At 39.0% G+C, this 72,089-nt stretch overlaps 1 long non-coding RNA gene and 2 pseudogenes across 1 annotated transcript; 1 reads left to right on the top strand and 2 right to left on the bottom strand.

Moving 5' to 3' along the window:
• Positions 1-2,996: 2,996 nt before the first annotated feature.
• On the bottom strand, positions 2,997-4,766 carry LOC140936739 (uncharacterized). The gene is made up of 3 exons (XR_012165408.1): positions 4,484-4,766; positions 4,102-4,251; positions 2,997-3,729 (listed from the first exon to the last, which is right to left on the bottom strand). It is a non-coding gene; the product is annotated as an uncharacterized lncRNA (long non-coding RNA).
• A 544-nt stretch (positions 4,767-5,310) lies between these two features.
• LOC140938296 (uncharacterized) lies at positions 5,311-6,379 on the top strand (annotated as a pseudogene).
• Positions 6,380-26,513: 20,134 nt separating this feature from the next.
• Positions 26,514-69,825, bottom strand: LOC140938295 (uncharacterized; annotated as a pseudogene).
• Between the last annotated feature and the right edge of the window lie 2,264 nt (positions 69,826-72,089).

Here is a 72,089-nt window from a genome sequence, read left to right as displayed (position 1 = left end):
TTTCTCTAACAATAGGACTTTGACAGGTAACATGTAACAGGAACAAACTTTCGCAGCAAGCAAGTGAACAGTTTAATTCTCCGTTGGAAAACTTCCACTCTTTTACACCACGAGAAGCACGGTTTAATTCCTTCTCAAGCAAAAGTTTTGCCTCTCCTTCGACCTTTTTTGTATGATCCGCCGAGGCATTTTTGTTGATCGGCGCCAGGCCGAGGAAACTAAAAAACTTTGAAGCCGCCGAATGTTCACCACCGATTGCTCGAAGGCCAAGAACTGAGGCCCGGTTTATTTCAAACTCTCTGCTCTTCTCGGAAGAATTAAAAACAGAATTTGTCTTCTGCGACGGACGGCTCTCATTCTCGCACTGAATTCGCCAGGTAGAACCAAGTCCATGCTTAGTCGTTACATTTTCCATGACTTGGACTCTTCCCTGGCAAAATCGACAAGATACAGACTCGTTTAGTTTCTGAAGCAGCTTTTCCGCTCGATACGATAGCTCGACCGCTTATTGTTTTCCACGTTCCATCAGCAGATGGGGTCGATGAGCTTAATTGGCTTTCTTCATCTGGTTCTTCAAGCTGGATTTTGGAGCAGTTTGCACTCTCAGTAACTGCAGCATTTTCGCTTTTCTGAATATCCAACTCCTCGAGCCACTTCTCTTGCTGATAAAATGAGCCCTTATCGCTCTCTGCCAATTTTGCGGCCCATTCTTTGTCAAACTCGCTCTTCGGTTTCTTTTTCGCTCTCGGTTTCGATGACGAAAACGGACACGACCTTTTCTTTTTTTTTGGCGGCATTTTTAGCAAAGCAAACGCTAAATATCCACGGAGAATAATACTAAAGGCTATAAACAACCCGAAGACAATTTGCACGTGTTGTGTCGAAGCACTCGGTATCACGTTACTAGTTCACAGGCAAGTTAATTGATATATGACACGGGTATGACAGATCTTGTCAACGATCAATAAAGATAATTAACGAGAAAAAATCTTTTACCCCCGATATCTTTCGACAGAAATAATATTTTCTTCTGATTTTTTTTTTTAAAAGAAAGCTCTCAAGCATACCTATTTGAAAACGTTGAAACCTCAAATATGGAAAAATGGCAATTTTAAGGGTGGCTGATACCTTAATTGCCGTTTTCACGCTAGAGACGGATAATTTGTTTTCGCTGCTGTCGCCGCTTAGCAGTTACACGATTTTATATTTTGTTTGAGCAAACTATAGATATCAACGAGAGCATCCTCTTTAGCCCTGGCTAAATCTATATATTATATACGCTTTCTAAGCACTGATAGTAACCAGCACTGCTCATACTGATTAGTAAGTACTTACTTGTGGTAACGGTTGGCTTCTACTTGGGTCAGCAGCAGATCCTCGGTCGTCTAATGGTATGATTCATTTACTGTTTTGCAGTCTAGAAAAACAGCGGTTTGAGATATGGAACCCAATAAACACATACTATGTGACCTCGTTGGTAACGATCAGGGGTAAACGCAAATAAACTCTTGATTTCTTACGTGTGATCAGTCCTTCTGAAATGAGCAATGAATAAACGCAGTGAAGTGATTGGTTGAGTACTTCTACCAAGAAGCATTTCGGACCGTGTCCAACCTCCTCCGTTAAGGATGCATACAAATCTATTTCCACATCTGTCACAATTAAAGAGAGTCATGATGGTGCTTATAATAATGCGAGACAGTTCGTTATTGAAAAGTGCAATGGCGAATGTTGCAAAGTTTATTTTGTTACATATTGCGTTCAATGGCAGTTATTGTAAAGTGTGACAGTTTATTTTATTACAAATTTCAACGGCGATTGTTACGAAGTGCGTCAGTTCGTTTTATTTCCAAGTGCAAAGGTGGTTATTGCGTATACAAAGTGCTACGATCACTCGACTGAAGGGTGAGTATCTCTCGGTGACGTCACAGCTCACGGTAGAGTCCAGGATTGACCAAGCCGAGAAAGCCTAGGGACTAGACTGGCTTCTCCCTTCTCACCCTTTTATATACCACTTTTGACCATTAAGCATCCCCTTTCAATGATATGCCTTTTAGTCCAGGCATTTTCAGTCTGCAAAACAGCCCGTATTTTAAAAATTTGCAGACCACATTTTCCCAAAAATGTAAATAACTTCGAAAACTTGGAGAGATTTTTCCCATATATTATATATTTAAACATTTTTAAGCCTCGTTACAATTATCATTGCATTTGTGCCAGTTAACGAGTACGCTCTTAAATTTGGGAAGAAAAATAACTTTTGACTTAATTTTTCTAAAAAAAAGCCAGTTAAGCGTTTTTCTTCATACTTAAGCCCATTTATCTCTGAAAAATGCGTGGTGTAACCCCCAGTTTTCTCTGTGGATTTCAACAGCCCTTGGTATAATCTACTTGTCTCACATAGTCATTATCTGAGAAAAAATAAAGAACTTTTGACTTAATTTTTCTAAAAAAAGTTAGTTCAGCGTTTTACTCCATACTTAAGCTCACTTATCTCTGAAAAATGCGTGGTTACACTGTAAAAACTGACCAGTTATAGTGACCCCAAAAAAATGGTTAAGATTTGAATCCCAGGTAACCGTATTGTATTAGGTTACAGTAACCAAAAAAATATAGTTCAGGTTAACCATTTTTTATTCCCGTTGAAATAACTTTTCTTTATGGGTTACATTAACCCTTAAAAATGGTTGTTTCTACCACAGCCCACGCCACTTCTTATGACTTGTTTGTCATAACCTCTACTTTTTGGTTAAAATAACTTTAAATTTTTAGTTGTTATAACCGAAATAAAAAGATAAATATGTTTCAACCCATACAGATAAGTTATAATAACCATTTTTTGTGGTCATGGTAAACCAGTTTTTTGGGTACTAGTGATGAATCTTTGGTAACCCATTTAAAATAGTCAAGAGGTGGTAGCTTTAACCATTCCATATGGGTTAGAAGAAAACGGTTGTTTTAACTGATAATAATGAATTACATTAACCTCACAATAATAGTCTTCAGCAACATTTTTAATGGTTATGTTAACCGTTCTCTACAAACAACAACAACAACATAGTTGACCAATAACTTCATAAAAAAGATAATCATACAACATTGCAAGTAAAAAATGCTTATGTTTCTTAATACAAGTATTTAAAGCAGAACAAGGAATGATTAAACAATCAGCCCTGCTTCCTAAACTATAGCAAATTTAAATTAGAATACTGCATGTCTCTCACAAGACTGCAAAACAAGACTTTATACACTGGCATATGATTGTAAAACAGAAACATCCTTAAGCAGAAAAAATTCAAGTAACTCCAGGGTCAATAGTGATACAGTACTTTGATTGAATTAAACCCTTAAGGTATAAGTGCCTTTCCTGCCAAAAATACTTTGTCAAATACAAAGGGAATTAAGAATTTCGTGAGATTCAATGATATAATAATTGTAAGATCTTGCCAGTGAAGAGTTAACTCCTCACCCACTGTACATGTAACTTTCTTTCTTTTGCTAATGATTGAAGCGAAGCGTATGATCTAAAAACTACCAGTGCCCTTCATTGTTCTACAAGCCATGTTTTTCTACTAGAAAGCAAAAAAAGATCCTATTCCAAGCAGTGGCTCGTTGAGGGTAACTCATCCGCCGGATCAGGACTTGTCTCGTTGTAATGAAAATATGGGTACTCGCCGAGCTTCATTCAAAGTTGTTTATTCCCTCAGTCGTTCAAATTTGGTGATATTTCTGAAATAAACGAAAATATTTCGTTTTTAAGTTCACTGGTTAACGCAGAAAAAATTACAGTCTTTCAGCGATACGCCTGTGGGGAACACGCACGCACGCGTGTGCGTGGTCATCGTGAGCAACGCGCGACACAAAGCTACAATTAAAAAAAAAGCTTTGTAATAGCGTATGATAGCTCTGTAACAGCAGTACAATATTGCAATTAAGATAGTCATCCGACGACCGGAAAATCTGTGCAACTGTACTGAACATTAAGAAAACTTTAAAGGGCCACGCAAGTACGTGGGGTTGTCTCAAAACGCGTCTATTTATTTGCAAAAAGATAATTTTAAAAACGATTTAGAGTTCTGTTTAAAAATAAGCAATACATACCGGTCATGCTGTTTCAGTGAAGGTCGGTGAAACAAGTCTTCGAGATTTTGCCTGTGTTCATTTGTCTTTAGTCGACGGGGCAGATATTTTGCTTATCTATTTCAGGCGGTCAACTGAAGTAAATTCTGTCGTGATCTTCTTATCATCCTCCTTTGAATAAACGATTTGCAAGGTATTCGTTAGCTAAGAATTTTATAGAAGCAGTAAAGACTGAAATTCAAGTGAGAGATCTATTCTGAAGACGTTGTCTTCGGACTACCCTGTGAGCAGAGTCTCGTTCGATCTTCCTAGATAAGTCGACTTATCTGGGAAGATCGAAGGAGACTCTGCTCGCACAGTCGCAGGGTATCTTCGGACTTGCATATATTTGAAATCACATTACCTTTTTACTTGCCACATCTCCATTGCTGTCCGTGGCTAGGAAACGAGCTCCCATTGACTTTTAACTGAGGGGCTTTATCCAGGCGAAATATAAAATGTTTCTTTTCGCAGCAATGAACCAAGAGCACTGAATTCAGCTTGGCGCAAGACGGTTAAACTAAAAAACTGAACTATGAGAGCCGAATTTGGCATTGATTTTGAAATTCCAAGTCTCTCATTGGCTAGCTAAGTAGATTAACGTCAAGGTGTTAAGTAACATACTACAGTTGACAGGAAACAATGCAACATTTTCTGAAAACCCTCAGTTGTTTTTCGAGTAAACTCGCCCAACATGTTTCCAACCATGAAATAGTTTAAGCTTATAAAAAGGTTACTGAGTAAGATTTTTAATTTACTGAGAACATTTAACGCCATTTAGGGTTCGCGACGTGACGAAATAGAGTTACTTTAGGTCACTTCAGACAAATACCGGAAACCCGCTGGAATTTTGTGACCGGTGAAAAACACGAAAGTATTGTTTGAAAACACGCGAGGATAGCTGTTGGCTTTTCGAGGTGCTCAGCATTGATTTGAATGGCATAACCTGTACAGGACATCTTGAAGAATCATTTCACCGAGATGACGATTAGTTCTCTCGGCTAGTCCGTCGAGGGAAACGTCAGAGAAGAAAATAGTCCTCGCGTCACGCGACTTCGCCTCTCGCGCGCGCGTACCAGCCCAGTCATTGAAGCAAGACGCGAGTTGGATGCAAGTCATTTAAAATATTTTAACTGTTGGGGAAAGTTGATTTGGCTATTCAATCTTAACCTATCCTAAATCCCATAATAAATGCTGATTATTTGTTCTTTCTTTAGCGTAAGGGAAAAGTCTGCGTTGAAGGTTGGGTACAAGGCTTTTATGATCTGTTGTTGTAAACTCATACCCGCCGTTTGTGTAGCCATTTCCTTCTGTGGTTTTCCGTTCAGTTTAACCCCTCGGAAAAGTCAGTTTTGACCATTCAGTGTTTAACCTACTTCATAGCTCTAAATAACGGATCGTTATTGGTTAGTCATGACCAACAATAATTAATAAAAGATTTTAACCAATTGATTTCAGGTTAGATGCACATTTTTACCATTTGCTTAACCATTTGGTTTCGTTATTTTGACTGCCATGAAAAGTTATTTTGACCAGTCGATATTCTAACGGAATTATAACCGTCACAACAACTGCTGATCATTGGTTAATCTAACCAATAACATAAAGGTTACGATTTTAACTAGTTTATTTTAGGTTAAAATTACCTTTTGCAACTGGTTATAACCTTTTAATATAGTTACCATAACTGATCTGTTTTTACAGTGTACCCCCAGTTTACAATGTGAATTTCAAAAGCAAATACACAACAAGTTTCACAGGAGAACGTGTCCCGTTGCAGAACGTTCGCATTCCGACAGGATTAAAGATGAGAACGGCATGGGACGAAGCACGGAAGTCGGAAACTCTTCGTGCTATCCAGTTGCCTTTTCACCACAGAATATAATTATCCCGCAAGAATAAACCTTCAAGGAATCCAGCCATCACCAACAGCACGAGCTAGAAGTGCCCTTCAAAGGCCTTGTAGTAATGCGTCTCAAATTAGCTGAAGCAGTAGTCGTAGGCCTACAAGTTCGGTGTCGGCATTCTCAAAGCGCCAGCGACCAAGTACCGAAGATGTGCTACGACGACCCAGAGCTTAGTCGCGCGAAGGCCTCAAAGCGAGCTTTCTCGTTTCCCAAAAGAATTCCCCTACATTGACAAACAGTGCTTCTTTCATCCAGCCACCGAATCAAGTAGGAGCTCAGTCTTTATAATAAGCCCTGACTGGGTCTCTGGACGCAAGAACTACTTTATTCGCAAAAATACTCTGTTTGGTTGAGAATTCATCTTGAGATTGAACTTGCCTTAATGTTATTACGAACTCGTAATAAGAGTGTAAGCCGGGCTGAACTAGGTCGGTTTATTTTGAATAATTCGGATTCGTATTCGTGGCCTTTTCAACTGCCGCCCCCTTCAACTCATTTTGACATCCTGTTGACAACTTGTTTGGTTTCAGTTTTCCCAACCAATCAGAAATGAAGTGTTGACAGCCTAAACACTACACAGAAGCTCGTGATATAATGTAAAACGTGACCTTGGCCGAAATTGGAGTTTGCTTGAACAAACACAGGTTTTTTCTTTGTTGCTATCTAGCGCATACGTGATTACACTGCGTTCTAAGCTTGACTGAGTAGATCTTATTTTTGCTGCACTAAGTCTTACATTTATGTAGAGGTCATGAAGTTGGTTTGTTTCATCCATATTGAGTAATTATTTCCTGTGGTTAATGCTTCTGTACGTGTTGCTGATTAGAATTTTTTGATCTCAGATGCAGTTGTAAAGTACTAATTTCTTTGACCACCCTTAAAGCCTAAAGCTTTTTATTACGCCTAAATAAATACCTTAGCCTAAATAAATACTTTGTTCTTTTCCGACTAAAATGCCTAGATCTGGATAACTACAAACCAAGGAGCCTTGGTTTGTAGTTTCATTGTCCGTGAATGTTTTGTTTTAAATGTTGTTTGCAGGATGTTGTATTTTTACGTATAGCGCGATCTTCAGATTTGAGTTGTCGCTTAAACTCAAGCTACAGCAAGTATGGAGAATTACGCTGTGCGTCTTTCTTCTACTGTATGCGATTCATCGACCACAATCGCGGACACCTTTCGATATAGTGCGCTGGAGTGCGTTATTCTCTAACACCGTGTAACAGAGAAAATTGAGGTGGACTTTCTCGACGCAAATTTACTGTTTCTGTCATAAGGTCCATTGCTGTACAGCTCAGCGACAACATTTCCGATATCTGGTTGTCTATAGTACTTTTTAGAGGGGAAATTGTAATCATACAGGTTTTCGATGAGGATATTTCTTCTTTGGCCATAGCAAAGACAGTAAAGATCATGCTCTTGCCAAAACTTGTTGACAAAATTTCCATGACATCTCTCCTTTGAGGAAGACTGTAAATGGCCATTTCCTGTTTAGGGACTGGTCAAAAAGTATAGGGGGGGGGGGGGGCGTTGGGCCGGAGCATTTACAAATGTGGTTGATAAAAAAACACATGACCCACCCCCTCCCTTCGCAAAAAAGTGACTGACCCACCCCTAAAGCAAGGTTGGAAATTGCATGACCCACCCCCTAGTTAAAACATGGATGTTTTGTTTCCTCTTAATAATCCAATAATCCAATAAAACCTTGTTCTGTGCTTGACAAAATTTGTTGATACACTGCTACAACCAATATCGAAATCACAGAAATCATACCTTTCACTGAAAAGACAAATGTGAAAAACCGAACATTTCTTGTTTCGATGGATGTTATGAGTCTTGACACAAATATACAGCAAAACAAGGGTATATTGAAATTAATAATAATTAATAGCTTTTGCAATACTGTAATTCCTTTATGGTCATGCAAATAAAGCTTTTGGTGTTGTTGTTGTTGAAATTGTCTGGCATGTCACAAAGCATATGAAAGACAACCCATTCCTACACATTGCTTGCCAGAAATGCTTAGATTAATCCTTAAAGAAAATTTCTTCCACTTCAATGGAAAGCACTACCTACAAAATCATGGAACTGCAATCGGCACAAAGACAGCAGTTTTGATTCCTTTGCCGATATTTTCATGACATATATGAAACAACGACTCTAAGGAATCCTGTCTTTAGAACAACAGTTTGGAAATGCTACATACACGATATCTTTTCCCTATGGGACATGAGTAAACCAGACATCGAAGCCTTCATTGAACAAGCAAACTTACATCACCCAACTATTGAATTCACGGCCGAAACATTTGATGCTGAGACTACGTTTTTAGACACGGTTGTATACAAAGGCACAAGATTCAAGGAAAAATCTATCCGTGATGCAAAGACACATTTTAAACAAACGGAAACCTTTTTGCACACACATTTCACCTCATGTCACCCTCCAAATGTTAATATCTCCTCAGAAACAACTTTGAGGAAAACAATTCAAATTAAAAAAAAAAACGCTTGATGATCGGAGGCTACCCACAATCTTTGATAGAAAACCTACTATCAGAAATAAAATTCACAAAAGGGAGTCTAAACTCCTAAAGGAGGAAAAAGAAATATTGCCATTCGTGACACAATACCAGCCCTCAGTGTCTACTATAAAGAAAGCTTGAATGAAAAAATGGAATCTAATACAAAACCAACTATAACTTCAATAAATTTTTAAAGAACCACCAATCATTTCCTTACAAAAAAGGAAAATCATTAAAGGACATGCTCGTTAGAGCCAAAAAAAAAGGTTAACAGAGGGTTCCATGCCCGTATAGATGTGCGGCCTGTCACCCTTTGTATTTTATCGCACAACAGGTTTGTGAGTATTTTAGCAATAATTCCAGCTGGCTCTGTTTTATTTAACAAGTGTAGTCAACTGTCTCGTTAGTAGTTAGTGCCTATCTATGTAATAAAATAGGGTCACCCACCCCCTAAGGGTAGCTGAAAATTGCACGACCCACCCCTGGCACAAGGCTCAAAACCTCATGACCCACCCCCTCTCTGCTCCGGCCCACCCCCACCTATACTTTTTGACCAGTCCCTTAGGCTTCAATACAATTTCCCTGTTTTCCAGTCAAATATTCAAGATCGATATTTTTGTTTTGCGGTGATGATTTGTTCAGTCCCTCGAAACTCCCCGGATCCCATGGGAGATTACCAAATTATTTGATTGACGGGCGAACATTCTGAACCAATCGGAACGATCCGTACGCTGGCGTACGGTCCGACTCCAAAAAGCCCCCTTTCCATGCAGGCGGTTTTTCAAGTTGCTCCCTGCTCCCGCCCCAATCTCCTCGCGGTTTTTGGCCCGCCTTTATTACTTAGCGCGCCCATCCAAAACCGCCATGCTACGCAGGCTAATCCATTGAGGATTATTAAAAACTGAATCGTTGGATAATGCAATTCTGGCATTTTGATTGGCTTAGCCGTTATGGCATATGAGCTATTACACCATGCTCTCCATATATGGTCGTTGCACGCGTCAGCTAGCTGAGATTTTTTTTCGGGAAGGATAGAACGGCGCCCGAGGCAAATCGTTTCAATTCATTTCTTAGAATACTAGAAATGCAATTCCATCGAAAGAAACAAGACAAGAACAAACAAAAAAGCCACAAGAGCTTGTTTGAAAGTTTGTCGAAAAACACATGAAAACACATGGAACTAAAGTACCTTGACCAGCTACGAAAGAAGACAAGTGTTGTTTCTTCATGATCGCGAAGCCATTCGCCGATCGAGTCACTCGCCGATAGATAACTGCGCCCTGTTTATCCAACATCAAGAATATAAATCACAAGTAACCAGTTACAAATACAGGCTATGCAGTCATTCACTAGAGCAATTGAGGTGGCAGTATAGCTTCTTTTCTCCTTTAGCAAAACCAGCTTGTGGCTTCAAAAAACTTCATAACAAGCGACCGAGGTAATAGTTTTTCTCGTTTGTTCTTACTTTTATAACTGCACCGAAAATCCAAATTCACAGTAATCTCGACGGCTGTCACTTAAAAATTCTTTTCCTTCACATTATCTGCCAGGTTTTTTTTAGCTGTTCTGCTGTGTAAAATCCTAGAGTCCCGATGAGTTTTTAAAAAACTTATTGTTTTGATTTTTCATTCATGCAGTCCAGGCGAGTCCGTTCCCGCATTGACAGTTTTGATAGACGTGTGACATGTGAATAGCGGAAGTCCCTTGTCTTTTCCGGTTTTGTTCTAGTCGGGGAGATTCAACGAGATTTTGTGGGCGTTTTTAATAAAACAATTATTCCACTCGCGCTTGTTGGATAAGAGATGATTATAGCCAACTCGGCGCTATGCGCCTCGTTGGCTATCGATCATCTCATATCCAACGCGCCCTCGTGGAATAATTGTTAAATATTTAAAGAAACACTGGTCTTAATTTCACGGCACCAAAGGCCACACAAGTTCATATGAACTGATACAGCACGCGATTGTACTACTGCGCCACAAGTTTTCGTTTTTGTTGTTGTTGTCGTCGTTGTTGTTGTTTTATTTTGTTTGAGTGCGATCCATTGAGGCATTCCTAGATTTTTTTAGAATTATTCTGTTGGAAATTTCTTGTTAATTATTCTGCTGAAATTAACCGAATTGATTGAACTGGAAGACTTAAAAGACGTGTTAATTACTCTAGGGATGCTTCGCCTCATCTCACTCAAAGCTTTCTGATCTGATTGAACGCTTGGATGGTCAGTGGATGGCCTCCTATCCAGCGAGCGTTTGGTTTGTAAACACTTCACCAAGTTCTGCGAAGGGCAAGTTGAAGCGCTGAAATCATCCAGCACCTTTGACCGGTAGACCCTGTAGTGTGTCTAGACTGCAAGACAGTCGGGATTTTCCTCAAAATATGTAAAGAAATCGGTAAAGCGTAGCGTCAGAGTCTTATGCGCGCGAAGCGCGCGATCTTTACACGCCCTAAGAGCGTAAGGCGTGTAGGAGGGGCGCGCCTCCCATTTTCTATGAGAAAATCCCTGGGCTGTGATTGGACGTCTCCAGTAGCCGACTCCTGTCGTCATCTATCTATAGGGATGTTGTCGAGGCCCGCTGAGGAGTACACCAGATTGAAGTGGACCGAACAATAAATCTTTGTAGAAGTTTTCAGCCCCTTGGCGTCTTTGATTTTGAAAATACAGCATTTTGAATTTCCCGATTTTCACAGTGCGTTACACCACAGTGGTAGCCTCGGCAGAGATGTCTGGTTATAGAAAAGCTATGTCCTTATGATTTTCAGTAGTTTAAACATTTTAAGCGGTACAAAACGTGTTTCTGCGAATGCTAATTTGCTCACAAGCAAAAGAAGTATTTTTATCACAAAAGTAAAAACCTGATGTCTTTGTTGATTTCTGGTCACCATATTGGTGTCCCATGTTGGTACACCAGGATGGCATCTCCATAAAAAGCCCTAGAAACTTGCATGAAACGTTTCGGTAAACAACTAAACAACGGTGCGCCGCACAGTCGACGTGAGGCTTGGATATGTTGCCCATTTATGAGTCTTCTGGAACACTTCATTTTCTTGGCTTCTTTCGTTTAATGGTTTCAAAGTTTTTTATTATTATTATTATTTTCTTTGCGTGACATTGAAAACACTCTATAGTGACGGCTGATGCTTTCTAGGAAATGTTTTGTCCTTACCCTATTTTGAATGCAACGTTAATAGCGGGGCTCCCTCGCGCGCGAAGCGCGCGCGGGACAGAGCCCCATACTCATGGAATATGGTCAACCTCTTTTCTTTTGGTTGTCACGTGACTGACCGAGCGTACGTACGTACGTACCGTACGCGTCTACAGATTGTACGGGTAGGGTACGGGAGACTATCAAAAGGAAGGGAGGGGTGTCTCAGGCGTGTCTTAGCAAATCCACATCCTTCTATATTGGCCATTCACGATATGGTCAATTGACAGCTGTCAAAACAGGATAGCCACTGACCAGTATCACATTGCTATATCGGGGGCTCATGTGTCAACTCATCAAGGTGACGTGAGTTATTTGGAAGCTGTCCGCTGATCAGTTGTTTTACTAGATCGCGATCAATGTTCAATCTCATACTTTCTAGCTAGTTTGAGAGCACAGGAAAACTGATAGAGCGGTTTTCACTTGACTGTCGTAAAACCAAAACCAAAGTAAATACACTAGCCAACCAAAGGGCGTAGTAAAACCAAAACCAAACCAATTCCTCAATGACTTTCGACAGTCAAGTGAAAACCGCTCTAATGCACACATGCATTAGACATCAATATTTTGATCAATTGACAGCTGTCAAAACAGGGTATCTGCTGACCAGTATCACTTGACCGTATCGCGGGCTCAGGTGTTGACCCATCGCGGTCAAGTATTTTTTTGAAGTTATCCGCTGACAAGTTACTAGTTTTCAAATGATCGCAGGCTCAAGTTTGATTTTTTTTCATTCATATGAAATATGTTTTGTTTTTGGGCCGCACAATTAAAATTTTGATTTAAAACTGACCTCGCACCCGAAAATTCAGCCAGCTATTACAGGCAAGACAGTTGCTTTTGACTTTGCTCACCATGGTCACGCATTGGTCACGCTCTACGTCCATTTTTTATGCTCTGATTGGTCAAAATTTGACAGGTGAGCTCATGCGGAAAATTTATGCAGCATCTTGAATCTTGTTTACTTTGACAGCTGAAGCTGCGAGAGTTTTGTGTCAACTTGTGATGTTTTTAACTGTCTTTTTCCACTGGATGCACAAAATGAAATTTAGCTGCTATCAGGAGCCTTCTGTTATTCATGGCTAGTTGGTTTTTGGTTGAGAAATTAATACATCACTTGTCAAAGTCGGGAATCCGATTTCGGATGTCAACGTTTTTGTTTTTCACCTGGCTTGATGCGTAAAGGTTGAAAACTCTGAAGCGATACTGGCCTTACTTGATACCTTTCAGGAGCTGCATCTCGAATGGTAAGCCTCAGTAATTATTGTGTTTGATGTTTGTTTTTTTTATATCTAATTTAAAGAAGTCGAGCGTAGTTTATGCGGCTATGTAGTTTATGCACGTTTGTAAGATTTGAGACAATTTGATCTGACCAAGAATCAGGTAAACTTGGTATAAGCTTACACAACTTTAAAAAGTCTTTAGACATTTTCTCACCGCAGATAGAAAGAAAACGTTCCAAAGAACATTTAGTTATAATTCTGGCAGTAAAAGAAAGCTTTGAGCGATTTTCTTGCCTCGAGTTCATCTGTGAAAACAGTAAATACCGGGAAGCCGGCTTAAAACGTAAACTTAAGCTTGAAGACTCAGGATTTTTAGAGACACTTAAATATTTGTCTTCGTGAATGAAAAATGTTGTCTCTGTATATGTTTCACCGAATTATATTTCCTTTATTGATTGTTGGTAGTCTCTCTTGTAATTTTAATCGCTGTACCGTTTGTTTTCAGTGATTCAGTGAACATCGCTTGCAGGAGTACTCAAAATGCCGCGCGTATCAAACGCTTTTAAATATTACAGATCGATAAAACCATTAAATGAAAAATAAACATAATAATTTCTTTGTTATGTTGGAGCTTAACTCTAGTATGTTCGTTCAAACATTCGCTACAGCTCGCACTGCAAAAGTGAGAACCGGCTGGCTGTATATGTGATTTTGGACATTTTTTTAACGGTTTAGCTAAAAGCCCACGCGTGCTTCGATCGTCCTGAATATTGAATGAGTGCAATTTCTGTTGCAAAATTGTGAAATACTGAATTCTGTCCGAGGTCTGTATGATAAAAACAGTACCTCATAGTACTGTTTCACCTCAGATGTGATGTATAAATGGTATAAAAGGTTGGTTTACACGCAACCAGATTTGTTGGCAAGATTTTGTAAAGTAAACTTGTCGAACGCAAAAAAATTCAACCTGATTTTTTTTCCAGGCCTAATTAATCTTACGGTGATCAAGAGCCATTATGGCTCTTAAATGTGATCGAAGATGATTGCTGTTTTTTGGGTGTACATATGAGGTTATCAACTCGATGTTAGATTTTGTTCACTCTTGGGCTGTTTGTAAATTATTTTTCTCTAAAATCACTTAGCCTTTCCCTCAAAAGTCACATGAATGTGCTATGTGCTCTAAAGTTAACTGAATTGTGGAATACAAGTTTATTGTTTGATTTATATTATAAATATATAATGGGAGCCTCGCTTTTAGCCCTGGCTAAATCTATATATTATATAGCTGAACCGAAACAAGGCAAAATATAATTGGAATGGAATTTTTAAAGGAAGTCAGTCTTCCTCAGTAGTGTTTTGCCGATTGTGCTGATATACTGTTTGGTCAACTGCAAGAGAACATAAATCGCTTCATGTGAGGGGATATAAAACAGTATTTCCACGCCGTGGATTTCAGGTATTGGAACTTGCATTCGGGTTTCCAGTCGTTGGTGGGGTTCCGGATTCCTTGAGCTGCATTCCAGATTCCAAAGCCCAGGATTCCCACTCTACAAGCAAAACTTTCCGGATTCCCTTATAAGGAGCGAACAAAAGATTATGTTTTCACGCTCCTTGGTATAACTGGGAAAAATTATAAGGAGCATAATTTTCTGAAAAAGCACTGCTCAAACCGTGATAATACGAATATCGTGGTAAATTCAAAACACAAAACGAAAAAAAAAAACTTTTTCATGTTTTGTTTTGTTCTGTTTTTAAAGCCTCATTTATTTTACGAGAATTTTGACTTTCGTAAATTAATAAACAAATAAATAAATATAATCTAATCACTTATATTACGCAGGTATTCATAAAAATGATCAAATGCGCATTACATTAGTAGTAAAAGCATGGAAAAAACCTATTTACAATAAGTAAAATAAGAATATATACGCTTCCGCCATAAAAATCTAAAATATCGATAAGAAACAATTAAAATTCATTCAACCATACTCAAACTTAAAAAGGTACGTCTTAAGATTGCTCTTAAAAGCTCTATTTCAGTCCAGGGGCACACAACGGTGGTTTCGTCCTAAATACATTGAAAACACTGTCTTTTTAAGCTATGCAGAGTACTTTAAGATCCCTACTTCTAAGAGGCGCTATACAATTTCTCTCTGTTCTGTCATCCCAGGGGAACTTGAGTCTTTTCGAAATTAGAAGGGCTTGAGTACTATTTTGCCGAAAATTTTAGATGCAATTTGACGTAATACGAAAGTAAGACATTTTCTGATTCCTCTCTCCATTGCGTTTTTTAATCCCCAAAATTTCTACGAAAGATAGACAGACTTGTGAAGGGAAATAAGAAAATTCAACTTCAGAAAACCGTAAGGAATCTATTATTAGCCGTCCTCAAGTAATAGAAAATTCGAGTTAATATTTGCTTTTCCGGAGAAATATTCATTACAGAAAATAGTCGTTGGGTGCCCCTGTTTTTCTCTTGGCAGAAACTCTGTTAGTTTAGGAACATATTCAAATATATCTTGTCCTAAATGCATAATTTCGGCATAATTTGGCAAATTTAGGGGGAGAGCTTGCCGGAGCTCTACGACCTGACAAGAATAGTTTCAGAGACTGAGACATGGAGACTCGAGGAAAAAACCGAACTGCATGTTTTTCAAAGTAAAACTAATAATTGCTCGGTTCGATTCTATACAACAATTAAGTGCAGTTTTGACCTCATAAAGACAGCAGTTATGCAGGATATATTTAAAACTAGCCTTTCATAACGTAAACGTCCGATTACAACCCCCCCCCCCTTCCATTTATAGGCCCCTCTACCTTTAAACAAAAGATGCATCTGGTTATAAGACCGCCACCCCCACCCCAATATAAGCCCCGTTTATCATTGAAATGGATTCGACTCTTTACGATGTTTTGACGCTTAAAAAAGCGATCAAATTCAAAAAGGATTTTGATCAGCACTGCTATGTAACTTGTAATGAAAAACTTTTTTTAGTCCGGTAATATGCCTCCCCCCACACCATTCCTCCTACACCGAAAACCCCTTACGAAGTTGCCCAGGTCTTATAATCGGAAGTTTACGGTATCCCACGTGATGAGTAATCACCGCAGCAAGTGACAGGGAGAGTTACATTTATTCATGTTTTATTTAGGAAAACCTGCTGAACCGTTGAAGTCAAACTTGAGTTTTCCGTTGGCAGATTTAACTTTCTACTAACCTTTATAAACCTTCTTCTAAGTCAGTAAGGTTTAAGTATTTTCTGCTAAAAGACGACATTTTGGGGGGTTTTAAAATGAAAACATTATGATGACCTCTTTAACTCCTCAATGGAAAGAAGGCTACCTTGTAGCCAGGGCTGTCTTATAACCACCACCACGATTAACTGTGATGTCATTCGTGCTATGCCAACAGACAGGCATTTTACCCGTTGCTGATTGGACACCCAACCTACTCCTTATAGGGCTTTTCCCATATAAAAGGTTGCAGTTGCATGGTGACCTAGATGCTGCAATGCAAACGAACAAAATGCAACATATCCCATTGGTTGACGGATAAAAAGTATGTCGACATTAAAGAGAAGGAAAAAAAGAAAAGCCAAACGAAGAAAGGAACTGAATGGCAATAGGTGGTGAATGATTAGTTAAAGGGGACACCTGTTCGATTTCGTCCCACATCGTCACGAATAAAGAAAATCACGATCGTCTACTTTTAAAGGTGAACCGGGATGAAAACTTCGTCAAAAGGTTTGGTTTTTTTGCAGAAATGAATCCAGAAAAATGCGTCTAAATCTGCAATGTTTATAAATTGCCTCGTTTTCTGCTCTTGATTAAGTCCGACGATAGTTAACAGTAAAATGAAAAACCAAAAACGCATTCATCGGGGGCACCCAACGACAAGTTTCGGAAAGTATCTGTTCGGAAGACGATTTGAGATCTAGAATTTTTCGGAACAGTTTTTGTAAAATTTCCTTCTTGCCTGCCTCTCCTGGGATCTTTGAACATTTAAAAATCAGTGGTATAACTGTACATTTTTAACCGATTTTTACCCTAAAAAGGTCACCTAGAATTTTCGGAAGCATTTTTTCTAGCTGAAATTTTCGAAAAGGTAAGTCAGTTTCGATCCCTATAATTTTCGAATCACTGTAGACTTTCAGCTAGGAAATCCGAACAGATGAAAAATTCTTAGCGGATAAAAATATGCCTATATCTACCGTTTAAAGTTACTACAATACGTTTAACAAATGCTATGTTTAAGTGGTTTTGAACTATATTCTCCTTAGGTGCCCCCGATTCATTGGTTTTCCTTCTGAGAGAATCACTTGATTTCTTTCAGTTTGGAGTTCCTATTTATATTAAATATGATAAGAGCTGATGACTGGCGATGCTAATTTTTAAGTAACCAGCTACTCTATAAAAAAAAATGTCGAACTCAGGATGGCATTACAACTCCCTTCTTTCAACATTGTCCATCATTAACGACTGATTGATTTTATGATCGGCTTTTTTCCATTGAAGAACACTCAGCAGGGCAATGGGTCAATATTCTCTACGAGAGTCTTTCTATCGTTTGATCATCTGAGAGTATGTAAAGCTGAAATTATTCTAAAACTTGAAACGTAAATAAGACAATAAACAATAGTGTGTTTTTGGTCCCTTTAGATTTCATTTCAGTGGCAAAACCGTTTTCAATTGAAGTAAAAAAAAAAACAAACAAACAAAAAAACAGAAAAAAATTCTTTACCCAGTGGGTATAATGTACCGTGGTGAGGCCATATGTGTGATTAGTTTTTATTATAATATCTGTTTAGTCGTGTCATTGCAGGTTGTCGAAGTACACGACTGAGAGCATTGTTCATCTAGACGTTTGCCATTAAAAATTTATTACATAAATTAAGAACGCACATAGCTGGTCATAGATCCATAGCAACCAGCTTCGTTTACAATTAAATCATTCAGAAACACTGCTACATGAAATAACCTCAAAAACCAACGACTCTTGAGTAAGTACATGCTATAAGGATGGCGAATGCGGTTAAAAACTGGCTTGTTAGCCAGCCTCAGGGGCTTGAAACGAAGTCCAAAGTTGCCTCAGTGTCGATGTTAGTGAATTACCGAAGAAAGTCACTTAGTTAAAAGTTACAGTCCATAATCATTTCTGTGGTACTGGTGCCCAACGCAGCCATAACGTCAATTTAATTTTCCACCTTGGAATCAAGAACTGTTTCTCAACAGCATTCAGCTCTAGTAACCTCAAATATGGAACTTTTGTATCCAGGATATAAGGCGTACTTCGACAGGTTCGACACCAAATCATTTCAAACCGAATATACCTCGAGAGACTGCAACTCTGAGGAACCCTTGCTATACAATCAAGTACCAAAGCACTCATGGAATGAACCTCGCCGTCCTGCAGCAGCCAGTAGGTACATATGGTATGGAGCTGCAGCCAAACTGACGTATCTAAGGCCACCGTTTGCGGCGCGAATGTTAAGTTATGTCCCGGATGCCGAGGGAAAATATACTGAGCAAAAATCACCTCATGCAGAGAAAGAAAAATCACGTCGGCTCATGTATTCTTTTGATAAAAAAGAAGCTTTCAGAGAAACGCATTTAACTGATCTAAGACCAAAATGTTCTGGCGATTTAAATACACTGCTTACTCCCCAGTCGTCGGCTCACCCAAGAAGAATTTGACAGACGGTCAAATGTTACAGAAGCTGGGAGTTTCATCACCACACCCTTTGTGCAATGCGAAAAAAATTCAGCTGAGGAATAATTCAAGTTTATCGCAACTTAAACAAAATCAAATCAACCATATGTTGGATCCGCAGTCACCCGTTACCGGCACTCATTACTCCTTCTGTCAGTAACACGCAACTTCAAACCTTTATAAAGAGGTTTGTGAGGTCAGCATTAGCTCGGGATCGCGAAACCATGGCGTCACCCTTTACTAGCAAAAATAGGGAGCAGGTACTGGAGAGAGTGGCCCCAAGGCCCAGCACATTGTTGTCCAAGCACTCGAAGAATGTACGTTATGTTCGCGATACCTTTTTCTTCCACCCCACTGAAGACAGAAAGAAACACTATTATATTGTTAATCCTGATTGGTTTTCAGAACAGCGGGTAAAAATCCCCAAGAATAACGTGTTCTCATAAATAAAAACGCGTTTCGCTAAACGCCTATTTACCCATAAATTACAGTACCGCGTAAAGGAAGAGTAACTGGTGGCTTCCCCCGCAAGCCTCGACGAAAACATTGCACAAGAAATCAACAGGGACAGGGAACAATAACGTCACATTTCTTGTCAAAATATTGAAACATGTACTTTCCTTTCCAACTACCAATTTTCGGCCGGGGAAGTAATTTCAGAGTTATAGGGTTAAAATAACATGGCAAAGCGAAACTAAGAAGCAGAAATTTATTAAGTGTTCTAAGTTTCTCAGTTATTGCAGCAGCGTAACTTAACGGTCATGACTTTAGAGATACAGGAGTTTATTATAAGGGGGAGTATACTCCTTATAATAGCTTAAACGGGGAGGCTCCCAGGACCAAAATGTTTATCTTTTTTTTAATTTTGGAAGCAAGGACCAACTTTACAAAAAAGAAAAACCGGTTCCTAATAAAGGATCTAACCTGCTATAAGTGTAACCTGTTCCAGGCTCAGAAATAGTCGGGTCCACTGAACTGAGATATATAGTACGAACATGAAAATAAAACGGGAGGAAACTTCCTTTTTCCTTTTTCCTTCCTTGAACAAAATAAGCAAGGCTGATTTTACATTCGGGAATATATATTTTATGTTAAGCAATAGTTCTTAATATTAAAATGGAAGGCCGTGCCTTCCGAAATATTGGTGACAGAAAATATATATTCCCAACTGTAAAATCAGCCTTGCTTCTTTCTTCAATATTTATCTTTTTTAGGCTTCAAGCCATCATAGAAAAGGATTTCACTATAGGTGAAGTATATGAAAGAGTAGGGAAAGCTCTCATTTCGGCCATGGGTAAAAAAAAAACTGCTGCGTATTAGATGAAGAGGCTGGACCCCCGGGCGGCGCCTTCCTGTCTAAACTTTGTTGAGTGTGAGCCAACGCCCTTCCCCCACCCTCTGAGGATAAAAGAGTTGGGTCATGTCAAGAGCAAATAAAAGCAAGGCCAAGTCAAAAAAATAATTAGCTGCTACATTTTTGCGGTCTCTTTAAGTTTTTTTAATTGTTATTATGAAAATTACAATGCATGTATAAAAGTAACTTGTCTCAGTTTGTGATTCGTAGAGCAAAACGCTTAAGTCCCGCACTCAAAAGTTACTTTGAATTGAACGGGTCAACTGCACAAGTGTCCTATAAGATATGTAGCCAGTTACAGTGCCGTATTTTGAAGTTGCTTAGAAAAATAATGTTCACCAATCGACAGGCGCATCAATGGAATATTGCCTTTTAGTCTTGGTTCAGGCAGTTTGTCTGCAATATACCGGAAACCTCTTGCGTCGGCACGAAACCCTATCGGATAGAGGTTTTGTTCACAAATAAGAACGGTGATTTTGACGAGGTTTCTGGAACAAAACGAGACTGCTCGGCGACGATCTTGAGAGTAGATCGCAAGGATCAAACGAAGGTTGAACTGTACCTTATCGATCACTTTATTGTATAATTATTTACCTAGTATCTATCTTGCTATCTATTGTTCTCATTTTTAGTTTAAAATTTATATATTAAGTAAATTTAAATTCAAATCTTAGGAGCTGTTATAGTATTCTCTTTCGGTGTAGCTCCGGCCCTGAGGGGAAGGCTAATTTTGTTAGCCGAAATATTGGGCTCAAATAAATCAACCCCTTTGCCGTATTGCCAGCCTTGCATTCAGTCTTGTCAGGAGACAAGCTACTGTAATGGCGCTCATGCGTCTCGCTGTGGGGCGAAAAAACAATAATAACAAAAACAACTTGTTTTGTAGCATGCGGTGAGTCAGGCTTAAATCAGATTGGCTTTCTAGGGAAAATAGGCCTCTTACCAAGAAAAAAAAAACGTTAATAACAAGTGTTCATTATGTTCGACTTTGTGACAACAGACTACGAGAACGAGATAAGAAAAATGAAAACAAAGAAGAATAAAGCTAAGAACAAGCTGCGGCTAAAAAAAAAAGAAAATGATAATAATAATAATAATAATAATAATAATAATAATAATAATAATAATAATAATAATAATAATAATAATAATAATAATAATAACATAAATAACAATAAAAAAATATAAAAAGTCATACAATAACCACAACACAACAAGGACGGGAAACTAACCCAAAGCACTCAACGGTAATCATCTCTCTGAATGAACATTTCTCATTTTGATTTAAACTATCTAAATTTGAATGCTAACTTTATTTGTGAGTTCTCGAATTAGTCGTGTTAATTAAAGTTTAATCTAATTCATTTGTCTACTTATAATCGGTAGAGCCTAGTTGTTTAATAATAACAATCTTTTAATAGGATGCTCCATCACAAGAGTGGTTTACATAGAGGTCCTAATTACGAGATGTATATTATATAATACAATTAAAATATAAAAAGGTTAAGCTAAAATCGATATATATGAAAAAAAAAAAAAAAAAAAAAAAAATTCAAGCTAAAATCCAGTTACAGAAATAATCAAAACATACACACTACAAGTACTCAATTATAAAAAGCAGAAAAAAGACACTTCTTAAAAATTGGAAAACTTGCTGAGTTTCTTACAGTTCTCTCTAATTCATTAAAGTCTTTGAAACAGTGGTACCGCGAACGTTGTTTTCCCCAATTATATTTAATTTTGGGGAGCTTGATAGTATCGTTATTGCGCGTATTGTAGGAATGTATATCACTCTTTCTTACAATGTCCAAAGAATGATTAAGTTGGCCGTTAATACACTTGTATGCATATATACATCGATGACATTTCCTACGTTCTTCAAGATTCAGCCATCTCAAGACAATCAATGCATCGGTGGATGAGGAGTGAGGTGATCTATCTAATATCAACTTAGCTGCTTTGTTTTGGAGAATTTGCAATTCCTTCATAAGTGAGACATTGTCCTTGTCACCCCAGACTAAATCAGCATAATCAAAAATAGGTAGCACTAAGCTATTATAAAAAAGTAACCGGGCATCATAAGGTAAATAATACTTAATCCTACGTAGAAGACCAAGGTTTTTATTAACCTTACATGAAATATACTCAATATGGTCGGACCACGTGAAAGTTGAAGACAACATAACTCCCAAATATTTAAAACTACTTACAGAATTTATATCAGTGTCAAAAATAGAAAAAAATAGATAACGTGAAAGAGGAAATACCAACAAGTTTCCTATTACTGCCTATAATCATGGATTTCGTCTTAGTAAGATTTAAAGTTAACTTATTTCCATGTAACCACTGGGCAACTTTCAAGAGATCATCATTTAGTGCCTCTTCTAACAGGTGTGGCTCTTTAGCAAAGTAGTATGTATCCTCTCTGTTATTTTGTGTAGATGATTCTATTAAAATAAACAACAATAAGACCTTTTTCTTTCAGTCAACAACAGATCATACAGTAAGTAAACAACTCTTGGCTATTTCAGTAGAATTATCCCCAATAGCGCGTGCATCCATTAGCTGCTTCACAAACAAGAAAAAAACTCTTTACCGCCACTATTGCTATATACGATAGCAACACACTAACGAAACATAAAGGTGAAGTAGACAATATTTTTCTGTAAATGAAAAAAATTTTCTCTGATGAGTTGGTTTATTGTTTGACTGCAGATCCCTTCCCTACGTATGCCTGCATGAATGGGGGAGGGGAAAGATAAATGAGGTTTTATCAGTTGAAAACCACTAAAGGAAACGAAATAGATCTAGTTACAAAGGGTAATGTTCAACATCCACTATTGGATCCTGTCAATCAACAATTAAAACAAGGTGAGGTAAACTCCTCATGCCCTCCTTAGAGACGGACCATTAGAAATGTTATGGGGGGGGGGGGGGGAAGGGGAATTTTCGAGCTGCAGGAATTTTTTTCGTTATCAAATTCCTTGTATAAATTGTTTTTAGGCCATAGCATGAATATTTTTAGGGTTAATTGGCGTGCATGAATTTTTTTTCTTTTAATTTTCCCTTGCGCGAATATTTTTTTTGGTACTTCGCCCCCCCCACCCCCCCCCCCCATAAGTTTTCTAATTGTCCGTCCCTTAGTGGGAGACAATGACTTAAGCTTAAACACTTCCTTCAAAATTGCTTATTTTTTGGCCCAGTAAATTTATTGCCTGGTTTGCTTGCTATTCGTCCTATTTTAAGGAGAAATAGTCGGCCCTTGTACATGCGATGCGATTCGTAGCCGAGAGAATAATATAACCTGCTTCGGGTTTGTCGATGTGTTAAACAAATCACTCATTGAAAATATAGTGAGTCAAGTAAATAGCATCACTTTAATCATTAATTTCTGCAATGGCGAACATTTCTAACAAGCTGATGGACAAAAGGAAACTACATGATGTAATTACACATTAAGAACGATCGTTAATTGTTAAGGCTCTTTCCTTCTTCCCAATCAAAATTCAGCTTATCTGATTCTTTTTGCTTTGAACTATATTCCGTGTTTTTGTAAATGTGAAGAAACGAGAAAAATTTTCTAAGACGCTAAATGCTATCTTTCTTCCAGAGAAGAAGGAAACAGCTCTCATTTGACAAGGCATCTCCACTCTGACAAACTTTCACGGAGAAGACAGAATAACATCACGGAAGCTCAAAACGAAAACCAAACGGGTCGCTACTCAGTGAATCGTTATCTGGTAGAGTTGGAAAACTGGTTGGAGAATCAAGCAAATGATGCCTTAGGTGTTTTGAATGATATCTTCTATCCAGCCATTACCATTAGGAGAACCTTTAGTTATTTTTTAATTTTCTTTTCTGGTAAGCTCAGGGGATATGCAAGCTATGAGCAGTTTATAGCACTTTCTTAACATAGACCACAACAGATTAAGGATTTTCAGTTGATATTAGCTACAGAAAGTATATTAATATTAAATGAACAGGCTTAATCCTTGTATAATTCTAGCCAACAAGATGGCCATTCCCCTAGCTTTTTCTATGTTTCTTGTACCCACACCAGATATCGAAAGTCACAACGCATACCTTTGTATTTGGGACACGTACTAATAACTCAAATACTAATTAAATGCAAGGTTTAAATCCCAACTGGCAGAAGGCAGGCCAGTTGTCTATTTACAAGCGTGGTCGGGGATGCTACTTACTCCTACTGGAACTGCTGTTGAACAACTCCAGCGGGTGGTCAGAGGGGAGGGGAAGATAGGGTGGCTTGGCTTAGTATCGACGGCTAATTGTTAGAAATATTTCTTTTTCGATGACCGAGAGTAACATTTTAGTTTTTTCGATGGTCGATGATTAGAGGCGCTACATTTTTAAGATATCTTTTTAGTATCTTGCCAGCGTTTTAGGAATGGATCACCTTTTAGAAACCGTAAGTGATTTAAAACAGTAGAACATTTTCTCGCTAATTGTAGCAAAAGAGCTAAAGAACAACAGGACAAGATATACCACAGTTCAGTGTCAAATGCTTAGTGTTTCATGGCTTAACTTAAACCCCTTCAGACCCTCTTCCGACTACCCGTCCACGCTGCCTCCATTAAAGTTCCAAAGTTAGCGTAAACCTAAGTTTCTTTCTTGAATGCCTTAAATGACTTATTAAAAAGCTGTGCGTGATATCTACTAATCTTAAATTATTTACGTCTAGTTTTATGACCTTTTTCGGAACAAGTTTCAGTTTAGGTTTGAGTTTGATCGTCCGGGTGAACGTAGTCCTTAATAGGACTGTTGTTATTGACAGTGACTGACGTTTCGACAACCTGTGCGGTAGTCATCTTCAGAGTCAAAGTGAGTTGTATCTCGTCAGTTGATGGTATTATACTCTGGTTATTGATTTGATTGGTCAATTACGTCGTGATGTTATTGGTCGTCTGTCAGTTAAGCCGTGATGTTATTGGCTATGAAGACTCGTAATCAGTAATTGGTGCCTTTCGATCCGTCTATTGTCACAGTTAAACAGTCGTCTATTGTTAGTCGAATTGTCATTCTCTCGTAGTTAGTTTTGCTTGATCTCGTCAATGAGTCGTTTGTACGGCGCTGGTAACTGTTGGCTACGATTCAGTGGCCTTTGTTTTAAGTTAGTAAACCAGCTTTCTAAAGTAAGACGTTGATAGTAGTCAGTAGAATACGTTATACATGTCGCAGAGTCCCAGTAAATTTGATGTTTCGTCTTTAAATGGTGCTCAGCAATGTGATTGTTGACGTCACCATTCTTCGTAGCTCGTTTGTGTTCGGTCAGTCGCGTACTTAGGTTTCTGCCGGTTTCACCAATGTAAGAAGCCTGGTAGTCGCAGCATTTGATCTTGTATACTGCTCCCTGTCTGTCCTCCGACTAAACGACTATTTACAGAAAACCGACACATACCGACCGATTACTAGACCAGTCTTCGTACAACCCGACCTCTCACAAGGCTACTACTATCTGGACTCTGACGAGACGAGCACAACTAGTTTGTGACTCACCTGGCATCCTACAAGACGAGACTGATTACCTCAACAACGTTTTTAGTAAGAACAATTACAACACGGACTTTGTTAGACCGGGAACACTCATAGTAACACTGATTCCAACACTCAGACCAACCTGGCCCTGTTACGACAGCGACTATACCGTTCATCAGAGGCACCTCTGAAACTATTGCACGTATATTACAACCTTACAATATACGTGTTGCACACAAACCGATAACCACTTTACGGCGACTGCTTACTAATGTCAAGGACAAAGACAAACCGGAGGACAGACAAGGAGCAGTATACAAGATCAAATGCTGCGACTACCAGGCTTCTTACATTGGTGAAACCGGCAGAAACCTAAGCACGCGACTGACCGAACACAAACGAGCTACGAAGAATGGTGACGTCAACAATCACATTGCTGAGCACCATTTAAAGATGAAACATCAAATTTACTGGGACTCTGCGACATGTATAACGTATTCTACTGACTACTATCAACGTCTTACTTTAAAAAGCTGGTTTACTAACTTAGAAAAAACGCCACTGAATCGTAGCCAACAGTTACCAGCGCCGTACAAACGACTCATTGACGAGATCAAGCAAAACTAACTACGAGAGAATGACAATTCGACTAACAATAGACGACTGTTTAACTGTGACAATAGGCAGATTGAAACGCACCAATTACTGATTACGAGTCTTCATAGCCAATAACATCACGGCTTAACCGACAGACGACCAATAACATCACGACGTAATTGACCAATCAAATCAATAACCAGGGTATAATACCATCAACTGACGTGATACAACTCACTTTGACTCTGAAGATGACTACCGTACAGGTTGTCGAAACGTCACTGTCAACAACAACAGTCCTATTAAGGACTACGTTCACCTGGACGATCAAACTCAACCTACTTTTGAAATGACTCCTGGGTTCAAACCTTTCACAAGTTTCAGTTTTCTGGTAAGAGCGGTTGAGACAGAGTTGGATTTTTGACGATTCTATCCTCTGTGTCTGTATCAGTGGTTTTCTCTTCACCAACATGCTCCTTGTAATACGCCTTTGACTCATCTACCAAATCAAGATTTAGATATGTATTTCCCACCATCACCATCTTCTCCAGTATCTTCGTGGCCTGATCAAAGGTTGGCCGTTCACGAGGATCTTCCTTCCAACAGTCCAACATCAGCTGAAATCTAAGACAATGATTATAAGGGGCCATGCGGTACCTGCCAAGAGGGTCAAATTGGATAGACTCCTTCTTGGAACCTTTACTTTATATTTTTTTATTGGAATGAGTGATGATGAGTGCATGCGTACAGTATGATACGCTTCCCATCTCAAATACGTTTTCATCTTATTTATCAGCATTAATATAATAAAAAACTTGTTCCTTTATAGCTAATACATTCATCTTTGTGAGGAAATTTTCCCTTACCCTTCTTATGACAAATTAAAAAAATGGCTTTGCAAAGTTTTTTTGGAAAAAACAAGTTGCATTATGGGAGATGTGAAAGTTACTTTGTAAAGCCTTCGATAAATCCAGCTTCATTCTTAAGAATTCATCCATATTCTGGGTGGAACTGTAAAGGGCAAAGAAAAAAGAAAAGGAAAATAAAAAATAAATTGTATGAGGTAAATAAACATGTCGTTTTTGTTGTTGATGGTGATGGTGTTTGTCTTCAATGATATTCGTTGTTTCTTGTTCCGTAAATATCCTATTAGCAAATAATAAGAACACGTAACCCGTGCGCATTCTATACAAAGCTTAAATTTCTCAAAGAGTCCAATATCTTTTCAGGCTTCTCTGAAGGCTCAAGTTACTTTTTCGCCGCTTTCATTGGCTAAACTATAACTGCAATCACTGATCGTATTTACCATTTAAACTCTTACTTACAGTTCGTCAGTACAAGTATCTGGCTTTTCCATTCGATATCCTGCCTTGATGAGCCCGTACAGATCTTTGTCGTTTATTCCGGGATAGGGGTTTCCACCTGAATTGTTACAGAATTGTAAGCGTAAAATGATTTAGTTTTGTAAATGTACTTACATTATTCCAGAAGTATGCTTCTGACTAGACACAAAGCTATATTCTGTTTGGTAAAGTTAGGGACTGGTCAAAAAGTATAGGGGGGGGGGGGGGGTGGGCCGGAGCATTTGGAAATGTGGTTGATAAAAAACACATGACCCACTCCCTCCCTTCGGCACAAAAATGACTGACCCACCCCTAAAGCAAGGTTGGAAATTGCATGACCCACCCCCTAGTTAAAACATGGATGTTCGGTTTTTTCGTAACAATCCATAAAACCTTGTTCTGTGCTTGACAAAGTTTGTTGATACACTGCTAGAACCAATATCAAAATCACAGAAATCATACCTTTCACTGAAAAGACGAATGTGAAAAACCGAACATTTCTTGTTTCAATGGACGTTATAAAGTCAAAAAGTATAGGGGGGGGGGGGGGGGGGGGGGTGGGCCGGAGTATTTGGAAATGTGGTTGATAAAAAACACATGATCCACCCCCTCCCTACGGCACAAAAATGACTGACCCACCCCTTAAGCAAGGTTGGAAATTGCATGACCCACCCCCTAGTTAAAACATAGATGTTCGGTTTCCTCTTAATAATCCAATAAAACCTTGTTCTGTGCGTGACAACTGAACATTTCTAGTTTCAATAGACGTTATAAGTCCTGACACAAATATACAGCAAAACGAGGGTATATTGAAATTATCTGTCACAAAGCATATGAAAATTTCTACAAAGACAACCCATTCCTACACATTACTTGCCGGAAATGCTTAGATTAATCCTCAACGAAAATTTCTTCACTTCAGTGGAAAGCACTACCTACAAAACCATGGAGCTGCAATGGGCACAAAGACAGCAGTTTTGATTCCTTTGCCAATATTTTCATGACATATATTGAAACAACAAATCTAAGCAAAACTGTACTGCTAGATGCGAGTCGCCAAGGTTTCAAATACTGCACATGGTTTATTTCGTCCAAAATGTACAGAAATACAGAAGATATAAAGAATTCGAAATCTACGTAGAGATATCAACAGGAACTACAATCAGTCAAGAAATGTTAAAACAAACCGAAAATAAGAATAATATTCACGTACCCGTTGGTGTCTCTCAAGTTTCGCAACTAGTAGTAATGATCTTACTAATCAACGATTGTTACGTCATGTCATTAGTCGTGATTATATCACGAATGAATTTCGTGTTATACCGAAACAAAAACTGTCTTTAGAACAACAGTTTGGAAATGCCACATACACGATATCTTTTCCCTATGGGACATGAGTAAACCAGACATCGAAGCCTTCATTGAACAAGCAACCTTACATCACCTAACTATCGAATTCACGGCCGAAACAGTTGACACTGAGACTGCGTTTTTAGACACGGTTGTATACAAAGGCACAAGATTCAAGGAAAAATCTATCCTTGATGCAAAGACACATTTTAAATAAACGGAAAGCTTCTTGCACACACATTTCACCTCGTGTCACCCTCCAAATGTTAAAAAAGAATTTGTCAAAGGAGAAGCCTTAAGAATCCTACGAAAAAACTCCTCAGAAACAACCTTTGAGGAAAATAATTCAAATTTAAAAAAAAAAACGCTTGACGGACGGAGGCTACCCACAATCTTTCAGGGGCACCCAACGTCAATTTTCGGAAAATATCTGTTAGAAAGACGATTTGAGATCTAGAATTTTCGAAACATTTGTTGTAAAATTTCTTGCTTGTCTGCCCCTCCTAAGATTTTCGAACATCTAAAAAAATGGTATAATTGCCCATTTTTAACGGATTTTTACCCCAAGGTCACCTAGACTTTTCGCGAGCCTTTTTTCGGCTGAAATTTTCGAAAAGGTAAGTTTTGATCCCTATAATTTTCGTATCACTAGACTTTCAGCTAGGAGATCCGAACAGATGAAAAATTTTTAGGGGATAAAAATATGCCTATATCTACTGTTTAAATACTAAAATATGGAATCTTATACAAAACCAACTATAACTTCAATAACTTTTAAAAGAACAACCAATCATTTCGTTACAAAAAAGGAAAATCGTTAAAGGACATGCTCGTCAGAGCCGAAAAAAAAAAAACGTTGACAGAGGGTTCCACGCCCGTATAAATGTGCGGCCTGTCAACCTTTGTATTTTCTCGCACAACAGGTTTGTGAGTATTTTAGCAATAATTCCAGCTGGCTGTGTTTTATATAACAAGAGTAGTCAACTGTCTCGTTAGTAGTTAGTAAAAAATAGGGTGACCCACCCCCTAAGGGTAGCTGAAAATTGCACGACCCACCCTTTGCACAAGGCTCAAAACCTCATGACCCACCCCCTCTCTGCTCCGGCCCACCCCCCCCCCCCCTATACTTTTTGACCAGTCCCTTAGTTAAAAAAACATTCGCGCTTCAATGAGATCGTCAATTTCTTTTCATTTCATTGGCATCCTACAATCTCGAAAGACTGTAATGTGGCGCTCTGTTTGGTTGTTCTCGAACAGCACCTTGTGTGGCTGAAAAGACCAATTCGGGAATGACAGTCCTTCCCGCACAGTGAGCAGATGTGGTCAAGGACTCGCTGCCTTACAGCAGCGTGCTCAAAACATAGGCTCTGTAGACCTGGATTTTGGTATTTTGCGTCAGTTTCTTGTCGGACCATACTCTCGATCTCTTGGTCAGGCTGGAAATGGTAGTAGCAGCCTTGCCGAGGCGCCTGTTTAGTTCGGAGTACAGAGCTAGAGTATCAGAGATTATCGAGCCAAAGTACCGGTAAACGAAGTCACGTAAAAACTCCAGTTCGTGCTCCAAGATTGTAATGTTTGGAGGTGAGTCCACATCCTGAGCCATGACCTACGTTTTCTTCAGGCTGATTTTTAGCTCAAAATCTTTATATGGCTTGCTGAAACGGCTCATGACTTTCTGAAGGTCTTCGACTGAGTGGGCGGTGATGGCTGCATCGTCGGCAAATAGGAGATCCCGCGGATATTTCATTTGGACTGTAGACTTTGCTATTAGTCTGGAGAGGTAGCAGAGCTTTCCGTCTGACCTGGTCTGGAAGTAGATTCCCTCTGTTGCACCCCCAAATGCTTGTTTCAGTAGGAAAGTGAAGAAAATCCCAAATAAGGTCGTGGCGAGGACGCATCCCTTCTTCACTTCACTTCGAATATTGAAGGGGTCTGATTTGAACCGTCAAAGAGCACAGTGCCCTTCAAGTCCTTGCGGAAAGATCTAATGGTGCTGAGGAGCCTGGGTGGACGGACTTCAGAGGGGCAGCTGTCTTCTTTGTTGGATCTAAGGCCTGCTTAATACTAATCATACATCTCCTTGATGTTGCCTGTATCAGCTGCTGACCGTATCTGATGGCAAAGTTTAAGCCAGTAGTCGTTTGCACACCCTCTGGCGGTCTGCTGAACTTTCACTGCACGAAAAATTGGATTTACAAAAATTTACCCCGGGGCAAATGTGGTGCAAAAAAGTGAAAACTAGTGGGAAATGAAAGGCAAAGATGGTAAATACCGCATTTGCATGACAGTTTACATGGGGTTGTAAATTCGAGGGCAACTTTGCCCTTGATTTAACCGTGGTGTGCACTTTTTTGCACCAAACTTGTAAAGAGTAAATTTGGTTCAAATCAAATTTTCGTGCGGTGTTTGCTGCGAGCGGCTCGGAGGGCCTGCGGGTTTTGTTTAGTGGGGCAGGCTTTGTATGCTGCCCGGGCTCTCCTCTTTTCCTCACTGGCTAGTATCATCTCCTCGGTGTGGGAGTCAAACCAGTCAGCAGTCTTGTTGGTCTTCCTACTGAAAATGGAGAAGGCAGCATTTTTGAAGTTTTCCCATCAATCACATGCGTTACCATTGTGCGCACCTGGAAAAGATTCCTCAAGCGCACATGCAAATTCCTCGACTTTACCTTGTTGACAGGATTTGCTCATGTTAAAGCGAGGCCTCCCCTCCTTTTTTTGTGTGATACAGTTACTTTGATGGCAATTTTGCGCTGTTGCACACCAAGGAGGGATTCCTATCGCATTCAGCACTCCGGTAACTGGTGTCTGGTGAGAATCAGGTCAAACTGGTGCCGGTGCTTAGACTTTGGGTGTCTCCAGGAGCCTATGTTGGGGCTTGTTATTGAAGAACGCGTTCCTGAAACAGAGTCTGTGATGAAGGCATAACTCTAGAAGGCCTTGGTTGTTTTCGCTCATCTTCCCAATGCCGAAATAACCCGAGCAAGTGGGCAATGACCTTTGATCAGCACCAACTCTGGCGTTGAAGTAATCGAGAATGAACAGTTAGTAGCTCTTCCTCAGTGATTCCCTTGATGGTGATTGCCAGTCCGTGGTATAATTTATCCTTCGCTTCTCCCGGGGATGACAGAATCGGGGCATAGGCATTGATCAGAGATACCAGAACCAGTGATGAGTGGAGTTGTAGTGAGAAAACTCTTTCGCTTCCATCCGCAGATGAGGTGATGGATCCCAGCAGGGTATTTCTGACCGTAAAAACGAACGCCATGTTCTCCGGTCTCATCTGGTGATTTTCCTTGCCAGAAAAAGAGGAAATTTCTTTCCATGACAGATCCTGAACCTGACAGCCTCGTCTCTAGAAAAGCGACGACGTCCATTCACAGTCTGCTTGGTTCCATATCGATGATTTCTGTCTTACGAACATGACATCAGCTTCGTCCAGGTCTTCAGAAAAGCCTGGTATTAACGTCCTGACGTTGCAAGTGCCCAGCTTTTTTATTTACAGGTATGTAAACATTACTTTCACTGACGAAAACTTACATAATTCTTAAAAAAGCAGGATAATAAATGTCTTTGATAAGTGGTAGACTGGCCACTGTATGGAGATAGAGAAGCTGGCGTTTTTAGCGGTAGCCCTTTGTCAGAGCGAATGTGGGGATTGTGGGTTGTGTTTGGCTGTTATAGGGGAGGTTGGAGCTTTGCCATGGGTGGGAACATGGCAACGTGAAAATTTATTAAGCTAAATGTAGGAGTAGTAGAGGAATCTTTAATATCTTTAAGACTAATCTTTAGTCGTCTTAATTCCGCTATGAGCAGATTTTCATGATTTAGATTTGGTTTTATCAACTGATTTGATAACTGGTAGCTAGATTGACCGCCTTAAGGAGATAGAGAAGCTGATGTTTAGAGTGTTAGACCTAGAATCTGGGGATCGTGTGTTGTGTTTGGTTTCTATAGGGAAGGTTGGAGCCTCGTCATTTGTGGGAACATGGCAACGTCAAAATTCATTAAGCTAATTTCTTGTTTTCCACGTCATCATATTGCTACCGATGACATAGCTACCCATTAGTCGCAAATCACGACTCTACACCCAGCTGTCCTCTATAACACTTACACGTCGCTTTGGGTTGTATATTCACTTTCAAAGATCGCCTCGGGTGCCATCCACTTGTATGGTATTTTTTTGCCTTTCTTCAGTTTGTAAACCTCCTGATCAACTTGTCGCATCAAACCAAAGTCAGATATTTTCACCTTTCTATCCTCACCAAGAAGTATATTTCGAGCTGCTAAATCACGATGGACAAATCCTTCACTTGACAAGAAACTCTGCGATTTGAAAGAGAAGAAAATAAATATTAGTATTCTTATATCAACTCCCCATAACGTTAGCATTAAATTCAACCTTCACTTCAACTAGGACAGTAGGCCACACGTAATTTTCATCACACTGGGAAATTTGGCTGAATTGCACCTCACTGAACACAGGAATACACTGTAATTTTCAGGGAGTTATAATAACTCCTCTAGTGGGGCTAATTTAACTCCTTACAGTGGAGTTATTTTTCGTGGAGTTACTTTAACTCCAAAAAGGAGTTTAAAGAACTCTTTTTCAGGAGTAAAAGTGACCCCAGATATTGAGGAGTTAAAATAAACCCAAAAAAGGAGTTATCCTGTACCTAAAATTTTTACTCCACTTTCAGAGTTAAATTAACTCCAAAAAGAGTAAAAACAACCCATGTAAGGAGTACAAATAACCCCATTTCGGAGTAATTTTAACTCCAGACTGGGAGTAAAAAGAACACTTTTTCAGGAGTAAAAATGACCCCAAATTCGGAGTTAAATTAGGAGTTAACATAACCCCCAAAAAGGGGTTATCCTGTACCTAAAATTTTTACTCCATTTTTGGAGTTATAATAACTCCCTAAAAATTACGGTGTACCTAACTATTGTGTAGTAATGTGATCATTTTGCGCGTGCGAGATCGTATGCTGTGAAGATTAAAAGTGAATGGTCAAATGGTGTTAAAACCTCATTTCCTTGTATTTTTCCCCTAGCAATTTCGCAAAAATAATTTTACTTGACTTTATTATGCTCCCGTTCCATAGTGAATGCGACAGTCATCAAACAAACTTGAATCGAACAGAAGGGGAAAATGTATTTCTTTTATCTGTTAAGTAGTATTTATTGCACTTGGCCCATCGGAGTTATTCCTGTATTACACGACGAATTCTGTGTGTTGGACAGAGGTGCCAAAGTGTTTTAACCTTCAAAGCTTCTCTCCTTCTCCCCCAATAAACCAAAATCATGTTAACTGAGTAAGATTTTGTTTGACTGGATCATGATTAAGATATTAAAAATCTTATTTATCCTATTTCTTGCTAAATAAATTTGCTCAATTCGGGGCTTAAACGACGCCACAATGGCCAACTCAAGAGCCAAGTCACTTCACAATCCTTGATTTAACGATCCCCTACCACTTAAAAGGAATATGTGAGAACCAAAGCTGTTTTACACATCGTATTTGCTCTCTACCCCTTCCCAAGATGTAGGAAAGATCATTTCACTGCCGGGCCAAACCACCCCCCAAAGGGCTTATTAAGGCTAAATTTACGTATTTTTTACATTTCTTTTCATTTCTCGACCAAACTTGCCAGATAGACTACGATTGTTGACCAAATTATATTAAGGTTTCGTTTGACGCAAAATGTTAAATTGTGACGTCACAAAGGCTGACGTCAACAAAATGGGTTAATGCAATTCATAATTTCAAAGTCAAACTTATATCATTTGAAAGGGCTTTAGAAGAAAAGTAAAACAGTGAAAACCGTTTCTGGATACGACACGTAAAACCTGAGTTATAAGACTTCAAAGAAATTTGATTTCACCCCCCGGAACCATACTTTTCCTTAAAAAACGATCCCTCTGACATTTTTTTCACAGTTTTTGGCAAATTAAGCTGATTTTCCGGTGACACATACCTTTTATAGTTGGCCAAAATCGTATCATTTTAGATTTTTGTTTTTTGACTCAAAAACACTAATTTAAGCAAACCAAAAAAATAATCACGTGACATTTTATGACGTCACAAAACAGTTTTCCGGGTTTTTGCGCAGTTAGGAATTTCTTTTTTCAAATTTTTCTTTTTCCTTGAGCTTTCGATAGTAAAGATGTGTTATGTGTAACTTAAACAGCAAGGGTGACTCGACAATAAAACTCTGAAATTAAGACTTATTTTAAAAGGGGGGTACCCTGTTTTTGTGCCCCGAAATTATCCAAATTCAAAATGTCATATTTCAGCGCATATTTGAGATACTGAAAAAATTGTTTCAGCTTTCAACTTCCCTTGAATAGTTTTTTCAAAAACGATATAAAAATTTGAGAAGTTTAAAGTTAAAGTTTAAAATTTACGTATGAATGACGTCAGCAAATATGACGTCATGATTTGACATTTGGTGTCATCCTATGACCAGTTTTGATTGGCCTGATGTTTCGTATTTTCAGGCCAAGTTTGGTCGGGAAAGAGTGAAAGAAAGCAAAGTTTTTTTTTAATTATTCGAAATTGTCACGTTTTGATAAGCCATTTAGGGGTGGTTTGGCCCCACCGTTTTTTTTTTTAAGTGGTTGTATTTTGCTTGGTTTTGTGCCATTCCTGTATTATGGTCACATCATTTTATTAAATAACAGCAACAAAATAAAAAGTCATCCTTATAAATTTAAAACAAATTCCAAAGACACTTTTCTCTTTCCATATAAAAACGCACTATGATAATTGAACTTCAGTCTATGAGCGGATTTAGGATGCTTGAGCTAAAACTAATAGCTTACCATCCCTTGTGCTATCTGCCAGGCAAAACAAAGAACATCTTTAGCCGAGAATTCTGGCCTATGTGAGCTGTCTTCCTTGGAACTATTTCCACGGACACAAACTGAGCTTTGTCCAACAGATTTGACATGATGATCCGCTGAACCCTTTCCTTTATCATCGTCATTTTCGAACGAAACATTTTCATAAAAATGGACATTTTGGATATCTGTTCCCATCGCCTTATCCAGCCTGGAGGAGTTATTACAGCTTTCTAGTTCTTGAGAACCATGCTTTATATCACTCTCAGTGTCTGTTGTAGTGTTGCTTTTAGGCAGTTTGGACTCATCTGTTATGCAAGGCTGGTTTGTCATACTATCCGCTGCAGGGTGTTTACCGCAGTCGTCATCATAGAACCTCCGATAATTTTTCTGTTGAAAGAATTGGGAGAAAATTAAAAAAAAATGAGCTCTTACGGTACTTTTACCGTGATTTCAAAGTGGTTGCCCTACATAACCCGTACGATGAAGATTGCAATATTTCTCTAACTGTTATGGTATTCTGATTCATAAAATCCCGTCAGCCATATTTATCAGTAAAGGGAGTGGGAGACATCGCACAAGACTGGACTGTCCTAGTTCTAAAAATTTTATGTACAGTTCTACGTTTTGAATACGTTCCAGTAGAACATATTTAACAATTAATGAATGAGGCTGAGTATCTTTTGATGAATTATTATTCATTCAAAATATTTCCCCGATTCTGATTGGCTAAAAGCACACGCATAATTCACCATAACCAGCTACTGATGACCAAATTTGGAAGAATTTTGCGTTTAATGAACCGATGACGTCAAAAATGCAGCTTTCTTGCAGGTTAATGTACCGTTAACCGAGAAAATCTGGAGACGAGGTTGAGTTGTTCTGGTTGTGAAAACAAAAATGACGGACATTTCACTTGTTTCAAGAGTAAGATCTAGGCGAAATATTAGCTGCAAACATAGCAAGAACAGCAAGAAGACAACTCAAAGGGCGACTTCTGTTATTTGGAGAATATTTGCGAAGTTGAACAACCCTAAACGTGCACTATCGAAAATGAACTTAGTTCGATGGGTGGATGGAGGTAAGCATGTTTTTGCTTGTTTTTAAATTAGGAATTATTTTGAATGAGTATTAAAAAATTACTGAATTCGGCTTTCGAATCATATCAAGAATTATGGAGATCTCGGAAGGTGTTATCCGCCTCGGCTAAAGGGCTCGACGGATAATACCCTCCTCGATCTTCATAATTCTTCAAAAGATACTCAGCCTGAATTCATTAATTGTTAATTATGGAGATCGAGGAGGGTGCTATCCGTCGAAGCCGTAGGCCGAGGCGGATAACACCTTCCTCGATCTCCATAATTCTTCATATGATACGAAAGCCGAATTCAATAATTACTTTATTATTCATTCAAAATAATTCCTAGTTTAAAAACATAGCTAAAACAAGCTTACCTCCATCGATGTTGAGTTCATCTTCGATAGTGCGCGTTGAGGGTTGTTCAGCTCCACAAATATTCTCCAAATAGCAAACGTTGCCCTACGAGTTATCTTCTTGCTGTTCTTGCCATGTTTTTAGCTATTTTTTCGCCTAGTTCTTACTCTTGAGACGAGTGAAATGTCCGCCATTTTTGTTTTCACCATCAAAACAACTCAACCTCGTCCTCAGGTCTTCTCGGTTAACGGTGCATTAACCTGCAAGAACGCTGCACTTTTGACGTCATCGGTTCATTAAACGCAAAATTCTTTCAAATTTGGTCACCAGTAGCTGGTTATGGTGGATTATGCGTGTGCTTTTAGCCAATCAGAATCTGGGAAATATTTTGAATGAATAATAATCATAATTAATTCTCGACTTGCGTTGGCCCAGCTTACTCTCACCTTTTTTCTCTTGTTTATCAGCCAATGTCGCAGATCTCCATACGGGACATACTCTAGCAGCAGAAAGATTGGGTCATTGTTAACCCAGCAACCTAACATGCTCACAACATTCTTGTGATACCCAATTGATTTCATGATCTCAATTTCTTGCAGAAGCTGTTCTTTGGCGTCTTCATCTGTTTTGTCTAATGATGAAAAAGGTACAATTTCTATTCCATTACATATTTCCTATATAAGAATCTGATTTATTTATAAAGGAATCTTTGACTGCCAATCGAGACAAAACAAGCATGTAAGGAACAATCATTCTGCATGTCTGGCCTTTCATTTTTTCCGGGAAAAAATCATAACAAAGAAAATGACATCATCTTTTAATTAAATTAAAACTAAACTACTCCGAACTCAACATTTTTTCCCGCAACATCCTTTCTTCGCTAACAAAGCTCAATAATTCGATGGTTCAATCGCCAGTAGAATCAATCTACAGTGAATTAAAAGGGCACAAGCACGATTAGCAGGAATCTCTCGAAATCAGATTGTCACTCAGTTGCACGTGGATGTAGACGTTTGTTCTGTTTTTTGTTCTGTTTTTGTTTTTGTTTTTTAAATCCGCAAAAGGCTTTAACATCTGAAATAACAACATGACTATGACCTAAATCCAAAGTCCGTATATTGTTTCCTTATGTTTTGGCACTGAAAGTAATAACACTACTCTTTTTTTTATGTTTTTGGTTGGTTATTTTTGCTTTTTTTCTATAGCAGCGCAAAGACACTGCTTGGTTAATATACTGCCAGCGTTTGATTTCAGGAACATCGAGAATCCATCATTTAGACGCAAGAGGTGAAATTGAACTCACCTTCTAAGACTTTAACGGCTACAGTCCGACCTTCTTTGAAGTCAACCGTCTGCGTCCTACATTTGTAAAACACCTCGATTCCTGGTGACTCTCTGTAAATGCCTCTGAATACTTTTCCAAATGCACCGCGGCCAATCTCCTCCTTAAATTCTACTTGCTCAGGTAATACTTCCCATCGCAGGAGGGGAATAATGGTTGACTTTGACCTACGTTAAAGAACGTACTCGTTAAAGGTTAAAACTGAACGGAACTAATCGTGAAATTAAACGGCCATAGCATTTGTATGTTTACCGTAATGATTCGATTTAGCGCCCTCGTTCCAAATAGCGCCCCCTCTCTAATCAACGCCCCACATCAGATGTGTCCTAGTCTGTTAATAAGCGTCCCTATTCTAGTAATAAGCGCCCCCCTACTGTGTAAGCACCCTCATTCTAATGAGCACTCTTGCTCTGATAAGTTCCTCCATAACTTGCGGTGATATCATTGTTAGAGTACATGTACACTGAGATCAGGTAGTACATCAAGCCATAAGCAAATCACGCGAAAATTGTCCCTGACTGAATAACCGAATCGGACGTATAAGATACTGCAACCGAAAGCCTTGTTATTGACGAAAGTCACACTTAAGCTATTATCTTTGAATAGACAAGTGACATTCAAAAAATTTCCTACCATTAGTTAATGAATAGTCACCGTATATACTTATTACTTTCACAGTTTCTGTTATTTTCCTTTTGAAATACAATAAACGCCCGCTAACAAGAACCTGTGGATTAAGAACCTCCTGGCAGAAATTTCACACTTTAATACCCCAAAATACAAGAACCTGTTTAGCAAGATCAAGCAGGTTCTTTCATGCGGGTTACAGTTAAATTATGATAAACAATTTAACAAACGAGTGTAACTTTGAGTTGTAAATTTAAGTAGGTCAACAAGAACATACTGTATTGAACTGCATATAAATTCGGTAATAATCGGTTGCCAAGGTTATAATTGGCGGGCAATAGCTATAGCCTTTTCACTAATGCAACATTATAACAAACTTCTTTGGATTCAGGACATTTATCGACTTTGTAGCTTCTAGGTTTTTACAATTCTCTCTGGTAAATTGATGCTACACGTACCCACTTTTAAATCAGCCAGAAAACCAGCTGCTTAATGCAAACTAATGCTGACGTAACTCTAATCTGATTGGTTAAATGAGACTCATGATCATTGCATGAAACCTTCTAGATAATTGCTCTGTCAAAATGGTTTTTCTGCCAAAGTTTTCAGTATTAAGCTTAAGTCAACCGGCCAATACAAAACAAGGGGAACAATATAAAAACTACAAGGTATTTACTCATTTACAAACTTTTCATAATAACAGATAGAAAAGTACTAAAATTACAGTTTGGAGATCCTGACTCGTTGTCTATTTCGTAGAGGTGTGTAGCTTCTTCTCCGAATGTGATTGGCTAAATGTTCTTATGAATTAACAATGCGGTAATTTCGATTCCAAAAACACAACCTTACGAGTCTGATTACAACACGGGTAGCTAACAACCTTCTTACAGTTCATTATATTTACAGCTTGAAGAATCAATACAATGATGTGACGAGGAATTATCTTAACTATTATTATTTAAATACTTTTCATGGAGTTGGTATCAGTTGATCATAAATTACAATTTCCATTGCTTGCTTTTTTATTGTTTAACAGTAACATCTATTTACAGTTGTGAGTAAATAAAAATGTTATATATTTTTCTGGTAATCAACAATCTATTATCTCCTCCATAGAAATTAAGAACCTAACTGAGAACCTACTTAGCCTAAATTGCCATAAGTACCCCGAATTACAAGAACCTATTTTACCAGACTTTAAAAAATGTTGGTTCTTATTAGCGGGTGTTTACTGTATATGTTGGTTTTGAAGTATGGTAATTTATGGTAATGAGTTTAAAGCAAAGGGAAATAAAAATTGAACCAAGGATAAAATTGAACCACAAAAAAAATATATATCAAAGCGTTGTTGCGCACATTCGGCTGTTTGAGGTTGCGAGGGTCGTCAGAGGTAAAAGACGACTGCAGAGTTGAGTCAGATTTTTCATGCAATAAATAGGAGAAAAATTGCAATTAAGGTTAATGTCACGGTCTAACAAATTACCTTCTCGGTCTTGAGTAAAGCGCTTGTTGCTTATTTTTCTGTGCTTTTCTTCGAAGCCAGAACACCATTAGAAAGACAACCAAAAGGAAGACAGCGACTCCTGCCACCAGACCGGCATACTGCAAAGCAGACAGGCTTATTCCATCTCCTGAAAGCATAACAAAAAAGAAGCATTACATGAAAACCTAAAGTCCGGCCCCGGGGAGCTGGTATGTATCTTTTCATCCAGTCTTGCGTTCTGATCATCTACCGGACTTTCGACTGTCGACCAACTATGGTAGACTGCATTATTATGAATACGTTAGTAGAGTAAGACTTTAAGTTTAAAGGAGTTTAATTTTACTTTATGCATAGGTTATTCGCCCAGGCTTACTTCTATTCGGAAATTCAAGACATTTTCGATTCCTTTGTTGCACAACCTTTCAGTGAATATTTTGATAGATTTAACTTTAAGGTGTTTCGATATAGTTTTTCAGAGGCCATATTTTTCAATCGCCTTAAAAGTGGATTTTCCTTGTCCGATCGCTGTAAAATTTTCACCAGTAATTGGCTATGGATTGAAATTTGTGAAAATAGAGTTTTAAATAACATTGATATTACTATGAAAACAATGAATAAAAAACTTTGAAATTGATAAAAGCCAAATTTTGTGTGATCGAGACCGAGCTACTGAAAATCCAACACTGGGAACTTAAAGTTTGGTGTTGAGCATATAATCTCCGTAAGACGTAAAAAATTCTGCATGTTTGAATTCGACCAAAAGGAAAATATATTTCAAACCTTAAATTTTCAATAGCCGTGATAGATTATTTAATAAAAACGTTATAAATGACTCAAATTATTCTTAAGTAACGTCAGAATGCTGCTAATATCATATTTGATGTTAGGAAATTTTGGTGTATTTTCGTTCTTGCGATCTTGAAAACTAACCCGTTTTCTCACCACTTGTATAAGTGCAACTTCATTCAAAATTTGGACTTTTAGCGCTTTTTTGTATATCTCTGAAACGACCTGAACGAATTTTTTTAAAATCTCTTCACATAATCTTCATAATGTATATAATAAAGTGTGAAACTTTCATTGAGAGTGATTAACTGCAACATCTTAAAATTTCCATACAAACCTATCCTACGAACCTGTCAAAAATGTGCGTTACAACATTCACTGTTTTGACGTTATACTAATTTTTCCAAAACAATGCGCACTATACACACCTCCATGACCAGTACATTTTAGTTTGAATTTATCGCATCTTTTGAATGTAAAACATTGACAATACTCACACTGAAATGTTCTAGTCATGGATATATGTATTGTCCGCATTCAGATTTGGAAAAATTAGCATAACGTTAAAACATAAATATATTTCCGTTTTAGTCGAATTCAAACATACAGAATGTTTTACTTCTTGCAGAGGATATTTGCTAAACACCAAACTTTAAGTTTTTAGTGTTAGATTTTCAGTAGCTAGTCTAAATCCCGCAAAATAAGGCGTTATCAATTTCAAAGTTTTTCGTTTATTGTTGTCATAGTAATATCGATTTTACTAAAACCTATATTTTGACAAATTTCAATCTATAGTCAACCACTGGTGAAAATTTTATAGCGATCAGACAGGGATAAAATCACTTTTAAAGCGATTGAAAAATATCGGTATGGCCTCTGAAAAACTATATCGAAACACTTTAAGTCACACTCTAACCTGAATTTGTTGTAATTTCCAGTGTTTTTGATCTGTTACTTTCTCCCAACTCATTCCAGGCAGACACTTCGATCATATATCGCGAGTTACATTTTAACGTCAGAATGAACACATTCTCTTTGAGATCACTTATATCTTGCATGTAGATATGTTGCTTGTCTTCATAACTCAGTCTGTAGTAAACTAAGTACTTGGTCAGCGGACATCCGTTATCAGCAGGGGTGCTCCATGTAAGGCTGACGTCGCAGCTTAATGTTTTGGTTTTCTCCTTCTGTATAGTAGGAGGTAATGGTACGCCTGTAATTGGTCAGGTTAAAGAGAGTTAATTAGCGGTTCCCCTAAGAGAAATGAAACGAGACCAGAAAAAGAGAGAACTGATTTAGGGAATTTCGCTATTCATTTAGATAAGTTACTTAACCCAATTAAATGAAATTAATTGGAATTAAACGCTTTGGAAACGGGGACAGATGCCTAGATTAGCAGACTGAGAATCTTGAAACATAAGTTCATGAATTGGTAAAAAGGACCTTTCGAAACCTCGACGACCCTGCAGTGAAGTTCATGTGAAAAAAATTTGAATTTTCACAGGGATTTCACAGAGTTTTCACATAGGTTTTCACATATTATTTCACAGAGATGTGAAATGATATGTGAAATAATCATGTGAAATACCTGTGAAACGGGCTCCACGTTCTCACGTAGTATTTCACAGGCTGTGATGTGAGATACCATGTGAAAAGCATGTGAAACACAGCTCACAAGGATAGATTAACCTTCCTGTGAAAATAGCTGTGAAATTTTCTTACCATGTGAAAGACCATGTGAAATGGGTGTGATCTGTGAGAAACCATGTGAAATGATTATGTGAAGCTGAAAACGCCCTGAGAAAGGTTAAAGAAATATATTAAATATATATCAAAATATAATGAAGTACACTTATTAGTGAGAATAGATACATTTTAATAAAATATCTACATGCATAAAGCAACAATCATGTATATGTTAGAGGTCAAAATTAAATTTTGCGCTAAATTAAGGAACTTTATTCCTAATGATTAAGACAAAATCGCGTTCATGTTAGGGTGTGAACAGCAAACAACAACCACAAAATATATGTGCTGGGTTTGACTAGAACCCTCCGCTACAAAATTTCTAATGCTTAATTAAACGTTGACATTAAAGTGTTCTTACAAGGTTCATGGACTTTTCATGGCATTGTAATGACCCATAAGGGCACCGCATGTCTCGCATGTTTAAACAGGGTACATCCTCTTTTGAGCTCTTCTCATGACCTTGAACAGTTTTCCATGACCTTATAAGTTTAGCTGTCACTTTCGAAAGTTTTCATTTTGATTCAGGATATTTTTTGACATAACTCAGTTTAACAGTTATCCACTGTTGTTTGCCAAAATATGTGCCATTCATGGAGATAACTAAAGAGACAAAGGGTTTCCAAAGTTCGTTGGAAATTGCGGTCGTTCACCATGAACTTGGCAATTTCATTACGTAGTTGTCAATCAAAATGCGAACTGAATCAATTCATAGTGTTTATTTACATGAATCAAACTACTGGCAAATTTCCACAATATGCTGATTAGCCTGCGAAAACAGCCGTTTCTCCTTACTCTTCGCCACAGGGGACGTTTCGCGAGGAGGAACGTCTGGGTCTCAGCGTGTCCGGAATTCGGTCAGGAGCGCTGATTGGTCGACGGAGTAGTTACATTGTTTTAGGTATTGTTTACGAATGACAGACAAAAGACAAAAGGCTACAAAGGTCAAATGTAAACGCGACGAATCTCTAAAAAACAATCAATATTAGAGAAATATAGTCTCTGTAGAAGAAGCATTTGAGTTTTTCTGGAGCTCGTTCGCAGATGAGCACAACACTTTGCCAAAATCGACCAGGAGAAACGTAAATTTGAACATATTTGCATTTGGATCCCCATGACTATTATTATGTAAACATTGATTTATGTCATCAGTATGGAACTTTTTATCTTGTTGAATACAAAACTCTCTTTATTCTGGCATCTTAAATCTGTTTTGTTCTAAATACCTATCCCAGAAAATTTGGTAATCACGTGACCGTACACCGACTGACCGACCGCCCGAGCGACCGTCCGTCCGTCCGCACCACAGGAAAACCAATGTTTACTTTCACACTTTCTAAGTACTAGGCATAAATAGATTGTGCTCGGCAACTTTTGAGCAACTTTTAGCGTTTTCAGCAACTCTTTGTACTGCGAGCAACCTACAGCAACTTTTGCCTTCCTTGCCAACTTTTGAGTCAACAAATAGTTAAAAACTGACCAAATCATTAAAAAGGTCTTTATTAAAAGGTTTTTATTAAAATTGGTCAAGACTAAGGATATCGTACGTTCTTACAAATAATTTATTGCGTTCGAGTTACGAGAACGCAACCCCTAATTTGTATTGGGTGATCTGTGCATTATTAGGTGTTCTGTGCAATAAATAAGGGAGGTTTTTTCGAGATTGCATTCGTCGTCGTCGACACACATTTCCCTCGCTTTGAGGCGCTTGCTTACGTTTTGCCTCACTTTGACGCACTAACTCACTTGGTGATTCGTGTGTCCTCGGCGTTCATCTTTCAGACGTTTGCTGAGGTCTGCTATTCTGTCTTCGTAAATCGTTCATCTTTTAAAAGTGCGCTGAATCTTTGTAAAGCGTACATATCTCAGAGTGTGCTGAAGGTCTACTATCGATCTGTGTTTACTGAATCTTCCTAAGCGTTCCATCTTTCAAAAGTGTGCTGAAAGTTTACACCCTGAGTAAAATTTTGCTTTGGATTAAGCCCTCATACCTTTCTTTGGAAAATGCGTGCTACTCCTGGTGCATGCATCAAACCGGGTTGTTTAGCTCGGCGTCCGTTGTACCACAAAGTAAATTTACCGGCGAGCTGTAAAGCTCAGCATCTGTTGTGCCACAAAGTAAATCTGCTGAGGTGTGTAGCTAGGCGGCCGTAGTGCCACAGAGTAAATCTACCGCGAGTTGTGTAGCTCGGCGGCACCATTTCATCATGACTTGTAATATTTTCGGCACTGTACAAACGAACATTTTTATAGCTCTATGTTATTTATTCGGAAAAACGTGACCAGCCCACAGTAGCGCTACGCAAGCCACTGAAATCAATACACTCGACCAAATTACTGGAAAAGTTATTGGCGTGAGCCGCACACACATTCCAGTGAAGGCTTTGATGATTCCCTTGAAACGAGTGGAAAATTGAGAGGTGTAGTGTAAGTGAACCAGTGTTCAAACACAATCATTGTGTCGTGGCATTCACCAAAAAAATGTGGTCTTGGCTCGTTCTTTAATACCATCACAAGTTAAGAAGACTTGCCAGTAACGGTTTCCGGCATTTTACAGTAAATTTCAGTAATTGTCCACATGTGGAATCCCCAATATCAAATAAAATTAATGATCACTTCTAAAACTTTGTCAACTGTTTGCTTTTTAACAGTACCTGGGCCGGGTTGTTCAAAGCTGGGTTCAGACAACCCAGGCGAAAAGGTTTAGTGCGAAATTTGAACTCAGATGTGAAAGCCTCATTTTGCAACAAGTTGATGATTGGACGCTCTTAAAAATAACTGAGAAAATTATCCAAAGAAATGTTTTTAACCAAAGAAAAAGATACCCGGGTTAAGCGCTGATCGGCCTTCGAACAACTGCGCCCTGTATAACATCTATTGTGCCAGTAAAACAAAAAGTTGTTTCTACACGCCCGAAGCACTCCGGCCAGTGTCTCCTCAAATAACAAGCACTTAAGACGAACCATACGATATCACGCTGATTACTAGCCTTCAAAACCTTTCCACCATGATACACAATTTAAATCGTGGTTTCGCTGTACGCAACCCTTACGTTCAAAATATGCCATAATCATAGCACCATCCACCCTTTTCCCTCACTGCTACCTGTACGCCTAGCAAACATATAGAACGCACTCTCCTGAGCTGCGATTACTCCTAGTGTCTATGTTTATGTTTATGTCTATGGCCCTGCACTATTAAGATTTTGATTTCAAACTAATCCCGGACGCTAAAATTCCGCCAGTTATTTAGAAATACAGGTGGGGAAGACTTTTTCTTACCAAGGTCACACGCTACGTCCAATTTTTATGCTCTGATTGGTCAAAACTTGACAGGTGAGTTCATGTGGAAAATTTATGCAGCATCTTGAAACTTGTTTACTTTGACAGGTGAAGCTGCCAGAGTTTTGTGTTAACTTGTGATGTTTTTAACTGTTTTTTTCCACTGGATGTACAAAATAAAATACAGCTGCTATCAAGAGTCTTCTGTTATTCATGGCTAGTTTGCTCATTGTGTTTTTGGTTGAGAGATATGTCGCTTGTCAAAGTCGGAAATCCGATTTCGGATGGCATCGTTTTGGTTTTTCACCTTGCTTAATGCGTAAGAGACACTAGGCGTAACTATTGATTGTGGTCTGAATTTTAATTTGCATAATAGTAATGTTTGTAAGAAAGCTAGCCAGAGAATAGGTGTTATAATGAGGCTGAGGAATCTAATACCAAATGAGGCCAAATTACATCTCTTTGAGGCAGCTATTCTCCCACATTTAACATTGCCACTTAGTGTGGCACTTTTGTAGAGCCTCGGAAACCCGTAGATTGGAGAGACTACAGGAGCGTGGACTGCGGGCTGTATTTAAAGATAAGAAGTCTAGCTACCAACAGCTGTTAGTGAAGCAAAGTTACCATAGTTGTACAATAGGAGACTACAGGACATATGTATTCTAATGTATAAGGTTAAACATAATTTGTGCCCGCGGACTATTTGTGACGTGTTTCTGACCAACAGCCTCACTTACAATTTACGGCAGAAAGATTTTTATCAACCTAGTTTTAACACAATTACGCACGGAAAACACTCACTTCGATACCTAGGTCCAAGACTTTGGAGCCAGATACCAAGCAAGGACAGATCAGCTGCCAGTCTTAAGCAGTTTAAGACCCGGATACGCAGTCTTGATTTAAGTAACCTTTTAGGTGGATCTAATGGCTGCTACCTTTGCAATTCGTAATTTTAACTTTTCTTAATTACGATTTTAATCACAAGATTTTAGAATTTTGGTAAGTATAAATGGAGTTTTTGTAGTATGTATATTCGTGAGTTATCATTAGTAGTTTTACTTCTAATTAACAAATAGATTCCATGTTGCCGTGCGTCTGTTCAGTAATAGATCACAGATGACGTCAAAATGTCGTAAAAACAAAGAAGTGGCACAAGAGCCGCAGGCGAGTGTGTCACTGTTGTTTTTACCACATTTTGACATCCTCTGTGATCTATTACTGAACAGACCCAAGGCAACATGGAATCTATTTGTTTTATACAATGATCAGAAAAGAAAAAGACCGATACACATACCTGCCTCGGACCGCTTCACCTTTTGAGGATTTGTGCTAGTTTAGGCATTTTTTAAGTCCCAAACCCAACTTTTCATCTTAGCTTCTTCTTTATCTTACTTGTGTACAGTTTCTTCGAAAAGTTTTGCACCGTCTTTTCTTGCTCAAAGAAGAATAATAGCGAAAACATTTTGCAAAACAGCGAGTCTCTCGTAGCGAACACACACGATGGCAACTGTTGTGAAGATTTCTTGTAGTTTAGGCATTGTCAAGTAGTCAATAGCTTTTTTGGTCTCCGTTTCTCCATTTTTCTTCTTTGTAAATAGCTCCTGCTAAACTTTTTCCGAAGCTTTCACTTGCCTCAATCCGAAATAATCTCACAAACATTTTCAAAACCGCGTGCCACGTTGAACAAAACAAAGAAAACAAGTTTCCCGTGACGTCATCCATGTATCTGTACTCTAATAGATCATGGGCAACGACCAATCACAGTGTGCGTAGCATTCACATCATTGTATAACTCTTAGTAGATTCTAGTTTCGACTCTATATTGATTCGTTTTGTATTTTTAGGTGTCCCCTATTAGCAGTGGGGAATCCCCTCTGCTAGATTTTTGTTTGACACGTTCATAAAGTCATTATTAAGTCATTGTTAACAAACCTTTACCTTCCACAATCCAACTGACTTATCGTTCTCCAACTTGATTGGAAGAACGCTTCATATGAACCACAAAACAAATGAACTATCCGCCTTTAAAATAATGTCGATTTCGGGTGCAAAATATATAAACTCCTGTTGGAAAGTCCGCGTGAATTTGAATTGATCCAACGGAACTTCATTTTTCGCTTTTCTATTGGATCAAAAGGCGCACGTGACGACTGGAGCCACTTAGTGGGAGACTGTTAACCAGTAAGTTAAACATCAAACATGGAAACATGGCGGGTAATCCGTTCAGTGATCGAGTTTAGTGAGTCTAAAAAGGAGTCGTTTTAAGGTCTCGGTAAAGGAAAACGAGGTGCCCACAAAAAAAAATTCTAGTCGCGAGAGTATTTTCGCTACAAAGGCAAGTTATATATCAAATTAAAGCTAAAAGACTAAATTACCTTATAATAGATTTTATTTCATCGAATTTCAAAAGGCGCTTAAGTTTCTTGCTCTCGAACTCAGAGGTATCGAGTTTACTGCTGAAGCTCCAGCCCTTTCGCGTTGTTAAATATTTACTTCCTTTTTATTGCATCTGATTGACAGATAAAAGACCTAAAAAAGGGTGTGAGGAAATTTGCATATGTCTCGTATTAGCGGAATTATTGCATTTCAAACTAAAAAGTCGAATCTCGAGCGCGATATACGCAAAGAAACTGACATAAAATGAGTTACAAAGGGAAATCGGAAATTTCCACACACCCATTTTTAGGTCTTTTATCTGTCAATAAGATGCAATAAAAAGGAAGTGAATATTTAACAACGCGAAAGAGCTGGAGCTTCAGCAGTAAACTCGATACCTCTGAGGTCGAGAGCAAAAAAATTAAGCGCCTTTTGAAATTCGATGAAATAAAATCTTTTATAAGGTAATTTAGTCTTTTAGCTTTTATACTACTACATGAGAAATTTCTGCAATTTGATTGGCTTAGAGCAGTGGTATTTCAGCTTAATTTGAAATACCTACATGTGAAAATTACAAACCTTTTGCAGGTAGTAGTATAAACAAATAATAGCATAATTTGCACGTGATATTTGGCATAAATACAATCGTGATATTTCAAAACTGTCTCAAATTTCACTCGCCTAACGGCTCGTGAAATTACGTATAACAATTTTGAAATATCACTACAAATCGTGCTATTACCTATACTAATTTGATGTAAAACTTGCCTTTGTAGCGAAAATACTCGCACGACTAGAATTTTTTTCTGTGGGAACCTCGTTTAAGAGCTGAATGAAGTATTCCAGGACGAAAAATTTGCATTGTTTTTTGAAAGAAACGATGGCCTTAATTACTTACTCAGTTTCAACGAAAAACGAGTTGTGAACATTGTTTGGACTAGCTCAGGTACGAGCCAAGACCAGTTGCTTTATAATACATACACTTATGGGTCAAAAGCTTTTTTCCGGTAAAAAAAAATTCACACAAAATATGTCAAAATTTATGGAGCGATCGTTGTGATCACTGTGGTACATGTAGACTTCAGTTTTATGGACAGTGATTTAGTAACTCGAATGAGATTACAACATGTAAGATCATTTTTAGCAATAAATAAATCGCAGGTATGGAATCCAAGCCGTGTTGAAGGGTGTTCTTTGTCATCAAGCAAATCAATGGGAGAATGGCCAATATTTTAGGCAAAACGACCACATACAAAATTAATATGTATTAACAAATTACTGTAAACGTAGGATTTCACACATTTTTTCACAGGGCTGCAACAACCTCAGAATTCATTTAATTGCAAGAAACCCATTCATATTTCTCAGAAACTTAGCATTTCACAATTTTTTCACAGGGTAGCTTTCATATTTTAAAATAGTGATTTTGATTTCGCAGGATGTTTCTTACAATCAAGGGATATTTCAACTGTTGTTTCACACGGCTTTTTCAGTTCGAAAAAGTACCGTAAAATTCCGGAAATAAGCCCCGGGGCTTATATTTTTCAAAGGCCCTTTTTGAGGGGCTTGTTTTTGGAGGGACTTGTATTCGGAGGGGCGTATGTACGGAGGGAAATTTGCGTTTCAAAACCGATTGGGCTAGCTTGTGGTGGAAAAGGAAATTTACCATTTTTGCTTTGTTTTACTTTGTATTCGAGAGCAAATTCCAAGTACAAGCCCCCCGGGGGGGCTTATATTCGGAGAGGCGATTTAACGGAGGGTTTTTTTGCGTTACCATATTGGGGGGCTTATATTTGGGGGGGCTTATACATAGAGGGGCTTATTTTCGGAATTTTTCGGTATTTTACAATTTCACACATTTTTTCACAGGGTAGAATCAACCTCATAATTTTGTGTAAGAAGGACTTTTCATTTCACAGGGTGTTTCACAGGATGTTTCACATCCATAAAAGTTTCACATGGTTTTCACATGAACTTCACATAGGCTTCACAGGGTTGCTCCCAGTAGTGACGATGGAGGCAACGGGAAGGTCAAAATAGTAATAGGTTTAATGAGCAAAAAGAAAACTTTGCTGACGACCTGCACGTGCATCATATTTTCTTTAAATTTGTTTGCCACTCTGAATAGCTACGATCTAAACTGCGAATAGCCGTTGAATCGTGCCAAACACTCCTCTCGAAATTGGAAACAATACAGGGCTAATCTGTAAACACTCTCCATCCATAACATGCAAGACTCAATCACAGGTCACGTTAACCTGAAAAGATGACAAATATCGAAAAAGGGAACCCAGTCGCTACACTACACTCTTCTGTTTGGGTCGTACTTATGAGGCGAATTCGCCCACTTTCATAACTACTGTTTGAACAAGTTAAGCCCACCTCTACTTTAAAAATGCTTTAAGGATCCTAGAGACCTATATATCACTGTTCTCTCGATTAGCAGTCGTCAACGGATACCCCACCTCTCAGCATTTCGGCTTGGTCGTTGCCATTACCACCTTTCTTTTAGTCTTAAAACGCTGTACTCTTTAAGCTATCGATCGCGTCCTGAAATTCCTCCACGTTATTAATCTATTATATTAATGATTTCCTCTTTTACAAAAGGGCCCAGGAGTGAAAACGTGAAAGTTGTATAGGGAGTACCATAGTATCCGTTTCTTTTTTAAGTGCAATCTCATTATAGTGAAGTGGAATACAAGACGACGTCATCGTGTTTTTTTCTTTAACCAGGAGCTGCTTTATTTTATGAATAAAATACGGGGGAATCTCATTAAGATAACTACCAAGTCGGCCACAGCCGAGTCTTGACATTCATTAAGATAAGGCCGTGTGCTAAAATGTTGGATAGGTTTCCTAGTTATATTTCTTATCGATGGTAAGACAAGTATTCATCATTAGTTGATTCATGTTGCGAGGAGTTAGTACACGTTCTACCTCCTGCCGCTTTCATTGTCCAACAAATTGTACCAATTCTGGTTCACAGGTTCTTGGCGCGCAAATCGTGCATAGTAATGAGGACGACGACAAACTAGCTCTTTCTTAAAAAAAAAAAAAAATTAACTGCCCCTCCTCTCTTGTTTGCTCATTTTTGAGCCTATATCCACCCCACATTGAGCACACATCGATCCTTCACCGACCTACCCCTCATCGACCCTACATCGATCCCTCATCGACCTGACCCACATCGACCCTACATCCTCCTTTCGTTTCAAAACAATTTATTTGTAATGATACCAACCTTGAATAGTGAAGCTGTATACCACCACCACATTTCTATTGTTTTCCCTCCAAGACCACCACCTCATTTCTATTGCTTTCCCTCACCACCACCACCACCACCACCACATTTGAATTGTTTTCCCTGTCCGTCACTATCACCACGTTTCTATTGTTTTCCGTCCAAGACCGCCCCCACATTATAATTATGTTCGCCGTCGCCGTCGTCGTTGCTTAAGCACCCTATTAACCGACGCGACCGACACGTCTTGCATTAAAAGTAAAAGAAAATTTGTAGCCCTTTAAGGATCATGCATCCTCCTTTTATGTAAACATGACATAAATTAGCACCAAATTAAAGCGAAGCTTGTTCTGGGCTGAGAAATCAATAACTATGAATTGTATCCAAACTTACCCCTCCTAACTTTGAAGTTCCATATCTGGCTGTCACTAAAATTGCTCTCAGTGCTGCTAGTGTTTGCATTTGCAGCAGTAAGTGAAGTAACTGCGACTTCATACTCCTTCCAACAACCCAGGTGCAAGGTGTGGTTCGTACAATTTTTGTCCACGGGTACGGAGCTCCAAGGACTAGTCACTGCCAATGAGACCTTTCTGTAGTAGACTTTATACCCCAAGACAAAACACGCCCCATTCAGCGGTGGTTCCCATATGATAACAACGGTTTCTCCTGCTACTTCCTTGTCTTTATTCAAAATTATAGGAACACCTGAATAAAATAAGTGATGTTAAAGATCTTGAGACTGAAGCAAGGGTGATAATACAATCATATGAGCATCTTTTTTTGGAAATATAGAGAACATATTGGGCGAAGTTTAGTTCTGGAAATTTGCTAGAAAATGGAAATAAAAATCCATGAAACTTACCATGTAACGAGGTGTTGTTGTCCTTAACTGATGCACACCAAGTTTCGAGAAAAATAGTCTGTTTCATCTTTCCTACATATTATATGATGGCAAGGTAGGAGGCTGACGGCAGCGTCGCGGCTCCGATCGACCCTAGACCAGCACGATTTTTTTCGCGAAAATCGGATCCAGTCGCTGAATAAACACGCCAGGCTCGTGGAACATACATTTTTCTTAACCCTGAAACCAATGAAGCATCTCCAGCTAGCAACGCGAAGCCAACAGGTTCCGTAGATTACGTTAACCTTCTAAAGTGGCGGCCCAAAGCCGTTAGGATCACAACTGGTCCAATTCAAAAATGGCATTGAGCTCGGGGCGCCTGGTAACAAGTATAATAAGTCCCTGCGGAGGAAAGTGTGTAGCCGGACGATGAGTTAATTCCTGGAGCACTCTGGGACTCCCTTCTCTCCACGGGGACTTAATATACTCGTCACTAGGCGCCCCGAGCTCCGTTGGACCAGTAGTGATCCTAACGGCTTCGGGCCGCCATTTTAGAAGGTTAACATAAGAGTTCTACGGAGCCTGCTGGCTTTGCGTTGCTAGCTGGAGATGCTTCGAGGTTTTAGTGTTTAGAGAAATTCATGTTTCACGAGCCTGGCGTCTCTATTCAGCGACTGGATTCGATTTTCGCGAAAAAAAAATCGTACTAGTTTAGGGTCTATCGGAGCGCTAGCCTCGACGCTGCCGTCAGCCTCCTACCTTGCCACTATACTATGTAGGAAAGATGAAGCAAACCACTTTTCTCGAAACTTTGTGTGCATATTAAAGGGGCTGTGTCACGGCAGTCCAGTTCATTTTGTTTAATTTTGCCAATTACTCGCCCTCAGTCGCCATGGAACTTAAAGTAAGCAAAGAAATTACATGTAAATGACAAAATAAGAGCCCCGAGACAAACAAATATGTCTCCTGAGCATTATTTTTGAAGTTGCAAGCGGCAGGGATCAACTTTGAAACTGACTGTTAGGCTGAACAGTTTTCAAAAATCCTAATGTCAATCCGTTTCAATCTTCTTCAGTTTTGCCCATCCGTGACATCTGTTGTTTCTGTTAAGTTATTTTAACGTTCCTTTAAAGTTTTAAGCGGTTATTTTCATGTTTCTCTTAATTTAAAGGGCATTTTGTAATTTCCTAATTTGGCTGAATTTCGTGACACAGCTCGCTTAAGGACAACAACTCGCCACGTGGTAAGTTTCATCGATTTTTATTTCCATCTTCTAGCAAATTTCCAGACCTAAACTAACGTCGCCCCATGTGTTATCTATATTTACTCATGTTATGAAACCCGTACTTGACACAAACAGTGAGCCTGGGTTACCTGTGATTTAATCACTTTCGTAAGTGAAATCAAATGTTTTTGGGCAAAAAGAGATAGAATTGAAAGCTCTTTGAGAGTTTCAAATGTCTTTCAAGACTTGAACTTCCTTACCTACCTCTTACTTTGGCAATTTCATCACGGGACAGTGCGGTGCCAAAAACATACAAATCCATCACTGATCCGTGGAACTGGTGATCTTTCCAGTGACCGTCGTTGGCAATCTTGTAAGGGTTACGAGTAAGTGTGTAAAACTTAGTCCCAGGAGTAAACGATCTGTTACCCACTATGATGCCGTTAGCGTAGAGGTTGACATCTTCTGTCACGTGGTTCCAGGTGACTGCAATGTGCGTCCAGGTATTAAATGAAAGTGTAGTACTCCAAACGGACCACCATTCTTCAGAGCCGTGGCTATGGCGCCGAAATAACAGTCGATCACGAGAGATGAAAAGCATAAACTGCCATGGATTCTGCCAATCATTATAGATTGTCTGTTCTCCAGACTGTGTTTGTTTTATCCAGCAGCAAATGGTAAAACTCCTGCCGTTAAGATGAACTGCTGGGGCAGTAGCGAATGAATTTTGAACAAAATGAGGAGCCGTACTGCCTGAACACCATCCTTTGACAAACTCCAGTGATTTGCTAAAGCTACATTAAAGATAAAAATAATTAGAAGATATATACCGCATTTAGCAAGCTGTATATTTAACAATCTTTGAATTCGCCTTTCGTATGATGTTGAGAGTTATGCAGATCGAGGCGAATGTTACCCACCAAAGCCGAAGGCCGAGGTGAATAACAGCCTTAATTCGAGATCTTCATAACCTGGAACATCAATGCCATATCATTAACAGTATATTTATGTCCTGAACACAGACCCATGCCAGCTGTTTATGAAAAATTAGGCGGAGAACTTAAGCCAGTAAACTAAGAAGCATTATGTAAGAATGACAAGGAAGAATGGTATTCGGTTGAACGAAGTCAGCCTTCTTTGATTTCCATTTGCTCCTATTTACAAGCTCCCTGCCTGCTACATTTTAAAAAAAGCAATTTACATGACTAACGTTATATCTTGATCCTTTCCATCTAGCAGCCAGTGACCAAGGATTAACATCTCTAAAGGAAAAAAAGGCAATAGTACAGCTAAGAAAACACATCCACGGGTAACAACGGATCAACAAACATGAAAATGAGAAACGTGAAAAACTATTACACACACAATTTTCTCCCTTTATTTAGTACATAATAACAAAAACGGTTCGGTTTAATTACATTCAGTTCTCGCGGGCAAGTATCACGAGAAATGCATCCTTAGATAAAGATTTCCTAGCCTGAATTGCCATTAATTTGCATTATTTTATCCCTATAATTTTGAAAGGTAGAAATTGTCAATAGGGCCTATTTTTAACGATACCTTTTTGGCCACAAAATTATTACAGCTTTCACAAATTTATCGTCTTATAAGAAAGAAAGGGTCATGTAAACTATTCGTGGTCTTCAAAGGCTGCCAAATCGTTGTGGTTTGATGTACGAGTCAACGAAATTTGTGTAAAATTTCGCTTTACCGGCCGGGAAGTGGATTTTGAGCCCCGGGGAGCAAAATGAGTTTTCTCGAATTTTAACAAAAGAACGCGTTATTTGGGAAAACTAACTACAGCATGTTTCATTACTCATTAAGGGTTATCGATCAGCCAAAAATGATCGAAATTCGAATTTTGAACTTGCGCCACAAAAAGTCGATTTTGGTCGATATTTACAGAGAGTCGCTCTTTGGACTTCCTCGAAGTGTGGTATTTTGCATTAGGCTCGGCCTTTTTAACTCCTGAGATATTGTTCATGACACTCAACCAGGGGCGGATCCGGGGATTTTTTATTCGGGGTGAGGGTAATCTTTGATTCCGAAAACACTGAAACGTTTTTTGCGGCTAATTATTAGGGACCCTAAGATCAGAGGACGGCCACGACAGAGAAAATTGACGTCGCTGAAAAAAGTGACTTCGCGTTCTTTCAATCTTCATCGCGATTACTTCAAGTTACTAACTTTGTCAAACGAAGGCCAACCCTACTAAAGTTGAATTCCTAAGAACCATATCCAAGTTCAGAAAGGGAGAGGAAATTTCGTCGTCTCTTGTGTACTTCTTCGGTACAACGTGAAATTAAGCATTTTCCCGTCGTAGTCGTGCAGTGACGGCAAAGAAATGTACAAAAAAAGCGAGATGCACGTGCAAAGTTGTTGCTGTGGTTATTAAACCTATTGCTTTTGTGACGTTCCAGTTGCCGTTGCCGTCGTCGGATCTTAAGGTCCCTATTTAACAACTACGACTGCGACGGCAACGAGAACATAAAGAAGCAATAGGCTAAGAACCTGTCCACACGTATCCATATTTGTATGAAAACGCAACTTTTTTTCTCCGTTTTCAAAACAATTCGCGTACACTCGTGGCATTTTCGCATCCTTTTCGCCCGTCCACACGTAACTACTATACGACGAATCGACAACGATAACTTACCCGCCTGTGCATGCTTAACGCATACGTGTTCGCTATTATAAGCCCCCGAAATAATAAATTGGCGCCATCTTTGAATTTTTATGGTGTGGGTTTATATAGTTGTGGCGTTCTTCAAAGTCTCAGAAAAAGTTTAAAATGTCAAAATCAGGGCAAAAACAAAGTCAAACTAAAGGGAGATCCAACCTTCCGCCTCTTGACACCGGCAGCCAAAGTAATCTGATAATGTTCTGCCGCCTCCAGATCGGATACGTATGGACAGAAGTCATCCTTAAAAAAAAGTTGCGTTTCAAAAATACTTCCGGTTGGCGTCCTTGGTACCAAGAACGTCTGGTGCTTAAGTTCCCTATTGTCTAACCTTCACAAACGACTGATGCATCTTCACCATGGACACAGTTGTGGTCTCCCCAGCCATTATGTTGACACATGTCAATGGAACTTTCGCTCCCCCGGCATTCAACATTGTCTAGCCATATTGTTCCAATTCCGGGACCGAACGAGGCTCTTCCTATGGCAGTTAATGCTGAAGGATATCCCAGTTGGCGACATACAACAACTGCGTCCCTCAGATCCCAGCTATCGCCACACACAGTTCCCCATGTACCATTGTAAAATATTTCCACTCTTCCTTCTGACGTTCGATTTCCATTTGCTAACCTTAAGACGTTGTCTACAAGCAAAGCACGATTTTTAAAAAAACGTTTTAATATTTCTCAAAAATAGATAAATATATAACTATTCCTAGTTATCATTATGGGCGGGGTAGTGTTTCAGGGAAACTAAAGCACTCCTAGTTATGATCACTGAATCCGGGACCTAATGGCGTTTTTTTCGTATGTAACCCGAGTGGTCGTATCGAGCAGCGACGTCATGATTCCCGTCATTTCAAACTTTTCTCAATGAACAAGGTTTGCTCGGAATATTTATGTGCGCCGAATGGTTTCTTGTGGTATGCGAAAAATATGAGAAGTATTTTCCAAACAAAAATGAAGGGAGAAAGAAAAGAAAACGCCGACTGTTATAAAGATTTTCAGAGAATTTTTAGGAGTGGCTTTCCGTAAATATCGACCCACGGTCGGCACAAGTTCAAAATTTGATTTCGCTCATTTTTGGCTCATCGATAACCCTTAACCCTTAACCCTTTCATTACTCATTAAAATGAGTAATGAAACATGTTGTAGTTAGTTTTCCCAAATAACGTGTTCTTTTGTTAAAATTCGAGAATTTTGCCCGTTCGGGGCTCAAAATCCACTTCCGGTAAAGCGAAATTTTACACAAACTTCATTGGCTCGTACGTCAAACTACAACGATTTGGCAGTCTTTGAAGAATACGAATAGTTTTTATGACCCTTTCTTCCTTATAAAACGATACATTTGTGAAAGCTGGAATATTTTTGTAGCCAAAAAGGTATTGTTAAAAATAGGTCCTATTGACAATTTTTACCGTTTAAAATCATGGGGATAAAATAATGCAAATTTTAACCACGCGCTATAACTTTAACTTTCGCAAATTGACTTTCTACGGCATTACTAGGCCCCAATCTATCAGAGAATCGAAACAAATCTCTGGGCAAACGATTTTAAGTAGCCTGCAAGACACTGAGTTCAACCCTATTTATGCGAAAAATCGCGACATTCGCATGGTAAAAAATAGCGTGACACGTCCCGTCACGCCAGTGTTACCAAAAGAGCAGCCGTCCGTAGATATCGCCTGGGGGTGTGCAAAATGAAAAAATCGAAAACCCCCAAACTTTGTCAGAATATAGGTCTAGGTAAACTATTTCTAGAAAAATAACTTTTAGTTCGATTGGATTTTTATTTTACGCGTACGGCGACCGAGTCGGTTCGGAAGCAATTTTCACAGGCTCGAGACCATATATTACTTAAAAATCGTTTAAAAATTAAAGAAGTTAAAAAACTCTGCCTCTGAAAATCTAGAAAGAAAGAACACAACTTAACCAATAGTTGTGATGTTGAATTTTCCTTTTCGATAGCAAATCTGGATTTTTTGGATTTTTAATAATTTTACTTATTAACCGATTTTCGATAAAATTACCGATAAAATTGGCAAATTTCAGACACAAAAATCACTACTTGGTATACGGCTTTAGCCATAACTTTCCTACCAATAAAAAGAGCAAGGTGTCTTCCTCAAATAAATGCAATAAAAGTTTTGGGCAATCTCGCAGAGAAAATTTTGACAATTTTTGTCACGACATTTGAAGGCGGTTAAACCAATAAAAATGCTCCATTGGCCAGATTCCTACAAAGCTTTATGCTATTGAGCAATATTGATTAGACTCGACTTATTTGCATTTCTTTTGCCTAATTATTTCACTTACAATGCGCACGTTGGCAGGATGTATAAAGACTAAATATAATACTTATCTCTTAGAAAATGAAGATGTTTTGGAAATATATAACCGGCTATTACGGTCTCCTCACATCACTGATCACCGTACCTGCTCGGAGCGGGAAGGAGAATGGGTTACTCACTTTTGTCGTAGGGTAGGTGATGCTCCAGGGGAACGGGGAGGGGAATGTCAGCAGCACTGAGTCTGAAAAGTTCTGGACTAAGTAAGATTTGTGCTGCATAATGCACTAAATCATTCCTAAAACTAAAATCTAAAAGGAAAAAAGATATGTCAGTTGGCTGGTTGAAAGTACGACGAACTGATCACGAAACTTTTGAGAAACAAGAAATTAGGCCACATGCGTTATCTATTATTTTGGAATATCTCGTCTGCTGATCCTGGCATGCTTGTTTTAAGCGAAAAGATCATCGGATTATAGGAAGACCCCAAGGAGCTACAATCTTGGACAGAATCACGAGAAATGAAACAGCAAACCCCCCCCCCCCCCCCATCCAAATCATGAATGAAACCGCGCAAAAGCCAAAATGCACCATTTTCCCATCCTTGTTAGGAGGGGGGGAGGTATAAATTTCCCATCTATTTCTTACAATCATCGAAGACAACCTGGCGGAATACTTAATATTAATTACTCAAGACTGCGCGATGAAATTCCTGCCCCAGGCAGCTCAGTACCCCGGACACTTGTGAAGGCAAAACCACGATGACAAACTACTGAGGGTCAGCGGGATCTTTAGTAGACCTGGATCAGTAACATCTTCAGTGCTGACCAAATTTTAAAATTAAAACAGTAAACTGATCCTTACGGCAAGAAGAGTGACAGAAAAAAAGAAAGAAGGAAAACAAAAATAAAAGGGCATTAGAACCCCGAGGTATAAATCAACGTAATGACCTCGGTAAGTGACATTTATCTTTTTAGTAGCCTATCATTTTCTGTTAACTATGTATTCAAATCTCGCATGTGTAACCTGACTTTCGAATTCATCTTGCATCTGTATTCACTTTTTGTAATTTTTTATCCTCCGTTGAAGGTTTGTGTTGCAGACCGAAATACTGGGCAAATGTAATTCATCGTTTTGATGATCAAAACTCCCTAACCTCCAAATACATAGAAAACTGGGAAAGACTTACACACAGCCAGCGATCGGCGTTATCGGTGTGCCCCCGGGGCCCCCCGGGGGTGTGCCCAACGCAAAGCCCTCGATTAAAGCCAGCTCTTTTTTTGCCCAGTTCAAGGATGCGTATATAAGCACATTTCAGCGCCCGGACTTACATTAGAGAAAATATCAGTTTCTCGAGGAGAAGCACAGTCTTTTGGGAAGTTTACCCCAGCTGAGCGCCCGGGTAACTCTCTATGATAGTAGCATATACGGCAACTGGCTCCGCCCGAAAGGGATAGCTAAGGTTTCAGGTATATTGGAGGGTAGCGGATTTTAATATTAAAAGTATATATGAAAGAATGAGAAAAGGACCCAAAACGAAGGATTAAAAAACAAAATGCAGAGAAAATATCTTGTTTTTTTTTTATCTATTCATACAGTTTTAAAAAAAGAAAAAGAGAGGGACAGTGCATTCAAAGCAGTTTGAAGGGATGCAAAGAAAAGCGACTTTTTAAGGGACACCATTTTTTTTAATGGAAAGTACACGAAAGAGGACACCTTTTCAGTCAAAAATGGTATATAAATGGATAATGGGTTCATTCCTGGGGCAGTGACTCCCCGTATAAAATTTTGGTAGGTACCCAGTGTCGTTGGGCGTGACAATGTTGCGTTTGATATGCTGATCTGGAAAACGAAGATATTCAGTAAAACTAATTGATGAACGGGTAAAATCGAGCTCTTGTAACTAATTACTGAGATTTTAAGCATGTCTCTTCCAACATTCCCAACAAAGTATTGTTCCAATTTCATTGCGTAATAACAGAAAATCTGATAAGAAAATTTACCCTTTTGGGACTGAGTAGTTGAATGGCCTTACTGCTAAATCTCCTGGCATCCAAGCTAGCGAGGAATTGTGTCTCATGGCTTGTGCGCGAGCGGAGGTAGGCAGGGAGTCGGGGTGTGGAATTGGGGTTATGGAAGTCCCGGAGTTGTCAATCGATAAAAATCGGTAGCAATCTAGTGATTTTTATTAATTATTATTTTATTAATAACGGAAATCGGTGAAAATCGATAAACTGAATAGCTGTGTCAAATCGATATTATCGATTTTTCATGGTTTTAACGATTTATAACGGAAGTCCGCCATTGTTGTTTTTTGGCATGAGTTAAATAGTACGGCTAAGAAGACACATCCACGAGTAACAACTGATCAACAAACATGAAACTGTGAAAAATTATTACACACACAATTTTCTCCCTTTATTTAGTACATAATAACAAAAACGGTTCGGTTTAATTACATTCAGTTCTCGCGGGCAAGTATCACGAGAAATGCATCCTTAGATAAAGATTTCCTAGCCTGAATTGCCATTAATTTGCATTATTTTATCCCTATAATTTTGAAAGGTAGAAATTGTCAATAGGGCCTATTTTTAACGATACCTTTTTGGCCACAAAATTATTACAGCTTTCACAAATTTATCGTCTTATAAGAAAGAAAGGGTCATGTAAACTATTCGTGGTCTTCAAAGGCTGCCAAATCGTTGTGGTTTGATGTACGAGTCAACGAAATTTGTGTAAAATTTCGCTTTACCGGCCGGGAAGTGGATTTTGAGCCCCGGGGAGCAAAATGAGTTTTCTCGAATTTTAACAAAAGAACGCGTTATTTGGGAAAACTAACTACAGCATGTTTCATTACTCATTAAGGGTTATCGATCAGCCAAAAATGATCGAAATTCGAATTTTGAACTTGCGCCACAAAAAGTCGATTTTGGTCGATATTTACAGAGAGTCGCTCTTTGGACTTCCTCGAAGTGTGGTATTTTGCATTAGGCTCGGCCTTTTTAACTCCTGAGATATTGTTCATGACACTCAACCAGGGGCGGATCCGGGGATTTTTTATTCGGGGTGAGGGTAATCTTTGATTCCGAAAACACTGAAACGTTTTTTGCGGCTAATTATTAGGGACCCTAAGATCAGAGGACGGCCACGACAGAGAAAATTGACGTCGCTGAAAAAAGTGACTTCGCGTTCTTTCAATCTTCATCGCGATTACTTCAAGTTACTAACTTTGTCAAACGAAGGCCAACCCTACTAAAGTTGAATTCCTAAGAACCATATCCAAGTTCAGAAAGGGAGAGGAAATTTCGTCGTCTCTTGTGTACTTCTTCGGTACAACGTGAAATTAAGCATTTTCCCGTCGTAGTCGTGCAGTGACGGCAAAGAAATGTACAAAAAAAGCGAGATGCACGTGCAAAGTTGTTGCTGTGGTTATTAAACCTATTGCTTTTGTGACGTTCCAGTTGCCGTTGCCGTCGTCGGATCTTAAGGTCCCTATTTAGCAACTACGACTGCGACGGCAACGAGAACATAAAGAAGCAATAGGCTAAGAACCTGTCCACACGTATCCATATTTGTATGAAAACGCAACTTTTTTTCTCCGTTTTCAAAACAATTCGCGTACACTCGTGGCATTTTCGCATCCTTTTCGCCCGTCCACACGTAACTACTATACGACGAATCGACAACGATAACTTACCCGCCTGTGCATGCTTAACGCATACGTGTTCGCTATTATAAGCCCCCGAAATAATAAATTGGCGCCATCTTTGAATTTTTATGGTGTGGGTTTATATAGTTGTGGCGTTCTTCAAAGTCTCAGAAAAAGTTTAAAATGTCAAAATCAGGGCAAAAACAAAGTCAAACTAAAGGGAGATCCAACCTTCCGCCTCTTGACACCGGCAGCCAAAGTAATCTGATAATGTTCTGCCGCCTCCAGATCGGATACGTATGGACAGAAGTCATCCGTAAAAAAAAGTTGCGTTTCAAATGAAAACGGACACGTGCACGTGTGAACAGCGCCTTAATAAGCAAGACAGTAATGCACGTGCATCAAACATTTTTGTACATTTCTCTGACGTCCGTACACGAATACGACGTGAAATTCTCTCAAGTGACGTTTTACGACGTTGACGTACGTGACTTTTTTTATTACACTCATACTACGGTACCCTCCCAAAACTACATTTTTTGTGGCTAATTATTTAACAACTACGACGGCGACAGCGACGGCAAAGAGAACGTGTATACGATGAATCGATTTGAAAACGATAATTTACTCGCCTGCTCGTGCTTGACGTATACGTGTTCGCTATTATAAGCCAGCGAAATAATAAAATGGCGCCATCTATGATTTTCTTTGGTGTGGGTTTATATTGTTGTGACGTTCTTCAAAGTCGCAGAAACAGTTTTAAATGTCAAAATCAGAGCAACGTCAAACTAAAGGGAGATCCAACACTGGTAGCGAAAGTAGCCTGATAATGTTCTGGCGCCTCCTGGAATAATCTGCTTGAAGAATTAGCAAAGCTGAATTTGCTTGAAAACAAGCAGTTCGGTTAGAGATAAGCCCAAGTATAAAAGACAAGAAAGGGAAGCGCCTGTCCGCCATCTTGAATAACTTTCTAATATTGCGCGGAGTGGATTGGAACTGAAAGCGTGTCCTCAGCATTTTCGATACCGTAAATCCTTTATTAAGCCCCCCGCTGGGGGCAAAATTTTTTTTTTCAAGTGCAGTTTTTTGAGGGGGGAGGGGGGCTTGTTTTATTTAGTGAAATGTATGAACGGAAGCAAGTTTTCTCGAGGACGGACTTGTGCAACGTGGTTATCGGGCGCTATACTGCTTTTTCTAACAATAAGAAAATGGCAACAATTCTCCACGGAGAACTAGGGCGTAAAGATGAAAAAGTTCAGCACATGAAGTTGGAGGTAATGCGGTTGAAGACCAAAAACAATATGAATTTTCAGCCTGAATAAACCATAACTGCTCAGTACACGTTAATTGTGTTTGAAGACTAAGGATGGAGTGGAGGGAGAGGGGAGGGGACTTAATAGAGACGGGGGGCTTATTAACTTTCCTCCTCTGAAAAGGGGGGCTTAACAAAGGATTTACAGTAAGTTCCGTTTTCGTTATTTACCCACACGTTCACGTGAAAACAGCGTTTTCAGAAAGTTCCACTCTGGAGAGCGTTTTCGAAAAGCTCCGTTTTCATTGATCGTTTTCATCGGATACGTGTGGATGAAAGTCGTATCCATAAAGAAAAATTCGCGTTTTCAAATTAATGAAAACGGATACGTGTGGACAGGGCCTTATAATAAGCAAAACAACAATGCACGTACATCAAACATTTTTGTCCATTTTTCTGACGTCCCTGCACGAATGAAAGGTGAAATTCTCTCAAGTGACGTTTTACGGCGTTGACGTTACTTTTTTTATTACGCCCATACTACGGTACCCTCCCAAAACTACATTTTTGAATGTGCCTGAAATTTATTTGCCAAAATGTAACACGCGTTTCAATAAAAAGTAGTCAAAGAAGTAGTGAAAAACAATTACAGGTTTCGCTTAAGTCCCCCTCCGCCTCCCCTCTCAAATAACCCCTCCCCCCTTTTCTCGGGGAAAGAAAGTTAATAAACCTCCCTTCTTTTAAGGCCCCACTCCCCTCCTCTTTTTACTTTTTACTACCAAATGCTAAACTGTATTAATCAATCACAACGGGAAAAATTCTTGTGAACTGATCCGGGATCATAGTCTATTCGCCAACTGGAAGTTTGGAATGTTTTTGATCCTCGGCTGCATGACCGCCAACTTCTTGTGCCTGAGCTTTTACTCTGTATTCTAGTCCTTTGTGGAGAAGTGATACCATCGTCTTTGCTAAATTGAATAAGCCTCTCCCCTCTTAAATAAGCCCTCCGTTTCTATTAAGTTCCCCCCCCAAATGTGTTTGAAATTATATATAAGCCACCCGGGGGGTGATAATCGAGGATTTACGGTAGTTTCAAGGGAAAATATATTCATTTTGATTTTGTCTTTCATTATTTATATAGTCGTATATTTGAATTAACTTACCAGATGCAGATACATGCACTCTAGTCAGTAAGATCAGATAAGCCTGCCAAACGAAACCAGATAGATGAAAGTCAAAACGATTGACTGTGTTGAAGTTTTTCCTGCGCTAACATTTAAATACTAATACAAGACCATGAAGAATGGACTTGGGATTCAGCTAGAACAGGTTCCCTATCTTCATAGAATGTTTTTTCGTCACTAGAAAAATGTTTTTTCTTCGCCAGTAAAAACCAACGTTTGCTCGAGACATGTTGGCTTTATTTATTTTGGAGACACAGTCAGTAGCCATGGTGACAGAATATGGCGTCACCATGAAGTCAAGGCTAAACGTAATATAATGCTTACCGAAAGTACAATAATTTCAAATTCTAAACACCCTTAACATGGCTAAACAAACAAATGTTTGGATAAATTTGGAGTGAAACATAAGGTGGCGGCCTTTGACTTTAGAGGTGATCGACCCGTAAATAACCAATTGGGTAACAGAGACAAAGCTTAAATTCTGTTTTCTAAGCTGTGGAACCTCTTTACAACGGTAACCATGGGAACAGATCAGAGTTAAATGGCCGAATAGGCCATTTTACAGTTATGGATGGAAGCGAGGCTGGAGTTGACCTTGTTTTGAAACAAACCTTCCTGCCTTCTTATGTAAATCAAGTTATTCTTATGCAGTAACTAGTATTTTTCAAGGACAATTTCCATAACATATCAAAGGAAAAACAAGGTCACCGTCGGCCTCACATTCACTCAAAGGCTAGGATATTAAGTTTACAACTGTAAATTGGTCTATAGGAAACCGTTATAAAATCTTAGTTATCTGGCCACAATTTATGGACAAACGGGGACAAAACAAAGTTTCTTGTATAATAATTCTTTTCATTTAGATTTTTAGCATGGGTACTTAATAAAAAAACTATATAAAATGTTTCTAAATAAAGCGCGAACCAAATATTCAGCAAAAACGTTTAACTCATTTGAAAATTGAAAGAGAATAGCCAGCTAAGAACCCAATCTGAGTTAATGATTCCTCTTCCCTGCGGCAGTATTATCAGTTGCCCTTCAAACAAGTGGGCACCAACGTTCTTCAAAGTGGCGAGCTACAAATTCTTTCTATTTCAATTCACAGAGAATGATCTAAGAGAGCGAATCCCTGTGCCCCATGATAATTTTTTTTAAATCTATTTAAAGTTCGCGCGCGTGCTGCGAGGGTTATTTTTGTCTGTTGTTTCCGTGACCCGCGCGGTCTACTTTCACGTGAACATGACATGTTTCGCCGCCAAACATTTGAAGTTTGACAGCCATTATAGTAATTAGCGCCAGGAGCCGATACTCCTGTTGTTGACATGTTTTTGATCAGCGCGTTCCACTCATAATTGCCCCCCCGTAGGGATTTCGCCCAGAGGCGAAATCCCGAGGAGGCACCCTCAGTAACTCGCGCGTATATTAAATGACAGTACTTACAGTTCAAATATACAGTCAGTATACTAGAAAAAATCTCGATTTACTCGAACTGGGGCCGCGAGGAATCGGTAGGTAATGATGACGTTTCTATTGTTTGCGCCCGCAAGTACGAAATGGTTAGGATGACGTAAAGACGGAAAATCCCTAAGGGACCGCCCAGGTAGATTTTGTGACATTTATTGTGCAGTCATACTTCGATACTCTTTTGCGTTACGCAGTGACATTCTGTGGAGCAGTTGTTTTGAAAGTTATGGACCAAAAGACACTCGTTAAGCGCAGGGGAGGTTATAAGGTGCGTTTAACTGTGTATATATAAACACTTGGAGAGTTTGCCAGACACGAGTTCACAACTAGAATCTTTGATTTCTTTTGGAAATCTTGCCAGACACTCTTTCTCTCTCTTTGACCGGAATAAGACTCAGCCCCAAACAAAGCAAGACGAATGAACAACGGCTAGCTTATCACTAGCAGATTGATGGACATTTACAGAAATTCGCCGACAATCAAATTCTGTGCTGACTTATTCCCTGCTCACAGACGTCCTTCCGTTATAAAGTTTCAAATAAGACTAGAATGCGCTAGCGTGAAACGATCAAACATCCTTTTAATTTCTAAGGCTTACTTTCCGGCAAATAAAATGAACTGAATGTAAAAAGGGAAAGAGAAATAGCGAAAAATTAAACTTCTAATTAAATCTCTTCTTATGGTTTAGAATAAACTATTCTCGAAACTGAGAATGTTTTGATCAAAGCTGTGTAAATCGAGCTGAAACTGTGCATGGAACCTTGCGTTTCCTGTATTTATCTCACCTATTGTATGGAATATGTGTGAAAATCTTCATTATGAATCGGTATGTTTCAAAAAGCTACACAACTAGCCTGTTCCAAGCGTTCAGATAGTGGAGAGCGGTGCGAAGTAAAGATAGCGATGAAAAGTAGAGGGGGACTGGGGAGAGAGGTGCGGGAACGCTTGTAAGAATTTTTAACAAAAGTGCGTTCCGGTATACCAGATCCTGGTATACCCTCTGATTGGTTGATTTTGACAGTTTTTGTCAACAGTGGAGCGTCTTCGATCACAGCGAGAAATGCGATATGGCGATGATGACAGATTATACGTTCCGTCCAGAATTCGAACTCGCAACAAACACAGAGCTGAGTGACTTTCCAAACGTGGAGGCTAAATGCAAAGATCAAAGGAACTGTTTAAAACACGTAGTCGGCAGGATAGATGTCTTCGCAATTTCACCGACTGGCTTTGGAAAAGGGCTTATTTTCCAGCTTTTTCCTCTAATAAAGCGTGCGTTGGAATGAAGGCAGGATAGAATGCCATTTACGATTGTTGTGGTAACTCCGTTGATTGCCATCATGAAAGACCAAGTGGAACATTTCAACAAAATCGGAGTAGCGGCGGCAATGATGGGAGAAGATGTGGATGAAGTCGTTAAAAGTGGAAGCTGTGAAATTGTATGATACTTAAAAATTCACTCAAAGGCGTACTGCAGTCACAAATCGTGGTTGTCTAAGGAATGGACAAAAGGACTTCAAAGGAAAGCTTGGAAAGCAAGTTGCAGCTATCGCTATTGACGAGGTCAACTCAATCATCGAGTAGTAAATTTTCCCTTCGTTTGTTGGGCATTTTCATTGTTCGAGTTAACGATCTGTATTGAAACGGCTTTCTATCGAAATGAGCGATATTTGTTTGTCACTTGATTCATAATTTTTTTGTCACGTACACGCTGAAATCATGTTTTAAAGCCGTAAATAAATTACTTATCCCACTCTCTATTGTCTGCAAGTCTTACATTAGGTTTTTAGTAAGATTATGTACACATAATATTAATTTTGATGTGAGAAATTTTGATTTATTCCTAAGAAAAATAATAAATGTATGGGGCTGTAACATCAGTCTTAATTGACAAGTGAAGACCACCTACAGCTGACGCGGTCTGAGTGGGCGGATGAGTCTATTTAAAACGAATCTAACAGGCGTTCCCTCTTTCACCTCCCCCCCTGCCTCGCTTTTATTTTTTCGCGCTCCTTTTTTCTTCGCACCGCTCCCCACTATCTGAACGCCTGGAACAGGCTACTACACAACCAGCAAAAATACTGTTGACCGACAATATACAAAACGGGGGCAGCTGTAGTGTCAACTATTACTAGTTTAGGAATGAATTTCATTTGTAAAGGGACTGCAGTATTGGAGTGAAAATTTCACTTTGAGATTAAAGATTGAGATTTTCTAACGGCTGGTAGCCTTTTAAAGTAACGAATTTTGAATTCTGACATACCGTGAAAGCCAAAGGCAAAGGTTATCACGCGCGTAACACGAAACCTTTAATAGGTGGCTGGCTTCAATTGTTTATGCAAATGTGCAAGATATTTTTTCTCTTTTTCCAGGAATATTTTTCGTTCAGAAATGGTACATTTGCTTTTTACTGCATTACTTCTTCTTAACGTCTAATACTTGCGATGAATATTTCGCCCTGTGAACACTAATCAGGTCAGATGCTTCAACCTGTTAGACAGTCGCTACTGGATGCCAGAGACCTTTTTATGCACGTTTTCCGGTTTCGGTCAATTCTTGTAGTGAGCGGTGTGCCCATATTTGTCCAGCGCCCTCTCAAAATTCAAATGTTTGGCGGCCAAACATTCATGTTTGAACCCACTTTGAACCTGTTTTCTCGTTACGTGTCCACGGTTGGATCCAGACGACGGTATCACAGTTCGCGGGTGTGCGTGGATGTCGCGGGAAGAGACAGTTGTCGTTTTTGTACAATAGGTTGTTGGTTGTTTATATACTGATGTAGCAAAGACCTCAATTAGCAATTTCCGTCGAGACGGAACCGCTTTCTCAGGCGAACTTCCACAAGCCAGGACCGTTTCTGCTCTTTGGCAGCTACTCTGGCCAGATTTCTCCACGTAGAAATCTTTTGACTCGTCGACGAAAGTCATACCAATTTTGCACGTCGTATCGCTTGGTGTGCGTGATCGGCAGTGAAATGAATTACCCGCCAAGTTTAAAATTACACGACGCCACTCTAACCCACCAATAAGGTGGCGCCCTTAAAATAGCCACGCAGTATGACACAGAGCCAAGAATAGATTGAAAATAATTTTCATGGGAAGAGGGTCATTTATGGGGCACTCGCTCTGTTAGATCATTCTCTCTTTCGATTCTACTCCACTCGTACTACTTTGCAAACACACTTAGTTTACATGTACGTACCGTAAATATTTGCCGGGCAGTCTTCATTACTTTCTAAACTCCGCCTTTGCCTTGAGCTAGAAGACTGTACAAACAAAGATGACTGTAAGTATACAAAGCAGGTTGATTTTCTGACGAAGGGATTTAGAATAGAATGGTCTCAATAAGCGGGAAAACCCTTGACAAAAAAAGGCAAGCCTGGTTTTCAAGTCGCACTTACGTCCAGGCTCGATAGAAAGCTTAACCAGGAAACGTTCTTGAGGTCGCGAACGCCGACCAGAAGTCACTCGCGCCAGTGTGAATACACTGCGCATCTGTTTGCGTCCGTGAGGTCAGGTTGCCGACGCCAGAACGCCAGGCAGATTTGTCGCTACCAATCAGGGGGCAAATTTTTGTTATTATAAATTTTCTTACACGCTTTTGGTAAGATGATATTCCTTTGAGAAGACGTAGCTTTTTGGAATTATTTCTATATAAGGTATATGGCACAATAACGAACGCATGAAAACAAGGCTACGTCGGGGGGGGGGGGGGGCTACGAGGGGCTAAGGCTACGGGGGGACAGGGGGCTATTCTTTCAATTTTTACAGCGTTCTCTTGAATTTTTTTATTGTTTTGATTTTCGTTTTGACAAAATACATCTTTAGGCCATCATGCCTGTTTATCTAAGAAAATATCTTGGATAAACAGCAAAATAATTTTGAAAACTTAAATGTATAACTTTAAAATCATTTTATTATATGAGAAAAGAACTTATACGGTTCATTCCCTTCCTTAGGGCATTTGTAGAAGATAATAACTGAGAAAAAAAACTTCACAATGCAATGTAGAGTTAATTTGTTTTGCTGCTGTTTTGCATTTGATAACATAAATTATGGAAAAGCAAAAATTGGACTAAACCGCTAGGTGGTCAAACAATTCTATTCCTTTTTAGCACAGGTAAGAGTTAAAAAGCGGTCTATTTGGCTGGTAAACTCTTTGAGATTTTCGATTTCATATGTAGATTTGATAGTCACATTCTCAAGAAAAAACTGGATAAACCTGTTATCTTCTGATCAGCAAGACCTAGTGTGCCTGTCAACGGGAAAATTGGCTTCCTCTGATGTTGGAAGAGACCTCCTTTGTGCTACGCAGGTAAAAGAAGATGCTTACAAGTTATTCAGTAAACAAGGCTCGAGAGTTCACCTCCAGAACGTAAGTTTCACGATACGATCATCAAGCAGAAACTAAAAACCTTCAGCGATCTTAAATGAGGGAAGTGCTGTAAAATCCTTGATCTTGGACCTCTGCCTTGGTCATTGGCAATCTCCGATGGATCACTCACTTACAAAAACAAACAAGTCAGTCTTGGATGAAGAGTTGCAGAAGAACGGTCTTCCTGTTGTGGATATTGCAAAGCCATCCGCCTGCATAATTGACGAGATGAGTGTGGTTCAGAAGATAACAGATGATCACAAGAGTTTCGCCAAGATCGCTCTTTTAGTTAGAACTATCCATGATCCTTTACGAAAGGCCCGATATTTGATTTGTATTTGATGTATATAAGGAGTATTCCATTAAGAACACTGAAAGATCCAGAGAAACAACTGCTATTATTGGAACACAGTTCAAAAACATTGCACTGAGACATAAGGTACAACAGTGAAGCAAATTTTTGGCAAATTCGGCAAATAAGAAGAGCCTGGTCAAAGTTTTTGAACAATGAGTGGAAACAGGAGAAGTACAGGCAAAAGTTGCTTGCCAAGAGACTCTTTATCGCATACGATGTTGTTTACATAAAGTTTTCACGTGACTGAGAAGAGAGTGTACCAGAGTTAGGGTCTACACAAGAAGAAGCATGAACAGTCATTCCAAACGTGAAGTGTTAGAAATTTTTAATATCAATGAGGAAAATTCTATTGCTTGTTTTTTTTTCTTAAACCCGCCACCAATTTGTCAATAATTTAAGATTTTTCGAAATATCACTTGACTCATTAGCACAATTTTTATTGTTTAAAATGTTAAGGACGATGAGTTCTTTATGTGTGCCACATTTTGATTCAGTTCCGTGATCTGTGCCGAAGTTATAGCCAATAAATCATTTTCCCCAGGTAAACCCATTGGACCCAGGCCTTAAACTTCTTGAGCGAAAATGTATCAAGTTTCGAGGAAAGCTACTTCTCCAGGAGGTCTATCATCTAAAAATATAAAGCTTATATGTTGTCCCTTTTAAAAACACATGATAGAGTTTGCCCCCACGTTGGTACTCGTAAGCCCGATTTTCAGTCCCTGGCTCATGGATTAGATTCTAGTACTCGAAAGTTCGCGATTGGGTAAGAATCATTTGGTAATTTCCGCTGTTGTGG

The sequence above is a fragment of the Porites lutea genome, chromosome 5, assembly GCF_958299795.1.
Source record: "Porites lutea chromosome 5, jaPorLute2.1, whole genome shotgun sequence".
Taxonomy (NCBI): Eukaryota; Metazoa; Cnidaria; class Anthozoa; order Scleractinia; family Poritidae; genus Porites; species Porites lutea.
Note: the sequence above shows the minus strand (reverse complement) of the source record. Positions and strands in the feature narration are given on the sequence as shown.